Source organism: Phyllobates terribilis, unplaced genomic scaffold (genome assembly GCF_046119375.1).
Source record: "Phyllobates terribilis strain yellow unplaced genomic scaffold, ASM4611937v1 Scaffold_422__1_contigs__length_1607790, whole genome shotgun sequence".
In the NCBI taxonomy this organism is placed as follows: domain Eukaryota; kingdom Metazoa; phylum Chordata; class Amphibia; order Anura; family Dendrobatidae; genus Phyllobates; species Phyllobates terribilis.
In genome coordinates this window covers 127,055-199,143 of record NW_027363182.1, presented here as the reverse complement: position 1 = coordinate 199,143, position 72,089 = coordinate 127,055, and the positions used below count along the sequence as shown (strand labels likewise).

Here is a 72,089-nt window from a genome sequence, read left to right as displayed (position 1 = left end):
GCACACCAGCACCATCAGGACATAGGCGGGCATGCTGGGAGTTGTAGTCTCACGGCAGCTGACAAGCCAGCGCTTGTCATGTAACGGAGGTAATAAGACGCCATAACACAAACCGCCCTCCACCAGCAGCGTAACAGGCAGGGAAGCCGGGAACGTATTCACAGACGGTTACTAGACACCGCCTGACAGCCGCTCCTGAGAGCGGAGCGGACACCGATAAAGAGCACGGACGGGAAGCCGGGACCGCCGATCCAGAACTGTCATCAGCGCGTCCTGATTGGTCGCTGCCCCGGCACCTCTGTAATCTGATTGGATAATGGACGGGCCGCTCTTATTGGCTGGAGACACGTCACCTACTCGCCTGTAATAGCGCTATAATAGTCCTGATATCACTGTACAGGGGAGGAGCTTGGCTGCGCTTTATAGGGGGGGGGGGTTATAGGATTTCATCCCTGGGGGGTCTCATCTGTTTTATCTTATGTAACGTAAATCTGTAGGCTCCAAGATACATAAAAGCACGGGGTTTCCTGTGTCCCTGCTGGGCTCTTGTGGTTATTCTCAGCGGGGGATACCCGTGTTACATTGTGGGGTCCAGCACAGAGTCTCGCAGTGTCTGCCAGTAAGGCTGTGTTCACACTGCGCCTCTCACAGGCGGATTCCGCCACAGAAAGCCCCTGAGGAAGCCGGAGGCCGCTGCCAGGAATAGACGGCCTCTCTGTACTCCCCCGCGGGGCCCATGGCGGCTCAGACACGTCTCTTATCAAGCTGCAGAGAAGTGTCCCCTCCGGCCTCCGCTCCGGCCTCCCCTCCGACCTCCCCTCTGTCCTCCGCTCCGCCCTCCCCTCTGTCCTCCACTCCGTCCTCCCCTCCGTCCTCCGCTCCGTCCTCCCCTCCGCCCTCCCCTCCGTCCTCCGCTCCGCCCTCCCCTCCGTCCTCCGCTCCGTCCTCCCCTCCGTCCTCCCCTCCGTCCTCCGCTCCTCTGTCCTCCGCTCCGTCCTCCCCTCCGCCCTCCCCTCCGTCCTCCCCTCCGTCCTCCGCTCCGCCCTCCCCTCCGTCCTCCACTCTGTCCTCCGCTCCATCCTCCCCTCCGTCCTCCGCTGCAGAATATTATAAAATACAGCTCATCTTCTGCAGAATATTATAAAATACAGCTCATCTACTGCAGAATATTATATATACAGCTCATCTACTGCAGAATATTATAATATACAGCTCACCTGCTGCAGAATATTATAATAAACAGCTCATCTTCTGCAGAATATTATATATACAGCTCATCTACTGCAGAATATTATAATATACAGCTCATCTACTGCAGAATATTATAATATACAGCTCATCTACTGCAGAATATTATAATATACAGCTCATCTTCTGCAGAATATTATAATATACAGCTCATCTACTGCAGAATATTAAAATATACAGCTCATCTTCTGCAGAATATTATAATAAACAGCTCATCTACTGCAGAATATTATAATATACAGCTCATCTTCTGCAGAATATTATAATAAACAGCTCATCTACTGCAGAATATTATAATATACAGCTCATCTTCTGCAGAATATTATAATATACAGCTCATCTACTGCTGAATATTATAATATACAGCTCATCTACTGCAGAATATTATAATATACAGCTCATCTTCTGCAGAATATTATAATAAACAGCTCATCTACTGCAGAATATTATAATATACAGCTCATCTTCTGCAGAATATTATAATAAACAGCTCATCTACTGCAGAATATTATAATATACAGCTCATCTTCTGCAGAATATTATAATATACAGCTCATCTACTGCTGAATATTATAATATACAGCTCATCTACTGCAGAATATTATAATATACAGCTCATCTTCTGCAGAATATTATATATACAGCTCATCTACTCCAGAATATTATAATATACAGCTCATCTACTGCAGAATATTATAATATACAGCTCACCTGCTGCAGAATATTATATATACAGCTCATCTGCTGCAGAATATTATAATATACAGCTCATCTACTGCAGAATATTATATATACAGCTCATCTACTGCAGAATATTATAATAAACAGCTCATCTTCTGCAGAATATTATAATATACAGCTCATCTACTGCAGAATATTATAATATACAGCTCATCTACTGCAGAATATTATATATACAGCTCATCTACTGCAGAATATTATAATAAACAGCTCATCTTCTGCAGAATATTATAATATACAGCTCATCTACTGCAGAATATTATAATATACAGCTCATCTACTGCAGAATATTATATATACAGCTCATCTGCTGCAGAATATTATAATATACAGCTCATCTACTGCAGAATATTATATATACAACTCATCTACTGCAGAATATTATAATATACAGCTCATCTTCTGCATAATATTATAATATACAGCTCATCTTCTGCAGAATATTATAATATACAACTCATCTACTGCAGAATAATATAATAAACAGCTCATCTTCTGCAGAATATTATAATATACAGCTCATCTACTGCAGAATATTATAATATACAACTCATTTACTGTAGAATATTATAATATACAACTCATCTACTGCAGAATAATATAATAAACAGCTCATCTTCTGCAGAATATTATAATATACAGCTCATCTACTGCAGAATATTATAATATACAACTCATCTACTGCAGAATAATATAATAAACAGCTCATCTTCTGCAGAATATTATAATATACAGCTCATCTTCTGCATAATATTATAATATACAGCTCATCTGCTGCAGAATATTATAATATACAGCTCACCTGCTGCAGAATATTATAATATACAGCTTATCTACTGCAGAATATTATAATATACAGCTTATCTGCTGCAGAATATTATATATACAACTCATCTACTGCAGAATATTATAATATACAGCTCATCTTCTGCAGAATATTATATATACAGCTCATCTACTGCAGAATATTATAATATACAGCTCATCTTCTGCAGAATATTATAATATACTGCTCATCTTCTGCAGAATATTATAATATACAGCTCATCTTCTGCAGAATATTATAATATACAGCTCATCTACTGCAGAATATTATAATATACAGCTCATCTGCTGCAGAATATTATAATATACAGCTCACCTGCTGCAGAATATTATAATATACAGCTCATCTACTGCAGAATATTATAATATACAGATCATCTACTGCAGAATATTATAATATACAGCTCACCTGCTGCAGAATATTATAATATACAGCTCATTTACTGCAGAATATTATAATATACAGCTCATCTACTGCAGAATATTATAATATACAGCTCATCTTCTGCAGAATATTATAATATACAGCTCATCTGCTGCAGAATATTATAATATACAGCTCACCTGCTGCAGAATATTATAATATACAGCTTATCTACTGCAGAATATTATAATATACAGCTCATCTTCTGCAGAATATTATAATATACAGCTCACCTGCTTCAGAATATTATAATATACAGCTCATCTACTGCAGAATATTATAATATACAGCTGATCTGCTGCAGAATATTATAATATACAGCTTATCTGCTGAAGAATATTATATATACAGCTCATCTACTGCAGAATATTATAATATACAGCTCATCTGCTGCAGAATATAATATACAGCTCATCTGGTGTAGAATATTATAATATACAGCTCACCTGCTGTAGAATATTATATATACAGCTTATCTACTACAGAATATTATATATACAGCTCATCTTCTGCAGAATATTATAATATACAGCTCATCTTCTGCAGAATATTATAATATACAACTCATCTTGTGCAGAATATTATAATATACAGCTCATCTACTGCAGAATATTATAATATACAGCTCATCTGCTGCAGAATATTATAATATACAACTCATCTACTGCAGAATATTATAATATACAGCTCATCTACTGCAGAATATTATAATATACAGCTCATCTGCTGCAGAATATTATATATACAACTCATCTACTGCAGAATATTATAATATACAGCTCATCTTCTGCAGAATATTATAATATACAGCTCATCTTCTGCAGAATATTATATATACAGCTCATCTACTGCAGAATATTATAATATACAGCTCATCTTCTGCAGAATATTATAATATACTGCTCATCTTCTGCAGAATATTATAATATACAGCTCATCTTCTGCAGAATATTATATATACAGCTCATCTACTGCAGAATATTATAAAATACAGCTCATCTACTGCAGAATATTATATATACAGCTCATCTACTGCAGAATATTATAATATACAGCTCATCTTCTGCAGAATATTATAATATACTGCTCATCTTCTGCAGAATATTATAATATACAGCTCATCTACTGCAGAATATTATAATATACATCTCATCTACTGCAGAATATTATATATACAGCTCATCTTCTGCAGAATATTATAATATACAGCTCATCTTCTGCAGAATATTATAATATACTGCTCACCTGCTACAGAATATTATAATATACAGCTCATCTACTGCAGAATATTATAATATACAGCTCATCTACTGCAGAATATTAAAATATACAGCTCACCTGCTGCAGAATATTATAATATACAGCGCATCTACTGCAGAATATTATAATATACAGCGCATCTACGGCAGAATATTATAATATACAGCTCATCTACTGCAGAATATTATAATATACAGCTCATCTGCTGCAGAATATTATAATATACAGCTCACCTGCTGCAGAATATTATAATATACAGCTCATCTACTGCAGAATATTATAATATACAGATCATCTACTGCAGAATATTATAATATACAGATCATCTACTGCAGAATATTATAATATACAGCTCATCTGCTGCAGAATATTATAATATACAGCTTATCTACTGCAGAATATTATAATATACAGCTCATCTGCTGCAGAATATTATAATATACAGCTCACCTGCTGCAGAATATTATAATATACAGCTCACCTGCTGCAGAATATTATATATACAGCTCATCTTCTGCAGAATATTATAATATACAGCTCACCTGCTTCAGAATATTATAATATACAGCTCATCTACTGCAGAATATTATAATATACAGCTCATCTGCTGCAGAATATTATAATATACAGCTTATCTGCTGAAGAATATTATATATACAGCTCATCTACTGCAGAATATTATAATATACAGCTCATCTGCTGCAGAATATTATAATATACAGCTCATCTGGTGTAGAATATTATAATATACAGCTCACCTGCTGTAGAATATTATATATACAGCTTATCTACTGCAGAATATTATATACAGTATACAGCTCATCTACTGCAGAATATTATAATATACAGCTAATCTACGGCAGAATATTATAATATACAGTACGGACCAAAAGTTTGTACACACCTTCTCATTTAAGATTTTTCTGTATTTTCATGACTTTAAAAATTGTACATTCACACTGAAGGCATCAAAACTATGAATTAACACATGTGGAATTATATACTTAACAAAAAAGTGTGAAACAACTGAAAATATGTCTTATATTCTAGGTTCTTCAAAGTAGCCAACTTTTGCTTTGGTGACCGCTTTGCACACTCTTGGCATTCTCTTGATGACCTTCAAGAGGTAGTCACCGGAAATGATCTACACTTCACAGGTGTGCCCTGTCAGGTTTAATAAGTGGGTTTTTTTGCCTTATAAATGGGGTTGGGACCATCAGTTTTGTTGTGCAGAAGTCAGGTGGATACACAGCTGATAGTCCTACTGAATAGACTGTTAGAATTTGTATTATGGCAAGAAAAAAGCAGCTAAGTAAAGAAAAACTTGTACTTCAAGAAATGAAGGTCAGTCAGTCCGAAAAATTGGGCAAACTTTGAAAGTGTCCCCAAGTGCAGTTGCACAAACCATCAATCGCTACAAAGAAACTGGCCCACATGAGGCCCGCCCCAGGAAAGGAAGACCAAGAGTCACCTCTGCTTCTGAGAATAAGTTTATCTGAGTCGCCAGCCTCAGAAATCGCAGGTTAACAGCAGCTCAGATTAGAGACCAGGTCAATGCCACACAGAGTTCTAGCAGCAGACACATCTCTTCAACAACTGTTAAGAGGAGACTTTGTGCAGCAGGCCTTCATGGTAAAATAGCTGCTAGGAAACCACTGCTAAGGACAGGCAACAAGCAGAAGAGACTTGTTTGGGCTAAAGAACACAAGGAATGGACATTAGACCAGTGGAAATCTGTGCTTTGGTCTGATGAGTCCAAATTTGAGATCTTTGGTTCCAACCACCGAGTCTTTGTGCGACGCAGAAAAGGTGAACAGATGGACTCTACATGCCTGGTTCCCACCGTGAAGCATGGAGGAGGAGGTGTGGGGGTGCTTTGCTGGTGACACTGTTGGGGATTTATTCAAAATTGAAGGCATACTGAATCAGCATGGCTACCACAGCATCTTGCAGCGGCATGCTATTCCATCCGGTTTTCGTTTAGTTGGACCATCATTTATTTTTCAACAGGACAATGACCCCAAACACACCTCCAGGCTGTGTAAGGGCTATTTGACCAAGACGGAGAGTGATGGGGTGCTACGCCAGATGACCTGGCCTCCACAGTCACCAGACCTGAACCCAATCGAGATGGTTTGGGGTGAGCTGGACCGCAGAGTGAAGGCAAAAGGGCCAACAAGTGCTAAGGAACTCTGGGAACTCCTTCAAGATTGTTGGAAGACCATTTCCGGTGACTACCTCTTGAAGCTCATGAAGAGAATGCCAAGAGTGTGCAAAGCAGTCATCAAAGCAAAAGGTGGCTACTTTGAAGAACCTAGAATATAAGACATATTTTCAGTTGTTTCACACTTTTTTGCTAAGTATATAATTCCACATGTGTTAATTCATAGTTTTGATGCCTTCAGTGTGAATGTACAATTTTCATAGTCATGAAAATACAGAAAAATCTTTAAATGAGAAGGTGTGTCCAAACTTTTGGTCTGTACTGTACATCTCATCTACTGCAGAATATTATAATATACAGCTCATCTACTGCAGAATATTATAATATACAGCTCACCTGCTACAGAATATTATAATATACAGCTCACCTGCTACAGAATATTATAATATACAGCTCATCTACTGCTGACTGTTCAGACACAAATATATCTATTTAAAAAAGTTTGGTATACACCAGGAAATTAGAACTGTGGTTCTCCTCTTCCACGGTTCAAATCTGGGTGTAATCCACCTTTTCGCCCTTTTTCCATAAAAAAAAAACAGTTTGAGTGTCTCGCTAACTGTTCAGACACAAATATATCTGTTTAAAATATTCTGGTGTAGGCCAGATAACTAGAACTGTGGTTTTCCTCTTCCACGGTTCAAATCTGGGTGTAATCCACCTTTTTGCCTTTTTTACATAAAAAAAAACAGTTTGAGTGTCTCGCTGACTGTTCAGACACAAATATATCTGTTTAAAAGATTCTGGTGTAGGCCAGAGAACTAGAACTGTGGTTTTCCTCTTCCATGGTTCAAATCTGGGTGTAATCCACCTTTTTGCCTTTTTTACATAAAAAAAACAGTTTAAGTGTCTTGCTGACTGTTCAGACACAAATATATCTGTTTAAAAGATTCTGGTGTAGGCCAGAGAAATAGAACTGCGGTTTTCCTCTTCCACGGTCCTAATCTCCTTTTTATTACCCTTTTGCCATTGATAGTGCGAGCGTAAGCTATTTTACTTCATTTACAATGGGCAAGGCGCATGGCAAGGGACGTCGAACTGGACGTTCTGGTGATGGTGCGTGCAGAGGACGGGGCCGTGGCCAAGGTGAAAATGTGCCATAACCAACAGCCACATCTTCTCGCTTCCAGTTCTTGACCGAATTACTAGGGAAGCACACAACAACACCACTTTTGCCAACTGATCAGTGTGAACAGATTATTAATTGGATAGCAGATAATACTTCCAGTCACCCTGGCACCACCATCTCCAGTCTGTCTTCCACACGATCAAGTCTTAGTAGCCGTGAGTCTCGACCGCATACTCCTCCTCACCCTGATGCTCCTTCCTCCCACCATGCCGAGTGTCCTCAGACAGCAACTGATCCCACACTTGGACACTCTGAAGAGCTGTTCACTGGTCCATTTCCATATTTGGGCCCCTAGCCTGCTCCGCTTGAAGTGGTGAAAGAGGAGATCCCATGTAGCGATGGCCAAATATTTGAACAGCCACGGCCACAGGAAGGCGACGCTGGCAATTTGTCACAAGAGGTGGACGATGACGAGACACAATTGCCACGAAGTGAGGAGGAGGACCGTGGTGCGGAAGTGGAAGAGGAGGAGGTGGTGGATGATCTAGTAACTGACCCAACGTGGCAGGAGGACAAGCAGAGCGAGGCAAGCAGCACACAGGGGGAGGGAGACAGAGTACCCCAACAGGCAGGAAGAAGCAGTGTGGTGGCCGCAGACAGAAGGCGGGCAACCGTTCCCTGTAACACCAACACGAGGGACGTTGCCAGTACAACCGGTAGGTCTTCCAGAGTCTGAAATTTTTTTAAAGACTCTGTTAATAACCCCAAAAAGGCCATTTGTACCACCTGCCAGGCCAGCATCAGCAGGGGTGACAAAACTACCAGCCTGACCACCACCAGCATGATCAGGCACATGTCAGCAAAGCACCCGACTTTGTGGGGTGAACCCCAGGGTCCACGACCAGTGTCAGTGGGTATCACCACTGCTTCTTCCTCTGTTGTGCATGTAAGAGAACCCCCTGTTGTGCGTGCAAGGCAATCCCCTGTCCATACTGCATGCAAAGATGCCCCCTCCTCTTAGTCTTCACTTGTTATGGCAGTTTCTCAAGAAACAGCATCAACGTCCACGTCCACGTCCCACCGCAGCGTTCAATTGTCCATATCCCAGACATTTGAACGAAAGCGCAAATTCGCAGCCAAACGCCCCACAGGCCACAGTCCTAAATTTGCACATTTCACGACTGCTTGCGTTGGAAATGCTGCCTTTTAGGCTGGTGGAGACGGAATCCTTCCGCAACCTTATGGCGGTGGCCGTCCCTCGGTACTCGGTCCCCAGCCGACACTATTTTGCCTGGTGTGCCACCCCCGCACTACACAAGCACGTGTCCCAAAACATCTGCCGTGCCCTCAACAACACAGTTACTGGGAGAGTCCACCCGACAACGGACACGTGGACAAGTGCTTGTGGCCAGGGACGGTGCATCTCCCTGACGGCACACTGGGAAACATAGTGGAAGCCATGACCCAGTCGGACCTTGGGACGGAACACATCCTCCCCACACCGAGGATTGCGGGCCCTATGTCAGTCAGAGTTGCCCCCACAGTGTACAGCTCCTGCGCATCATCCTCCTCCTCCTCCTCATGTTCAGCCTCCATCTCAGATATCACCACATCAGTTACAAGCTGGAAGCACTGCAGTACTGCCTCAGCCAAGCGGCAACAGGCTGTGCTGAAACTCATAAGCTTAGGTGATAAACCTCACACTGCTTGTGAGTTGTGGACAGCTGTGAAAGAGCAGGCAGATCTGTGGCTGAGATCGCTGAACCTACATCCAGGCATGGTCGTGTGTGACAATGGCTGTAACCTGGTGGCGGCTCTGAGGCGAGGCGAGATCACACACGTACCATGCCTGGCTCACGTGCTTAATCTCGTGGTTTAGCGATTTCTTAAATGTTACCCCGAGTTGCCAGATCTGCTCGTCAAAGTACGCCACCTGTCAGCTCATTTTCGGAAGTCGGCTACAGCTTCCACCGCCCTTGCTGTGTTGCAGCAGCGTTTGCAGCTTCCGGCACACCGACTGGTGTGTGATGTCCCCACACGTTGGAACTCTACCCTCCACATGTTGCAAAGGATTTGTGAGCAGAAGAGAGCAGTTGTGGAGTACCAGCTGCAACAAGGCCGTCGATATTCAGGTCAGACTCCACACATAAGACCTTAGGAGTGGACCTGGATGTCTGACATATGTACCATCCTGACAAACTTTGAGGAATCCACCAAGATGGTGAGTGGCGATGACGCCATCATTAGCGTCAGCATCCCACTTGTCTGTATTTTGCAATGCTCTCTGCAGAGAATTAAAGAGGAGGCATTGCAGCCAGAGTATGATGAGATGGATCAAGAAGCCGTAGCGGGCAATTACACACAATCAAGCCTCATCTCATCCTAACGTGCATTGGGGACAATGAGAGAGAGGAGGAGGAAGAACAGGAGCTGGTATCATGCGCTGTAGACGGTAGTACCTGTACAACTGACATACCGTCGGTTCAGTGTGGGTGGCCTGAGGACAGGGGGGTGGGGGAGGAGGAGGAGGAGAGCATGGTCAGTCGTCATTTTGGTGAGGACACGGAAATCTTGCCCGTTACCAGTCTGGCACGCATGGCTGACTTTATGTTACGCTGCCTTAACAGTGACCCTCGCATTGTCAAAATGTTGGGTGACTGTAATTACTGGTTGGTGACACTTTTAGACTCCCACTACAAGGAGAACTTTCACTCTCTTATTCCTGAGGTGGAGAGGTCTACAAAAATGGGGCAGTACCAGAAGGCCCTTGCTGCAGAACTGTTAAAAAAATTCCCATCTGAACGTGCTAGCGGCAGAGGTCACAATTTGTTGCCCAACCAAGGCGTACATGCGAAAGAGACGCAACTCCAATCCAGCAGAGGCAGGGGAACACTGTCAACGTTCTGGGACAGTTTTCTGAGACCCGCCCAGCTTACAGGCCCTGAGGCGCGGGGTACTCTCACAAGGAGTGGAAAGTTTCAAAAGATGGTGATGGAGTACCTTGCCGACCGTACCAGCGTCCTCCGTGATTCCTCTGTGCCTTTTAATTATTGGGTATCCAAGCTGGACACTTGGAATGAACTCGCTCTGTATGCTTTGGAGGTCCTGGCCTGCCCTGCCGCTAGCGTGTTGTCGGAGCGTGTTTTTAGTGCCGCTGGAGGAATTATAACTGATAAGCGCACTCGCCTGTCAACTGACAATGCTGACAAGCTGACCCTTATCAAAATGAACAAGGGCTGGATTGGGCCAGACTTCTCATCACCACCAAATGACAGCAGAGTAATATAAAGTCAAAACCACTGTGTTATTTCGGGAGGTGTATTCCCATGCACCGCTTCACACCCACACATGGGTATACGCTTCCTCATTTCGGCTGTTTTTTGCTCTTCTCCTTCTCCTCAGCCTCCACCACCACTATACCACCAGGGTGACCGTTGTCCGTGTTTCCAGCATTGCAAGTTCCTCCGTCCTAATTTTTGGCAGCTTTTGCTTGGAAGGCATAGGCAAAGACTATGGGAGACCCACTCCCCAATAATGGGAATAATGTTTTTAATATGCTGTACTGCATGGCTCTTGTAAGGGCCATTAAAATCGTCTTGTTAAGCTACTGTGACCTCCACATCTCTTCCAAGGGTCATTAATATTGTCTTTTTATTCCACTGGGACCTCCACCACTCTTCCAAGGGGCATTGATATTGTCTTTTTATTCCACTGTGACCTCCACCACTCTTCCAAGGGGCATTGATATTGTCTTTTTATTCCACTGCGACCTTCACCACTCTTCCAAGGGGCATTGATATTGTCTTTTGATTCCACTGTAACCTCCACCACTCTTCCAAGGGGCATTGATATTGTCTTTTTATTCCACTGGAACCTCCACCACTCTTCCAAGGGGCATTGATATTGTCTTTTTATTCCACTGGGACCTCCACGTCTCTTCCAAGGGGCATTAAAACCGTCTTGTTAAACCACTCTGAACTCCATGTCTCTTCCAAGGGGCATTAAAGCCGTCTTGTTAAGCTACTGTGACCTCCACGTCTCTTCTAAGGGGCATTAAAACCGTCTTGTTAAACCACTCTGAACTCCACAGCTCTTCCAAGGGGCATTGAAATGTTGTTTTTAATTACCTCTAACCTCCACGACTCTTCCAACGGGCATTGCATTTCCTCCTAATTTTAGTCAGCTTTTGCTTTTCAATGCATAGGCGAACACTAAGGGAGACCCACTCCCCAATAATGGGTAGAAGGTTTTTAGTATGCTGTAATCCACGTCTGTTTCAAGGGGCATTGCAGTTCCTCATAATTTTTGGAAAGCCTTCCATTCACTGCTTAGGCCAAAAGTGTACAGGAGACCCAGTTGCTATAAATGAAAAAAACGGTTTAGTTAAGGCCCTCTGACCTCCATGTCACTTCCAAGGGGCATTGGAGTGCCTCAAAATTTTTGGTAGGCATTGCACTCACTGTATGCCCTACAACTGTGTAGCCAAACTGCTCCTTTTGGTACAGAAACATATCCTACAAGACATGTATGGTTGACTGGCCTGATATTGATGTGAATGGTCCCTGTTCCTCCTGCTCTTTCTCCTTTGCCACCACCTCATCCATCATTCATCACCTGAAGCTTTGTTTTAATGGGAGTCATAGAACTGGGATAGTAGCAGGAAAACATCCAGCAATCCTCAGAGGAGGTAGGATATGCTTCCTGACTAAGCCATTTCCGGGCGAAACGCGCGTCGAGGCTACTGCACATCCCCAGCATCTCGCTCTAAGCTGCCCCAGACTCTGCCAACATGACCCAAGGTAATGTTAATCTTTTGATGCCACTCTCCCTGCTCCGTTGATGTGGGTGTTGTTATAACATAACAATAGAAAGTAGTACTTAGTGTCCTGCATTTAACCCCTTCAACACCTGACATCCTATACATGGGGAATCGTTATTTGCCATATCTTTCTCTACCATAGGGTCCCACTAATGCGGATTTCTGTGACTTTAAATCACCTGACCGAATCTGGACTAGGATTTTTACTTGACTATAATCTTGTACTACCTAGCTGGCAGCACAGACTTACATCTATTACATTTAATATGCTGATCTGGGGATGGTAGTCCCTTTGCAGGACGTTTATCATCTCATCCTGCTTTCTTTAGCTGTCCTCCCCCCTTCCCCTCCCTTCCCCCTTTTTTATTCTCTTTTTTCTCTTTATTCATACTATGGAATTGTGTAATAATATATTAATGTATATGTTTCAATAAAGTTTATATTTTATGATATAAATCCCTTTTGTGTCATTTTGGGACTATCAACAGGTAGATTGAGGTGATCATTTGTCATAAGAGGTTTACTTTCCCCTCATTGTCTGTAAACTCCTCTCTCTCAAAATGGGTTTTTTGTCGGTTTTGATGTCTTCATAGGGATTGCAGACCATACATTAAATGGTTGGTGAATCGGTTTTCATGTATGGTTGACTGGCCTGATATTGATGTGAATGGTCCCTGTTCCTCCTGCTCTTTCTCCTTTGCCACCACCTCATGCATCATTCATCACCTGAAGCTTTGTTTTAATGGGAGTCATAGAACTGGGATAGTAGCAGGAAAACATCCAGCAATCCTCGGAGGAGGTAGGATATGTGCCAAAACGCTGACCACCTCAGGCCTATCCGCTACTACATACATGCGCTTCCATTCCAAGGAACAGAAAGCTAAGGAGATGGATGGCCTCATAATCATGAATAATTTACTCGTTGTGTAGGAGGCCGACCACTGCTGCTGTCTACCTTCTGAACTTTGTGTTGAAGCCTGATTTACCCAGGACCCGCAATCCTCTATGTCTAGAGGACATGTTGCATCCCAGTGTTCAACTGTGTCCCGGCTTCCACAATATTAACCCAGTGTGAAAGCGTCAGTGAGATGGACCATCCCTGGCCACATTCACTTGTCCACGTGTTTGTGGTTAGGCTGTCCTTCCCACTAAATGCACTGGGGAGGGCACAGGTAATGTTTTGGTATGCGTGCTTATGTATAAGGTGCACCGGGACAAATAGGGGCGGCTGGGGACCGAGTGTGGAGACCCGGCCGCCGGGCGGCTGGGGACTCAGTATGGATACCAGGCCGCCGATGCAGCCATGACATGGTGGCCGGCGTCTGCCTCCACAAGCCTAAAAGGCCTCATTTCAAGTGCAAGCAAGCTAGCAGTATGGTATTGCAGCCTGGGGGTGGGTGGGTGGCAGGCTGCACACTTACACTTACATTCCAAGAAAACAAAGCAGATGCTAACTTCTATCATCATCATGCTCCTCACCTTGGCACTCTCAACTCCCCTGATGGAGAAGCCAGGGCCCACCGGAGGAGTCTGGTTGTCTGGTGGGCTCGTCCAATGCTGCCCTAAAGCAGGCCAGGCTAAGAAACTGTGGGGAAGGTTACCGGGACAAATAGTGGCGACTGGGGACTGAGTATGGAGACCTCGCTGCCGAAGCAGCCATGAGGTAGTGGCCAGCTATGGCCTCCTCCAAACTACAAGGCCCAATTTCAAGTGCAAGCTAGCAGTATGGTATTGCAGCCTGGGGTGGGTGGCAGGCTGCACACTTACGCTTACATTACAAGAAAACAAAGCAGATGCTAACTTCTATCATCATCATCATGCTCCTCACCTTGGCACTCTCAACTCCCCTGATGGAGAAGCCAAGGCCCACCGGAGGAGTCTCTGGTTGTCTGGTGGGCTCGTCCAATGCTGCCCTAAAGCAGGCCAAGCTAAGAAAAGTGTGGGGAAGGTTCCCAGGAAAATAGTGGCGGCTGGGGACTGAGTATGCAGACCTCGCCGCCGTCGCAGCCATGAGGTAGTGGCCAGCTTCGGCCTTCTCCAAACTAAAAGGCCCAATTTCAAGTGCAAGCTAGCAGTATGGTATTGCAGCCTGGGGGTGGGTGGGTGGTTGGCTGCATATTTGCGCTTGCATTGCAAGGAATGGGGGAGGTATAATTGAACACTGCCCTGGGACAAGGACTTGCACGGGGATAGTTGCAAGTCTGCATCTTCTGATACGGCAAGGATCACTTCTGATGGGCACACTTTTAGGCAGTGACCTGGGAGTCAGAGATCCTTCCAGGGGTCTTCCCCATGCTGTTCCCATGTCTTTTCAGCACTGTATGCATGTGTCACACAGCACATGGCCAGATAAGGTTGTAAAATGTTAAAATGACATTTCCCGGTGAATGCATTTGTCACGGTTGAAAGCAATACAAACGTGCAAAAACGCATAAAAATGCTACTTGTGAACATAGCCCAAGGTGTGGAGGAGTATTTTTGTTTTTGGTTATTTATTTTACCTTATACACAAGTCTTTACCCTGGATGTTCCTTAACATATTTCACAGGAAAACAGTTTCACTTTCATTTTTGAACGTTTTATTGTGAGTCCAATGTGGTTGCTGTAGGAGAACTCTGCCCATAGAAGACGTTGTATCCAGTCATCCTGGTGAGCAGAAATAAAGGGGCAAGCATACTGTAGTTTTCAAGAGTTTTGTTAACTGGTTTCACTTGTCCATTGCTCTGTGGATGGCACGCGGTGGAGAAATCCAGCTGGACATTCAGCAGCTTGCAAAGATCTCTCCAAAATTTAGATGTAAACTGGACTCTGCGGTCAGAGACAATGTGGAGAGGGAAAGCATGAAGATGAAACTTATGCTGGAAGAACTATGTGGCAAGCTTGGGAGTCCAAGGTAGGCCGACCAAGGGGATAAAGTGACCCATCTTAGAGAACTGTTCCACCATGACCCAGATGGTGTTGTAACCCTCAGAGAGGGGCAGGTTCATGATGAAATCCATAGCGATATGTTGCCAGGGGGCGGAAAGAACTGGCAGAGGCTGAAGGAGACCAGCAGGCTTGTTCCTGGGAGACTTGTTTCTTGGGCACTGCGGACAAGTGGTCACAAAGTCCTGAACATCCTTGGACAGCGATGGCCACCAAAAGCGGTGTGCAATTAGCTCAGTGGATGTGAGTACTCCCACATGGCAGGCTAGCTTGGATTCTTGTCCCCATGACAGTATTTTCCTTCTTTTAGCACTAGGAACAAAGGTTTTCCCCAGATGAATGTCTTTTAGGAGGACAAGGGCTGCTTCAACAATCCTGGCCGGATCTATGATATACTGAGCCTCTTCCACGAAAATAGTCACTTCAAAATATCAAGACAGAGCATCTGCTTTAACATTCTTGTCCACTGGATGGAAGTGTAGCTCAAAATCAAAACAAGAGACGAAGAGTGCCCACCTGTTCCCTTTCAATAAATGAATGTCCCCTGCTGCAGATGGTAATAATGAAACAAAACGTTCCGTATTTGCCTTCCCCGAGTCCACCGGCAAGTGTCTGCAGCAGCTTCCAGTGTCTAACATTGGCTGCGACCTGAAAGTCATGTCAACTACGCGGTGTTCAGTTTACACTGACAGAGCCACTGAGCGTAGCGATTGGCTGCTGCACTGTTAATGTGACATCAGCCAATGCCGGCCACCGCGAGCAGCGGCAAAGACTCATCGTGGACCTCGGGGAGGTGAGTACAGCACGGTTTGTTTCTTTATAACAACCTGCAACTGATGACTTTCATTTACTCAAAAGGAAAAATCCTTTTAAGTCCTGGGCAACCCACTTAAAGGGGTTAATACGAAGCCGGGAAGGGAACAGGAGAGTTAGCTCAACGGATTCAGTAGCACCTTGTTAGAATGAACATGACCACACGGAGCCGCCCTAGTCTGGGTCGAAGTAGCAATACAGAAAGAACAAGATTTTCCAGCAATGGCAGGTGATGTAAGCATAAAACTTCACTTTTTCTTTACAAACCTTTAAAATCCAATATTATCGGCAAACCACAGAACCACCACGTTTCGGCATCAAGCCGCTGGAGAATCTTCTTCTTTCTGCACTTAGACAGATTGCAGACTTTGATTCCCATCCTGGACAACCCCTTTATGTGACTGCAGACTTTTGAATTCTCACAGTGCATGCTGTTGGAATTCTCTGGTGACAAGGGCGGACATTGACTGCTTGGGGCCCGTCTGCAAGAAATGTCTGGGCCCCCTTTTTTTATGAGGCGACAAAGCTACAGATGCATAAATATGTGTAATATATACAGTCGTGGCTGAAAGTGTTGACACCCTTGAAATTGTTTCAGAAAATTATTGCAATTACAAATGTTTTGTTATGCAAATGTTTATTTCCTTTGTGTGTATTGGAACAACACAAAAAAAAAACAGAGGGCAAAAAAGGCAAATTGGACATAATTTCACACAACACTCCAAAAATGGGCTGGACAAAATTGTTGGCACCCTCAACTTAATATTAGGTTGCACACCCTTTGGAATAAATAACTGTAATCAATCACTTCCTATAACCATTAACAAGCTTCTTACACCTCTCAACTGGAATTTTGGAACACTCTTTTGTAAACTGCTCCAGGTCTCTCATATTTGAAGGGCGCCTTCTCCCAACAGCAATTTTAACCACTTTCCTGCCCAAGGCGTACTAATACATATCTGGGCCTTATGAGCATGATATGTATTAGTACGCCCTGGTGATTTCGCCCGCAGACAGGCTGTGCGGGCACGATCGCCGCCGGATGTCAGCTGATTGTCACAGCTGACTCCCGGTACTACGTGCAATGAGCGGTGCCACACCGCTCCCAGCACATTAACCCCCGAAACGCTGCAATCGAAGTCGATCGCAGCATTCCGATGGCAAGAGGAGGTAAGCGCCACTACCCAACTCTTCGCCGGCATCCCGCGGTGTCTGTGGCCGGGTCCCGTGGTTGTTATGTGCGTGATCAAAGTATCTTCTCCCTGTACAGATCTGACAGGATGTATGGCACAGAGATACTGCTGCATCCCTATGCTATACAGCCGATCAGACTGAAAAAAGTGAGAGTCCCATAGTGGGACAAAGTATAAAAGTAAGAAAAGTGTCAGAAAGTGAAAAAAAAAATTAAATTGTAAAAATATAAAAAAAAAATAATAATCTCCAAAAAATAAAAATATAATGTACCCATCAATAAATATTATGAAAAAAAAAAAGTACACATATTTGTTATCGCCGCGTCCGGAGCAACCTGAAGTATAAAACTGTCCCACTAGTTAACCCCTTTAGTGAACACGGTAAAAAAAAAAACTAAGCAAAAAAACGATGCTTTATCATCATACCGCCAAACGCGATCAAAAAGACGAATGTAAATATAAATAGTACCACTGAAAACGTCAACTCGTCCCGCAAAAAACAAGCCATCACATGACTGTCGGCCGAAATATGGAAAAATTATAGCTCTCAAAATATGGCGATGCGAAAACTAGTCTTTGCAAAAAAAAAAAAAGCGTCTTTTCGTGTGTGACAGCTCATAAAAACCCGATATAAATTTGGCATCGTTGTAATCGCACCGACCAGAAGAATAAAGTCGTCTAATCATTTATACCGCACGAGGAAAGGCGGAAAAAATTACCGCTGGGGTTAGGGTTGTGCTGGGGTTAGGGTTGTGCTGGGGTTGGGATTTTTTCAAAAGTAAAGAAAAAAAAAATGATGATGATATGGGGACTAGTGTTGAGCGCAAGTGCTCGCTACTTGAGTTTGCATCGGGTGCTCGGGTATGCACCAAGTATCGCGGGTGCTCGAGTGACAAGCTCGAGTCCCCGCCCCATATGCTTCACGGCCAGAATAACCTCGCGGGGATTACCTGCCATGCACGGGGACTTGAGCATGTCACTCGAGCACCCACGATACATGATATATACCGCAGTACCCAATGCAAACTCAAGTAGCGAGCACTTGCGCTTAAGACTAATGACAACTTATTCAATATGATGACCTAATGTTATCAATTTCTGTGTAGTGCCTCTGGGTTCAAAATGTTCACTATACCCCTTGATAAAATCCTTGATGGGTCTAGTTTCCAAAATGGGGTCACTTGTGGGGGATGTCCACTGTTTAGGTGCATCAGGGGACTCTCCAAACGTGACATGGCGTCCGCTCTCAATTCCAGCCAATTTTGCATTTAAAAAGTCACACAGTGCTCCTTCCCTTCTGAACCCTGCCGTGCGCCTAAACAGTGTATTTTCCCTTTCATATGGGGTATCGGCGTACTTGGAAGAAATTGCACAAAAGTTTTTGGGGTCCATTTTCTCCTCTTAGCGTTGTGAAAATAAAAAATTTGGGGCTAAAACATCATTTTTATGGAAAAAGTTTGATTTTTTTATTTTCACGGCTCAATGTTATAAACTTCTGTGAAGCACCTGGGGGTTCAAGGTGCTTACCACACATCTAGATAAGTTCCCTGAGGGTTCTAGTTTCCAAAATGGTGTCACTTGTGGGAGGTTTCCACTGTTTAGGCACATCAGGGGCTCTTCAAATGCAACATGGCGTCCGCTAATTATTCAAGCAAATTTTACATTCAAAAAGTCAATTGCCGCTCTTTCCCTTCCAAACCCTACCATGCGCCCAAACAGTGGTTTTCCCCCACATATGGGGTATTGACGTGCTCAGGAGAAATTGCACAACAAATTTTGGGGTCCATTTTTTCCTGTTACCCTTGCAAAAATAAAAAAATTGGGGTCTAAAGTAACATTTTTGTGAAAAAATGTAAATGTTCAATTTTTTCTTCCATTTTCCAAAAATTTCTGTGAAGCACCTGAAAGGTTAATAAAATTCTTGAATGTGGTTTTGAGCACCTTGAGGGGTGCAGTTTTTAGAATGGTGTCACTTTTGGGTATTTTCTGTCATAAAGACCCCTCAAAATGACTTCAAATGTGATGTGGTCCCTAAAAAAAAAGAAAAAAAAAAATTTTGTTGGAAAAATGAGAAATTGCTGGTCAATTTTAGCCCTTATAACTTCCTAACCCAAAAAAATTTTGGTTCCAAAATTGTGCTGATGTAAAGTAGACATGTGGGAAATGTTATTTATTAACTATTTTGTGTGACATATCTCTCTGATTTAAGGGCTTGAAAATTGCGAACTTTTCGCCAAATTTCCGTTTTTTTCACAAATAAACGCAAGTGATATCGAAGAAATTTTACCACAATCATGAAGTACAATATGTCACGAAAAAACAATCTCCGAATCAGTGGGATCCGTTGAAGCGTTCCAGAGATATTACCTCATAAAGTGACAGTGGTCAGAATTGAAGAATAAGAAATTTCCACAGGTGTCCAATGTGATTTAAGCCCCCGTCTCACATAGCGAGATCGCTAGCGAGATCGCTGCTGTGTCACGGTTTTGGTGACGCAACAGCGACCTCACCAGCGATGTCGCTACGTGTGACACTTTGCAACGATCAGGCCCCTGCTGTGAGGTCGCTGATCGCTGCAAAATGTCCTGGACCATTTTTTGGTCGTTGCCCTCCCGCTGGTCAGCACACATCGCAGTGTGTGACCAGCGGGAGCAGCGATCAGGCTGGTAACCATGATAAACATCGGGTTACTAGGGGCACACGCGCACCTAGTAACCCGTTGTTTATCATGGTTACCACTCTGCTACAGTGATCGGGAGGTTACCGCTCACTTTAGCTGGCTCGTAACCATGATAAACAACGGGTTACTAGGTGCGCGTGTGCCCCTAGTAACCCGATGTTTACCATAGTTACCAGCCTGCTCCTGCTTCAGCAGGCTCATAACCAGGAGCAGGACATAGTGGAAAGATTCTTTCCACGATGTCGCTGCTCCCCTGATCATTGGTGAGCCTGCCTGTTTGACAGCTCACCAGCGACCACATAGCGACGCAGCAACGATCCCTGACAGGTTGTATCGTTGTCGGGATCGTTGCAGCGTCGCTAAGTGTGACGGGGCCTTTAGATTCGTGTTCCAGAGAAGGAGAAAGACAGGTGAGAGCCTCCTCATTAGAGCCTCGCCTAATGGAAGAAATAGCTAAAGAGTTAAAATCATCCTGCTGGAAAGCCGAAATGGAAAGATATATCTGATTGGACTGAAAGTAGAGGACTGAGCTGAGGTTACCCAGATGCAGGGTAACTACTACAGTAGCCTTGAGTTCGCCCTGCCCAGGTGGGCAATCCTGACCTGAATCCTACAAGTCAAGTTTTGCTAGAACAGGATAGCCAAGGCAGGAACCTGACCCTTGGAAGTCAGCCCTGGCTCAAGACAGGCATGCAAAAATTAAAAAGGGGAACCACCTTAACCTTAGGACAAGTGCCGATCGGTTCTCACTTATGAACAAGAGGCTTTTTAAATGTAATGGTAGAAATGTGACTTCTAAGAGCATTGTTTCCTAATCCTTGCCAGACAAACCTATTATGAAAGGCCCGAAGCCGAGTAGAAGAGGAGAATCTTGCAATGATGGGGAAAGACCAAGATTCCTCTGGAATGTAGAAGCGCCTTGACCTTCACCCTGACCCATCACCTACCAGTGGAATCTCTAGTGGAGGTAATAGGCTTCTTGGGAGACCATAAAAGGCATAAAATCTCCAAACTCCCAGGCTGTCCAGGTAATGCAACAAAAAATTGATCATCTGAATGACATGCTTTAAGCCTTGAAAGAGATGGACTTGACCAGCTCTCCCATTGGAGTTGAAAGGATGGAAACATTGCTAGCATTTTCTAACCCAGCCATTAATGACTCCAGGTGAAAGACTGAGGTAAAATGGAGACCGCCCTGTGGATCAAGATCTCATAAGAACCAAAGTACTCAAATAACCACCTCAAAGGGAGACTAGAATAACCATTAATTTTGTCTAACGTGGTGCACTACCCAGGGATGATGCATTGCCAAGGGCAGAAAATCTGGGGACACCTTGAAAAAAAGAAGCTTGATCCTACATACAGGTGCCGGTATGTCTGGACTCCATCTTCTGCTCCATGCAAACGTGCCGTGTTATGGTGGCAGGGCGGGCAGGAGTCAAAGGACCAACCGCCCAGGTACCGGATTGCCGATCGTGAAAGTACATGGTCCTGCCATACTCATGAGAGAGGATACAGGCTGTACAAAGAGTGACTTAATTCACACTCTGTTACCCATCCTTTGAAAAATTCGGGCCACAGCCCACGTCTTCAGAAAGACAAGGGGAAGAAGGTTAGTTCCTAACCTGCCTAATTAAGGTTAAGACGGATCAGCTACTCAGACCCATGTGTGCCTCCGAATGACACTAAGCTAAACTGAACAGCTGGGTGACTTCTGCCCAGGAGTAACCTATTGGAGAGGAATCTTTTTTTTTCTAAGATGTATGTATTCTTAGTGTCAGCCTCCAGGTGGCAGCATATAAACCCATTGTTCCTGTGTTCCCCAATGAAGCATCTGAGAAATAGGCTTTTGCGATAAAGGGCTAAATTATTATTTATTATTATAGCACCATTTATTCCATGGCGCTTTACATGTGAGAAAGGGGTATACATAGCAAAAACAATTACACTAATCCTGAACAAAACGTGACGGCGACTGGTACAGGAGGAGCGAGGACCCTGCCCGCGAGGGCTCACAGTCTACAGAGGATGGGTGAGGATACAGTAGGTGATGGTAGGGCTGGTCGTGCAGCGGTATGGTGGAGCGGTGGTTACTGCAGGTTGTAGGCTTGTCGGAAGAGGTGGGTCTTCAGGTTCATTTTGAGGGTTTCTACGGTAGGAGAGAGTCTGATATGTTGGGGTAGAGTTGGGGGGATGCACGGGAGCAATCTTGTATGCGATTGTGGGAAGAGGAGATAAGAGGGGAGTAGAGAAGAAGATCTTGTGAGGATCGGAGGTTGTGTGCGGGTATGTACCGGGAGACTAGGTCAGAGATATATGGAGGAGACAGGTTGTGAATGGCTTTGTATACTATGGTTAGGGTTTTGAACTGGAGTCTTTGGATAATGGGGAGCCAGTGAAGAGATTGACAGAGAAGAGAGGCTGGGGAATAGTGGGGGGGACAGGTGGATTAGTCAGGCTACAGAGTTTAGGATAGATTGGAGGGGTGCGAGAGTGTTGGAAGGGAGGCCACAGAGCAGGAGGTTGCAATAGTCGAGGCAGGAGATGATGAGGGCATCATCTCCCGCCTATACAGCCAGGAACAGCTGCTGGAAGCTGCAAATAACTTTCTTTGTTGAGGATCCTGTACAGAAGTCAGAGCTCAGTGAAATATAACAAAATCATCCTCATTTCATAGCCAAAGAGTAACTTGCCATACACTGGTAAAGAGCAGTACAGTACTTGTAGATTTACTTAGACCACCAGTCATACCGTAAGTAGACCACCAGTCATACCGTAATACAGAGCCCATTATTGGCCTGCACCAAGTTTGATGCACTGGTTTGTTAGTCACTGGCATTTCACTTGTTCAGTGCACATTATGATAGATTGAGTCTTTCAGACAGTTGTATGTGGCACAGTTTGGCACTGTGGCATTAATTGGATGAGATTTCAGGTTACAAAAGCCCATTGTAGTCTGATTATCCCTGGGGACACTGTACAGTACATGACTTACTTCTTTCTTCTCATTGAAAACTCTCTTTTCTAGATTGCTGCTACTTATGTAGCTAATTGTAATGGTGGTGTTCTTTTGGTCCAATATAAAGCACGTTGTGAATAGTCCATTAACCCTCTTGTTTTACAAAGTGTTATTCAATGATCATATGCTACATTTCACCATACATTTTGTTTCCCCTAGAGAGAAACTGCTGTCAAAACTGAACCATATAAAGAAACTATGAAAGGGAACCTGTCAGAACGGTTTTACATTATAGAAGTGGTGATATGGCCAATATAAAATAAGGTACAAGTACATTAACATCCCCAGTGCACTTCTGGCCTGATTTTACTCAAGACTTATACTATAAATTTCTTGTGACTGGCACATCGGATCTCTACAAAGATATCATTCTTTTTGGGATAAAAGTGCCCAAACATTCATATCACTACTTTCTTATGTAATAACGTACTGACTGATTCCTTCACATTTGCCCTCCTGTTAAAGGGGATCTGTCACCACATTTTAGTGATCTGACCTATTAATATGGGCATACAGGTTATAGACTGCTGAGGAGCGTGATACCTGTATGTCTCATATCAGATGCCTTGTTGTTGAGAAATTATCTTTTATCTCTTTATGTAAATTACGTCTTCCAGGCTCTGGGGAGGACACTGCCTGGAAGATATCCCTGCCTCCAGAGCTTCATTATCTGATATTTCTCTCCCCCTCTCGTCACTGTGTCTCTGTGACGTCAGGGGTTCGGCTGGGAATCCCGCGCCTGCACTTTCTGACTGCTGTCACTCCTCTTCACTGTTCCTTCTATGGGCATTTGCTTCACTTTTGTTCTGCGCATGCGCCAGAGCGTCACTGTGACCTCCGCTCCCAGTGTTCTCCGGCGGCCAGAAAAGTTACAAATAACATGCTTACTATGCAAGGCGGGAGGAAGGAAGTCAGGAGTGCACCTTCTCTGCATGCTGGAGAACACTGGGAGCCGAAGTTACAGTGACTCTCCGGCGTCTGCGCAGAACAAAAGTAAAGCTAAAGAGAAGGGCGGAACAGTGAAGAGGAGCAACGGCAGTCAGAATGCGCAGAAGCGGGACTTCTAACCACGCACCTGACGTCACAGACACAATGGCGAGAGGTGAGGAGACATATATAGGATAATGAAGCAAGGAGACAGCGTTATCTTCAGGCACTGTCCTCCCCATATCTTTGAAGAGATCATTTACATAAAGTGATAAAGATTTCTCAACAACAAGCCATCATCCATGAGGCATACAAGGATGACTAATTTCAGCAGTCTACAACCTGTATGCCCATGTTAATAGGTCAGATCGCTCAAATATGGGTACAGATTCCATTTAATTTTCACTTGATTAAGCTTTGGTTTTGGCAAAGTTGGCATGTAATTGTCATGTTTTGCCATATACTAGTTTCACACGATCATAATACAGGTGCAGTTCATGGCCTGACTGCAGGTTTAATGACCCGATTTAACAGGATCATCGGGATCTGTGGTTGGACCATTATTGGTGATCATAAAACAAAAAATGCACCTATCCCTTACCACAAAGAACATAGGCTACATTTGTATAAATTAGATTTTACTTATGGCCCTGATCTCTTATACTTGTGCTTTCATGCACTTAAAGGGGTTTTCCCATGAACAAAAGTTAATTTTATTCACTAGATCTTGGAATAAAAATAAGATCCACATTTGGATGTGTTAAAAAAATGTTCCTGTGCTGAGATAATCTTATAAATGTGCCCCTGCTGTGTACTGTGTAATGGCCGTGTCTGACCGTGCTGGACAATGGTCTGATCATACCACATCTCCTGGGCAGGGGAGGAAGCAAAAGACAGGATACAGACATTACAACACGGGATCACAGCTGATTCTTTATTTCAGGTAAAACATTGCTTAAAAACAGGCAGTGAAATGTCTTACCTCACAAAATGAATCAGCTGTGATCCCGTGTTGTAATGTCTGTATACTCTTTAGCTCCCCCTCCTGCCCAAGGAAAGAAAGAAAAGTGGAGTCTTTTTATAAAAAAAAAGATTATTGAATTAAAGCTGTGAGAAGTCATAGATGTATATACAGTAGTAATCCCCAAAAATTGTTATTTTTTGTGTTTTCTCCTTGATTCCTTAGTATTTCTATTTTGGAGTTCCCATCATGTGTTGTCCATGAGTTGCCTGAACTTACAGCTGAAAGCCTGGTAAGAGATCTGTAGCTGACAGCAACTTTACATTCATAGCCTTTTTCTTTTGCAAGATGAGCACCATCTTTTGTGCTTTTTTTCCTGACGTTTTATGGGTAAGGCTAGGGATACATGATGATCACAATGATACTCTGCAACATAACACCTACTAACTGTAAATGGGGTCGCATTGCATCTAAAGAAACAGTGATCTGACTATCACAAAATGCAAGTTGAACGTGACTGCAATCTACCTGCAATCTATCGGCGGTTTGGCGTAGACTAAAAGTCAAGCAACCAAAGTTACAGTATAGTATAGCCTATGAGGGCTTACATAAACCTTTGCTAATTGTAAAGGCAGTATCCTCTATCCCTCTTGGTCTAATGACTGTTTTCTTACTTAGAGGGAAGATATCATAGGAAAATTGTATTATTATTTATTTTTATTTTAACATTTTTGCCAATATTTTTTTCATATCACAATCTTTTTAGTAAAAAGAAAGTAATCTTGCAGTTTGTATACTGGCCATTTGGGCTTTTTTAGACTTTAACTTCCTGTCGTTTCAGGAAAAAACACCTGCACATTAACTATAATGGTCAAACCCCAACCACCCTTTCTTTTGTATTGAAGCATCTAATGAGTGTGTGCAAAAGTCATTGTGAAGGGAGGGAGAGCAGGGACCGCTGTGATATCACCTATTGTGTTTGCGGGATCCTATGTTATCAGCTGTGTATAGAGGTGTCACCTGTCATTATAATCCCGCCTCTGATCATACCGAGCCTGCTGAAAAGTCTTTCTGAAACTACAGGAATTAGTCATCTAAAAAAGCCCCATGGGCTAGTGTATAAATTGCAAGATTGCTAATTTTTGTTTTTTTTATAAAGATCATGAAATGGAAGAAAAAAATATATATCACATAAAAAACAGACTTTAAAAGTTAAACAACAGGTAATTTTGTGACGATGGCTTCCTATTAACTTTACTAGTAAGATATTCCCTGTAGGATAGATAAATAGATCTCTCTCTCTCCATCTAGATATATCTATATCTAATCTATCCATCTATAGATCTATCTCTACATAGAGAGAAAAACAGATTTTTGCTGCCACCAAGTGGCCATTTGCTGGTACTGCAATTCATACAATATGGATTCACCTGTGTATTTGCTTTAGGTGTGTCCTTTATTTTTATGCACTATCATAGGATCACATTTTATGATAATGGCTCCATTGCATATATAATTTGTTACTTTAGGGAATGATGTCTGGCTAGTTGTTTCTTTGTACATGGTATATTGATTAAGAAATATAGACCATTAATCCTACTAGCTTGGGCAAGCAATGTTTGTGACATTGCAATTCATTACTTTTCAATCTCTGAAATAAAAGCAAATGTAAAAAGACCTTAGTACATTTTTGTAAAAGCAATTCACTGCATATGTTGAAAATATGTTAATAAGAAATCGTTACTTACTTTTTTTGTGTCCTAGTGTAAAAAAATATTGTAGGACTGTGACAAGGACATGAGAATAAGAACCATGTATTCTGTTTTGTTTCCATCATGCAGGAGTCTGGGGACAATAATCAGTTTTGCTGGAGAAATCTATTTTCCTGCATAAGGCTGCGTTCACACATTGCGTATTTCCCTGCGTTTTTTTACGCTGCGTATTTTCCTGCCTTTTTTACCTGCATTTTTTTAAGCAGGTAAAAAAAGCACCTCCATTCACACACTGCGTAAAAAAGCGCAGCAAAAAACGCAGTGTGAAAATGAAGGGTGACATGTGTAATGTCACACTTCATTTCAGTGTGACATGTGTACTGTCTGTGTCTGTGTGTCTATGTGTCGTGTGTGTGTCCCTAGCAGTGTATGTACAGACTATGGATACTCGCCTACCCGATGGATGAGAGACGCGTCTGCTCCGTCCCGCGCTTGCAGCATCTGCCGTGAAGCGATCAGCAGACTGTCAGCTGACCGGCTTGTAAATCAGCTGACCAACCGGTTACAAGCCGGTTAGCTAACAGCTGATCGCTTCACCGGCAGATGCTGGAAGCGCGGGATTGGAGCGGACCGGACCGGACGCCTCTCCCCTGACATCGGATAGGTGAGTATCCATCCTGCGCCTCCGTAAAAAAGCGATGGAATTACGCAGTGTGTGAACACCGCTGCGTAATTCCATCGCTTATAATGGGCACAATAGAGAGAAAGCGCAGGACGCAGCTGCGTAAAGAATTGACATGCCAATTCTTTACGCAGCTGCGCTTTCCCGCTGCGTAAAATTACACAGTGTCTGAACGGCAAAGTGAATTTCCCATTCACTTTGCTGGCAGACACAAAGCACATTGTGTATTTTCAAAAAGCGCGCGCAAAAAAGCGCGCGAAAATACGCAATGTGTGAACGCAGCCTTAATTTGCTGAGGGTCCTCAACAAGCTCACTAAATGGAAGCATTCCCGTACCATGGTGAGTGTGCAGCAGACACACGGCCCCCCGTCTGCAATCAGTACCAAAGAGGGCAGCAGCAAACATTGCATAACATAACAAGAAAACATTGAATATATGAATTTTAAACCACATTACTGCTACTTGTCCTTTATAACTTGGGCAACTTGTGTGTGCCCACAAGCCATGACAAGTCGTCCCTTTCTGTGATGAGACCCTACTTTTCCATATATACCTCTCTTGCCTCAAAAACCTACAAAATTAAAGGGAAGGTAGGATGTATATATTGCAGTCACCACAGCTTGCACCTGTTTACAATTCCTTTATTCTATTAGTCGGTATGGTCAGATTGGTTTTTTGTAGGAATCAACTTTCTCCTTTGTTGGCTGAGCACTCCTCCCATCCTTCATATTTTAATTATTTTTTTTTTCGTATGCAAAAACGGTTCATGTTTTATGGTATTTTTGATCTGATTTTCATCAGAGTTTGGTCAGAGTTTCATCAGTTTTTCTTGGATGAAGTAAAAAAATGAAGGTTTCTCAAGCTTTTCATAATAAACAGTCAGTGAAAAAGGGACCGCATACGGATGGTATCCTAGTGCTGTTTTTTTTTTCATGGACATATAGATTTGTGTTGACTAGTTTGATCTGACACTCGGATCAATATGGAACAAGTCTCCATGCTTTTGTACGAACAACTCAGTCATAGGAACACAAATCAGAAGTGAAATTCCCCATAGACTATAATACGTACAAGTGCTATCCATGAATAACACAAATAATTTTTCTCATATGAGTGCTGACTTGTGAAGGAGCCCTTACATTGTTTTTAATCAGTTCTGGATCCTATCGTCATTTTAAAGGCCTTGACCCAGGAGAAGCGAGTCTAATAGTTGGGGTCCCATCAAAGAGGTATGCCTTGATGTGGCTGGTGCGCATCCAATAGAATACTGGTGGCCTATCTGCTAAGGATAGAAGGAATAACTTAACTGTGTGTGTGTGTGTGTGTGTATATATATAGATAGATATAGATCTGTGTGATGGCACAGCTTTTCTTCTTAATGTTTCTTCCAGACATACAGTACAGACCAAAAGTTTGGACACACCTTCTCATTTAAAGATTGTTCTGTATTTTCATGACTTTGAAAATTGTACATTCACACTGAAGGCATCAAAACTATGAATTAACACATGTGGAATTATATACTTAACAAGAAAGTGTGAAACAACTGAAAATATGTCTTATATTCTAGGTTCTTCAAAGTAGCCACCTTTTGCTTTGATGACTGCTTTGCACACTCTTGGCATTCTCTTGATGAGCTTCAAGAGGTAGTCACCGGAAATGGTTTTCACTTCACAGGTGTGCCCTGTCAGGTTTAATAAGTGGGATTTCTTGCCTTATAAATGGGGTTGGGACCATCAGTTGTGTTGTGCAGAAGTCTGGTGGATACACAGCTGATAGTCCTACTGAATATACTGTTAGAATTTGTATTATTGCAAGAAAAAAGCAGCTAAGTAAAGAAAAACAAGTGGCCATCATTACTTTAAGAAATGAAGGTCAGTCAGTGTGAAAAATTGGGCAAACTTTGAAAGTGTCCCCAAGTGCAGTTGCAAAAATCATCAATCGCTACAAAGAAACTGGCTCACATGAGGACCGCCCCAGGAAAGGAAGACCAAGAGTCACCTCTGCTTCTGAGGATAAGTTTATCCGAGTCACCAGCCTCAGAAATCGCAGGTTAACAGCAGCTCAGATTAGAGACCAGGTCAATGCCACACAGAATTCTAGCAGCAGACACATCTCTTCAGCCTTCTTGGTAAAATAGCTGCTAGGAAACCACTGCTAAGGACAGGTGTGTCACCCTGGCCTGGATGCCACAAATATAATAAAGCTGTGTCTGAGAGCAAGGGGGAGGTTCTCTAGTCAGGGGAACATTAGCATGCAATACCTCCTGTCTCAGGCCAGTAGAGGGAGCAGGCTGCCCCTATAAAAGCTGGAACTGGGGGCAGGGTTAGAGAGAACTGGACGACCTGTCTCTGGATTGAGAGGTGTCCCAGAGGAGTGAGGGACAGTTGTATTGCACCCTAAGAGGACGTGTGGCAGTAGGAGAGCCACAAGCCAGGGACAAGAGGTGAAGGAAGCCTGTCCTGGCAGATAAAGAACCAAATTTACCAGACTTTGGCGTCTGAGGCTGTGAGGATTCCACGTCCTACAGCAGATAACCAGTCCACAGGGGACTGTACGTTCCTTGGCCTAAGAAGCCCGGAGGCTCCGCCACAGCAGAAAGGACCAGCAGAGCCGTGCCAGGCCGGGAGTAGAAAGGAACCCACGTTGCAAACCATACGGGCGAGAGGACACGGTGAGCTCGGGACCGTGGGCTGTTACCCTACCAGGAAGAGATAGCCAGAAGGAGCGCAGAGAGCATGGTAGGCCTACACTCTCACCCTGACCAGGGCCAATTTCCCGTTTGCTCTCAGACGTCCAGGCCCCCTTCTAGCCGGGCCTGTTTGTGGGTCAGTTCACCTGTTCTAGTAAAGACCCTGGACTGCAACCTGTTGTCTGTGTGCTCCTTGCTCCTCCAGCACTAACGGTACTGGGACGTCCTGTACCTTCACCCCCATCTTCCATTATACTGCCCTGGGTCCGCACTCTTCCCGTGGGGAGTCACGCTATCCCAGCTGCATACATCATCAGCCCCAGCGGTCTACCTGGCAGCGGCGGTCCGCACTGACCGCAATCCACGGGTGGCGTAGTCGGACACATCAACAGCGCGTCGCAGACTACCAATGGTCTGACCACCCTGAGCCATGGAACCGGGTTGCCACTACTACCCCCATCGTTTCCCGATTGCCCGGCTCCGAGTGCCCCACGGCCCAGGGGGCGAGTCAGCTTTGGGGTAGTCGGCAGGATAGTAACCAACCCGCCACAAACGGGTATTGCGTGCCTGAAAAATACTGTACACGTACCTGAAGAAGAGTTTTCCCGCCATCCGGAGCCGTTTCCCGCCATCTTCTGTCGGTTCCCGCCATCTTCAGCCATTTTCCCGCCATCGGACGCAATCTTCAGGACGCCGCGCGGGAAGAAGAGGGGCATGGACGTCCAAACCGCGCGAGACCCGAAGCTCCGCCCCACGCACCGACGCTGCGCAAGGTCCTGGAAGGGAGAGAGAGCGACACTGACGTCATCAGGACGCGACGCAAGGTCCTCGTCCGGAGCAGCATCAGCAGAGCCGCGGCCTACAGAAGAGGATCGTCGGAAGGTAGGCCACGCTTAACTAGGGGGGAGGAAGATGTCGGACACAGAGGCGCCCACTACCACCAGCGCAGCTGCAGCAGCGGTGATGCCATTTTCCCTGCCCTACATCCCTGGAGCGGCCTGGCTGCCTAAGTATTCAGGGGAGCCCCATGCCCTAACTGACTTTAAGGAAAGGCAACTGCAGTACAAGAAGGTACAGGAGAGTGTGGAGAAGAGCCTGGCCCAGGTGAGAGAGAGGCAAGAAAAACTCTTCAACCAACACGCCCCTGCTGGTCCCCTAGAACCTGGTGAGCAGGTCCTGAAGCGAAAGAGAAGGCTTCACAAGTTGGACGACCAGTGGGAAAGGGAACCCTACACCGTACTGCAGTCTGATCACGACAACCCGAAGGTGTGTGTGATCACCAAGGATGGAGGAGAAACCACTAGTACCGTCTCCAGAGACCACCTAAAAAGGTGCCCCAAGGAACTCCGTAGTGCAGAAGAGGATCAAAGTGATCTTGAACCCGCAGAGGACAAGGAAGAAATGATCAGCACCGTTCTCGGAGAGTTCCCCCAGTCCTGGACTCGAATAAACGATGCCATAGTGGTACCCGTCCAGCATTTCCCGCAACCGGCTCAGCAACAACCTACACCAGAGCCGGAAGGTGAAGAAGAGCAAGCAGCTCCAGAGGCAGAAGAGCCTGAACCAGCAGCCCAGGAGAGTCAACCCTCTGTTGACAGTGAGCCTGCCATGCCTGCGGTGAGCCAAAGGACCCGCAGACAGCTGCCTGCCCTACCTGTACACCCAGCTGGTAGCTGTACCCCTAACGCTAGTGGGGAAAGCCAGGTCGATCCACCACCAGACAGTGGGTTAAGGAGGTCAACCAGGAGCACAAAGGGTCAGATACCCGCTCGCTGGAGAATATAGGGTGCACTAAAATTGTAAATAACCATGTTGCCAAATGTTGAAATGTTTGCCAAGTTACCTGCATGATTATTAATAGTGTATTTCAGTTTCTTGCAGTTACCGTACGGACTCAAAGGTTATGGACTTTTAATAACCGGGACTTTGTATGGACTGCGTTCGGAGCCTGACCAAGGAATGAACTAAGACTGTAAAGGACTTGGGGTAGGACAGACCCCCACCTGGTTAAGGCTCCCCGTTGTATTGGTGATATGGACACCCGGTCACAGACCACACTGTGACCTTAAGAACTCAATCTGTGCGTCGTTTGTCTACTAATGTTTTATAGTCATGTATATTATCTTTGTTTACTGTTTAGTCCCGGAGTACTAAATTCTACTAGGGGGGAATGTGTCACCCTGGCCTGGATGCCACAAATATAATAAAGCTGTGTCTGAGAGCAAGGGGGAGGTTCTCTGGTCAGGGGAACATTAGCATGCAATACCTTCTGTCTCAGGCCAGTAGGGGGAGCAGGCTGCCCCTATAAAAGCTGGAACTGGGGGCAGGGTTAGAGAGAACTGGACGACCTGTCTCTGGATTGAGAGGTGTCCCAGAGCAGTGAGGGACAGTTGTATTGCACCCTAAGAGGACGGGTGGCAGTAGGAGAGCCACAAGCCAGGGACAAGAGGTGAAGGACGCCTGTCCTGGCAGATAAAGAACCAAATTTACCAGACTTTGGCGTCTGAGGCTGTGAGGATTCCACATCCTACAGCAGATAACCAGTCCGCAGGGGACTGTACGTTCCTTGGCCTAAGAAGCCCGGAGGCTCCGCCACAGCAGAAGGGACCAGCAGAGCCGTGCCAGGCCGGGAGTAGAAAGGAACCCACGTTGCAAACCATACGGGCGAGAGGACACAGTGAGCTCGGGACCGTGGGCTGTTACCCTACCAGGAGGAGATAGCCAGAAGGAGCGCAGAGAGCACGGTAGGCCTACACTCTCACCCTGACCAGGGCCAATTTCCCGTTTGCTCTCAGACGTCCAGGCCCCCTCCTAGCCGGGCCTGTTTGTGGGTCAGTTCACCTGTTCTAGTAAAGACCCTGGACTGCAACCTGTTGTCTGTGTGCTCCTTGCTCGTCCAGCACTAACGGTACTGGGACGTCCTGCACCATCACCCCCATCTTCCATTATACTGCCCTGGGGCCGCACTCTTCCCGTGGGGAGTCACGCTATCCCAGCTGCATACATCATTAGCCCCAGCGGTCTACCTGGCAGCGGCGGTCCGCACTGACCGCAATCCACGGGTGGCGTAGTCGGACACATCAACAGCGCGTCGCAGACTACCAATGGTCTGACCACCCTGAACCACGGAACCGGGTTGCCACTACTACCCCCATCGTTTCCCGATTGCCCGGCTCCGAGTGCTCCACGGCCCAGGGGGCGAGTCACAGGCAACAAGCAGAAGAGACTTGTTTGGGCTAAAGAACACAAGGAATGGACATTAGACCAGTGGAAATCTGTGCTTTGGTCTGATGAGTCCAAATTTGAGATCTTTGGTTCCAACCGCCGTGTCTTTGTGCGACGCAGAAAAGGTGAACGCATGGGCTCTACATGCCTGGTTCCCACCGTGAAGCATGGAGGAGGAGGTGTGATGATGTTGTGGTGCTTTGCTGGTGACACTGTTGGGGATTTATTCAAAATTGAAGGCATACTGAACCAGCATGGCTACCACAGCATCTTGCAGCGGCATGCTATTCCATACGGTTTGCGTTTAGTTGGACCGTCATTTATTTTTCAACAGGACAATGACCCCAAACACACCTCCAGGCTGTGTAAGAGCTATTTGACCAAGGAGGAGAGTGATTGCGTGCTACGCCAGATGACCTGGCCTCCACAGTCACCAGACCTGAACCCAATCGAGATGGTTTGTGGTGAGCTGGACCGCAGAGTGAAGGCAAAAGGGCCAACAAGTGCTAAGCATCTCTGGGAACTCCCTCAAGATTTTTGGAAGACCATTTACGGTGACTACCTCTTGAAGCTAATCAAGAGAATGCCAAGAGTGTGCAAAGCAGTCATCAAAGCAAAAGGTGGCTACTTTGAAGAACCTAGAATATAAGACATATTTTCAGTTGTTTCACACTTTTTTGTTAAGTATATAATTCCACATGTGTTAATTCATAGTTTTGATGCCTTCAGTGTGAATGTACAATTTTCAAAGTCATGAAAAAAAAGAAAAATCTTTAAATGAGAAGGTGTGTCCAAACTTTTGGTCTGTACTGTACATTCCATAGGCCAGGAGCAATATACCTTTATTTTTATGTTGACCTTTGAACTTGTGTTCTTCTTTGGTTGGTCAACACAGCCTATTGTTCTTATAAACCTGAATATTGATCACTAGAGTTGATATTTGGTAATTGATGAATGGCTGTTATCTACATCTTACATCCGCTCCTACAATCTATTGTCTGCCAGTTTTGCAATACGGCGACTCAGGGTTGTTGAACAATGGATGTTTGCTAGATATGTTCAATTCCATTGTAGGGTGTTTGCCAACATTGGGGGATGAGCTGTGGATACTCGAGCATTGTGAATTAATATCATGATCCCTGACCCTTGACCTGTGAGTCATGGCTTGAAAGGACAAATGTGAACTATAAAAAGGGGGTCTCTGCATCTGTTCTGAGAGACTCTACAGGATGTCAGCCTAAGGGACCACAACCCTGGCTGGAAAAATACAGAACAGATCCATTGAACATTGCTGAACTCTGTCCCAACCTGGATTCTTCAAATCGTCTCAATCAGGTCACTTGGCCACATATCTCACTACCCTAATCCTGGCGAGCCAGCGGAAGGGTGAGACTCTGTAATTTGCACCATCTTGTGTTTTGCTGGGACTGTTCTATATGTTATTAATTGTTGGTGGTTCAATAAATTATTACCACACTATTTACTATCACCCTGTGTTGTCTGAGTAGTGTTCTGCCCACAGTAAAAGAGAGCGGGTGTTCAGTGGTATAAGCCCTGGTCCATGCGATCTTTCTAAAGACAGCCGGGCCAGCGGACAAGAGCACCCACTGACCCATGTCTTCACAATATGGATATATATTAATATATATATAATACATGTTTCTCTCCATCTTTAGCCGTACTTTTTGTATCATGGTGGGAAGAAAGCACTATTTTCACAGACAAAAATCCTTTTAAAAATAACATTGAATTATATGTTAGATATTTGGACGATGTTTTACTAATATGGGTCGGAGAAGTGGAAAAAATCCCATATTTTTTTATCCTATATCAATGCTAATGATGTAAATTTAAAATTTACTTATACTGAACCGCAGGATAAAATCAGTTTTTTGGGTTTGTTTCTCATTAGGGAATGTTAAACAACAAAAGGTTAGATATCGCAACTATAGAAAACCTATTAGTGGGAACACTACACTTAGAGCAGACGGCTGCCATCCCGCACATACTGTGAATTCAATCCCCTATGGTGAATTAAATAGAATTTATAGGAATAGCTCTGATATCACACTATTCAATGAACAAGCCAATGTAGCAACATCTAGATTAATGGAAAGGGGGTATAAGAAAAGACATATTGCTTCAGCATTAAAAAAAAGTTTTTGTGAGACATACTCATTTAAACAGAGATGATGGTATTAATAACAGCCAGAAACCAATTACAACAAAATCAAATAATAAGGACAAAAAAAACATCTTCAGTACCCCATATAGCCGCCAATTTCAGGAAATAAAAAATATTCTAAACAGATATGTCCCTATATTATTCCAAGATCGGGACTTAATCCATTTTTCAGGATTTTATTTAGTATGTGTGCCGAGAAAAGGGAGATCATTAGGTGCTACTCTTTCCCCAAGTCTATACAGGCCACAAAAAAGTGATAAAAAAATCTGGCTAAGTTGTAAAGGTTTTTTTAAATGTGCATGTTCCAAATGTACGATGTGCCAATATACATTGCAAACTCAAAAAACTGATGCAGCCAATGATATAAAAAGATTTATTAATTGCAATACAAATTATGTTGTGTGTTTCATATATTGCAAAGAATGTAAAATAAAATAAATTGGCTGCACAATACGCAAATTAAAGAAAAGGATGGCAGAACATGTCACCAACCTCAAAAATAAAAACGCATCCTATTCAGGAGCATGCAAGCATTTTGTAGAGAGACATAAAGGGGAATTAAACAATTTTTCATTCTATGGGCTAGAAAAAGTGGATATTCCTATTAGAGGAGGGGATTGGAGGAAAAAACTCCTCCTAAGAGAATTATTTTTGATCATTAAACTTGAAACAAAATACCCCAACGTCATGAACCATAGGAATGATACTCTTTACCTAGATTAAATCTTAGGGATTTGAATGCAGGTTTTTTTTCCTCTCCTTCTGGTTTTCCTTGTGATTTAGCCTTGTGATTATGCTAATTATTCTTTAATGTGATTGATTGTTAACATATGTGTTTATTGATCAACGGTTGGTTACCATTTGTTTTTATACCATGTATCATAAGGAATCTGTATCTCAGTGAATAAGGGCTTTTTGCCAGAAACGCGTTGAGATGTATCCCCAACCTGTATGATCTTTTAAACTATTTTGTAATAAATTGAGGATTTTAATTATTTTTGGGACTCACCAAAATTATTTTCTTATATATTAAAATTAGTACACACAGCATACAATGCTCAGTTCATAGCTGATAGGCCACCAGTGTCCCCATCCCCCATCCATTAGACTAACGTCAGCTGAACCCTCTGATATCGACAGGTCCAGTTGACAAGTCTTGTGTGATTGTAGGCCCTGGACAGATGATTGTCAGGGAAGTTAAGGATCTGGCCATGGGCACCAGTGTCTGGTATTGACTCTGTTACAGAGAATACATGGGGGACTTGGTGGAGAAAGTGCTCCTGTGTGTGCGAGTGCCGGGTGAGATCGCTGCCAGTCTAACCATCGTTCAGCCAACAGCAATCTTGTGTATAGGGGGCTTAAGATTCCGGAGAGCCGTTTTAACTACATTTAAGCCATTTTGATGTATTCTTGAAATTGTGTTTTAGGACACCGATGTAGGGAAGATCTCCACAGTGGAAATAACAGTTTCATGGTAATTAAACATTAATTGCGGTTTTATGTTCTTGTCTTCTCTTATCAGATGTTGGTGGTATTTAAATCTGCCCCCATTCTAAAACGTGCTCTGAAGGTTAAGCAGGCAATGATGCAGTTATATGTGCTAAAACTTCTGAAGCTCCAGACAAAATACCTCGGACGACAGTGGAGAAAGAGCAACATGAAAACCATGTCAGCTATCTACCAAATGGTGCGCCACAGGATAAATGATGACTGGGCCTATGGCAATGGTAAGGAACTGGCGGCAACGTAAAATTCCACTGAGAATTCATTTAATTCCTTTCAGGTCCTTGATTTCTCTAGATAAAGCGCACGTGACAAATGTCCTTTTTCTTTCAGTACTGTAACCCCAGGGGCAAGCTCAGGATTTTTAAAGCGAGTTTTCCCAGTGTGTTGGTGTTTCAGAAAAAAAATTGCAAAATCCCCCCAATTACTCGGACTTTGCCAACTTTCTCCACAAATTACATCATAGATTTGTACTTGGGTTGGTATTGTGGTTAGTGATGGTATTTAATACTCAATACTTCTTCTGGTGCTTTAGGGTGAAAAAAATAATGTACTGATGGAAGTTATACATGAAGGCCATGGGTTAATATGGAAGTTTAGTGAAGGTTTAACCCCCTTATCCCCGAAGGTGGTTTAGACGTTAATGACAAGGCCAATTTTTACAATTCTGACCGCTGTCACTTTCTAAGGTAATTTACTCTGGAACGCTTCAACGGATCCCCCTGATTCTGAAACTTTTTTTTGTGACATATTGTACTTCATGATTGTGGCAAAATTTATTCAATTTCACTTGTGTTTATTTGTGAAAAAAACGGAAATTTGGCGAAAATTTTGAAAATTTAGCAATTTTCTAAATTTGAATTTCAGCAGCAGAAGGGAAGGAAGGGAGACACAGGATCATTGACGCGCCCCCTGGGCCTGTGTTGTGCAGGGGAACCCGGAATCGGACCTGTTGTAGAATGCTGGGGGTTGTAGTCTCCGTGTGGCGGTGACCCGGTCCGTGCCCAGGGTGGTCAAACCAGTGGCAGTCTTAATGTATAGCAAATGTCCGACTACGCCACCCATGGATTGCGGTCAGTGGGGACCGCCGCTGCGCTGCCGACCGCTGAGGCTGATGTTGTTTGCGCAGCCGAGTATGGGATAACTCCCCATGGGAGAAGTATTGCCTCAGGGCAGCTAATGTGAGAGATGATGGGAGTGATGGTGTGAGGGTCCCAATGTTAATGGTGCTGGTGCGGCAAGGAATCACAGAGACGTGAGGTGCAGTTCAGGGTCTTTACTGATGGTACAAGGCAGACCCTCCCGGGAGTACTGGCTAGTATAAGGGGCCTGGTCAGTCTGAGAGCAAGCAGGAGTTCCCCTGGCCAGGTGGAGTTGTAGGCCTCCCCGTTTATCTGCACTCTTCCTGGCTACCTTGCTGTCAGCGGTTACAAGTAGCCCACGTCCCTGAGTATACCGTGTGGTGCTCACCCGTATGGCTGGTGACTTGGGGCCTTCTGTTAGCCTCCGCTCCTGGATGGCGGCGCTGGTCCCTTCTTTGTGACTGAGCCTCCGGGCTTCTATGGCCAGAGGACCTGGAATCCCCTGCCGGCTGGTTTCTGCTGCTGGGTATATATCAGTCCCCACAGCCTCGGACTCCTGTGTCCGGTTTTAGTAACTTCAGCCAGGGCGAGCTATATCTCTGCTCACAGCCCCTGGCCTTCTGCCTCTGCTCCTACAGAGCTCCTGATGTATCTTTTCCTGTGTCTGGAACTTTACTCCAGGCTCTCCTGACCAGAGAAACCTCCCACTTGCTCTCAGACATAATATCTCTATTACTGTGGCAACCAGACCCCTGGGGTGTCACATCATTACTAGTGGGTAGGCGGAGCCCCACAGGATAGTTCACCTCAGATTTATAAAAAGTGGCGACCGGACCCTCCAGCCTAGGCTCCTCCTACTCCCATGATTCTCCAGTCTAAAATTTGAGGTCGCAGACGATAGTCGCTGCCTTTGCAGCTCCTCAGAAGATTTTTTTATTTTTATCCCGGAGATCTGGATCCCCCTTGGTCTAGAGGTCTCAGGGGGTCTCAGCGCTGCTGGGACCCCCATCCCTCCCCTGGCGGATCTGCGTACCCCCTAAGGCGGTCCCCGCAGAACCCTGCCGGCCCCGGGGGATACAGGGCGCTTCCTGGCGGAAACGCAAACCGCGCCTGTGGGGTCCCTGCGCTCTCCACCGTGGGGGAAGCTAAGGGCCACGGTGCCACACATCCCTGGGGGTCCCTGTGGCGCTCAGCTGGGTAAGTGCTCAGTATGTATGAGTCCATCAGCGGCTGCTGCGGCAGCCGCTGCTACTTTAATCAATGCGGTGACTGCTGTTTTTTTCTTTTTATCCGCAGGTGGAATCCCTGCAGTGAGGTGTCAGACGAGCGGGAGCGGAGGACGGAGAAGCCGCGCGCTTTTTTGAACGGCAGCGGGGGGCGTGGCCTCGCGTCCCCTCGGCTGCCTGTCTTTTGCGGGCAGGAAGCGCTCTAAGCGCGCGCTGGAGCGGTTCCCGCCCCTTCCTCTTCCGGCTTCTTCATGCACGGTGGCCATACCGAGCGGCGTCCTCCTGCTCCTAGCTCGTCTCTCGTCTCTCTCTCTCCCTCATTCCGACCGGGAAGAGCAGTCACCGCGGCCAGCTGGGTGAATCGCTTCTGTCTTTAAGGCAGAAGGTTCCTTTCTCACCTCCGCAGCGCGGGGCACCTCTCTGCAACCCTGTTAAGGTAGTCAGACTGTGCTGTACCTGCCGCTGTTACCTCTCAGCTGAGGTATTTCTGGGGCTCGCACACCTCTTTTAAAAAAAGCAGAGGTTGTCCGCGGTCTGCAGCATTAACCCCTCGAAGGCAGTTAACCCTTAAACCTTGCTCTGTCGGGCAGCTGGGGTAGCTTTCTCTCCTAGAGGAGCTGTAACCCTTCAGCGCTTGGTTTCCCCTGGGAAGAACAGGCTGTGGTACGGGATCACTCTGTCCTAGTTACTGACCACACCTTTAAGGGGTTATTCGGCCTTTCAAATTTCTGTGTGAGGGCATGTCGGATCAGGGTCCAGAAGGCGCGGACCGCCTCCCAGGTCCGCTTCAGGATCTGTCTCGCGTATCTGACACGCAGGAGTCCTCGACGGCGTCAAGTTTAACGCTGGTCGGGGGGCTCAGTGATGTTAAAGTGGAGGCGCTCACTCGCTCCATTGATAGCCTGTCTGGCCTTCTAGGTCATTGGGTATAAGCTAAATCCCAACAGACTTCTCGTGGCAAGAAGCGCCACAGGCCGGTACTGTCCCCTCCGCACAGCGAGACGGAGGCCTCAGAAACTCCGACAAGCTCTGCTGGGGAGATCTCCGATTCTGACGAAGAGGATCGGCAGGGGCGCTCTGCTTCGCTTTTGGGCCGTGTGGATGCCTTTATTGTGGCTATGAGAGAGGCGTTACAGTTGCCTGATGAGGTATCGAGACGCCCTGGTAAGTCGGCCCGGCTGTTTTAGGAGTCGCGTCGGACTCGGTCGACTCTGCCATCACTTGATGAGCTTAGCGAGCGGTGGAGAAAGAACGCCTGTGTCCGGATAAGCGTTTTCAGGGGACATGGATTTTTGATGCTCTGTACCCCTGTTCCACGGAGACGGTCGCTAATTGGGTTCCCTCTCCTGAGGTGGACGTTCCTTTATCTCAGCTGAGTAAATCTTCTCTGCTTCCTGTTAAAGGGAAGGCGAGTCTGCAGGATCCGCTAGACAGAAAGACAGAGTTAGCGGCGAAATCCATCTACGAGGCCGCGGGTCATGGATTCCGAGCATCTTTAGGAGCCATGTGTGCTGGTGAGGCGTCTCTGCGGTGGTTGGATCAGCTACGGACGGCGTGGCAAGATGGGACCCCGTTATCGGAGGTAGAAACACTCATCCAGTTGTTGGAAGAGGCGGCCCGATATGGCAGAGACGCAGTTCTGGATACTACTTCGGTTCTGTCCAGAGCGCAATCCTCGGCCGTCACAGTCAGAAGAGCGCTGTGGCTGAAGCAGTGGACTGGAGACGCTGTATCCAAGCAAGGTTTGCTGAGTCTGGCGTACAAGCGCGGTCAGCTTTTTGGTTCTGACCTCACGGAGCTGATTGCTAAGGCCAAAGCAAAGGATACGGCTTTGCCGCAGCGGAGAGCAGCGGCGTCTACGTCTGGCAAGTCTAGTGTCGGTGGTGGTTGTCGGTCCTTTCGGCCCAGGGGACGGTTCGGTCAGCCCTCTTGGGGATCGGGTCGTCCCTCGTCTTCCGGAAAGAAGACCTCTCAAAAATCCCGTACTCCCTGGAAACAGAATTTCCGTCAAGACAAACGGGAAACTGACAAAAAGCCCGCTAAGGCGGACTGATGCCAGGTGCTCACCCGAGGGTTCCCGGGTGGGGGGTCGTCTGCTCCAATTCGAGTCGACTTGGGCATTCCACGTATCGGACGCCTGGGTGACGCGGGTTATCTCGGCAGGCTATTTCATAGAGTTTCATTCTCAACCCCCAGACAGGTTTTGCCAGTCTCGCATCCCGTCCGAGCCCAAGCTGGCAGCTGCACTGCTGCGGGAGGTCGATTCTCTTCTGCAGAACGGCGTAGTGGTTACGGTTCCACCGGAGGACTGGGGAAGGGGGTTTTACTCCATCCTCTTTGTGGTTCCCAAAAAGGAGGACAAGTTTCGCCCCATTCTGGATCTCAAAGAGTTGAATCTTCATGTCCGGACCCGGAAGTTCCGCATGGAATCTCTTCGCTCTGTTGTGGCGGCCCTGTCACAGTACGATTTTTTGTTGTCAATCGACATCCGAGATGCCTATTTGCATGTCCCCATTGGAAGGGCCCACCAGCGCTTCCTGCGTTTTGCCATAGGTCAGGCTCATTATCAGTTTGTGGCCCTGCCGTTCGGGTTGGCCTCGGCGCCCAGGGTTTTTACAAAAATTCTGGTGCCACTTATGGCAATTCTCCGAAGACAAGGGATTACGATTTTTCCCTACCTGGACGACCTGTTGATAGTGTCATCCACAGCGGAGGAGGCGGTGACAGCTCGCGATCTATCCCTTCAGCACCTGGAAGACTTCGGGTGGCTGGTCAATTGGAAGAAGTCATCTCTGGAGCCGTCACAGTCAATCCTGTTCCTCGGAATGCATTTCGACACGGTACGGGCAGTGGTGTCCCTGCCTCCGGACAAACAAGCAAACCTTCGTCACCAGGTTCAAGCCATGAGGTCGACGACGGCAATGTCCCTTCGAAGGTGTATGCGCCTTCTGGGTCTGATGGTATTGTCACCACCGTTTGCTCAATTTCATTCCAGGGGTCTCCAAGATCTCATTCTGACCCATTGGGATCAATCGCCGGCTTCGCTGGATCGCAGTGTCATTATCTCCCGCAGGGTGCGAGAGTCTCTCAGATGGTGGTTACGTCCGGAGGTGTTATCCCTGGGGAAATCTTTCCTCCTTCCACGGTGGTCGGTCATAACCACCGATGCCAGCCTGACGGGCTGGGGGGGAGTTTGGAACGATCTCTGGATTCAGGGAGTCTGGTTGTCAGAAGAGTCTTCTCTGCCGATCAATATCCTGGAGTTGAGGGCAATTTTTCTCTGCCTCCGCCATTGGACGGTCCCTTTGAGCGGTCTGCCAGTCCGAGTTCAGACGGACAATGCGACAGCGGTCGCATATATCAACCATCAAGGCGGGACGAGGAGTTCCAGACTCATGATGGAGGTCTCTCGGATCATGTTATGGGCCGAGTCCAGGGTTCCAGTCATCTCCGCGATTCACATTCCAGGAGTGCGGAATATCACAGCGGATTTTCTCAGTCGCGAGCAAGTGGATCCGGGAGAATGGAGTCTTCATCCGGAAGTGTTTGCACTGCTGTGCTCCCGTTGCGGAACTCCCGAAGTGGATTTGATGGCATCCAGGCTGAACGCCAGGATTCCGACGTTCATGTCCAGGTACAAGGACTCGGAGGCCGTGGCGGTGGATGCTCTAGTAGCCCCGTGGGACCAGTTCGAGCTGATCTACGTATTTCCACTGGTATCTTTACTACCTCTGGTGATCAGACGGATCAAACTCGAGCGAATCTCGGCAATTTTGGTGGCGCCAGATTGGCCAAGGAGGGCGTGGTTTTCAACGCTGGTGTCGCTTCTGGCAGCACCTCCGTTTCCACTACCTCTTCGCCCGGACTTGTTAACCCAAGGACCCATTCGTCATCCGGGCCTGAAGTCTCTTCGTTTGACGGCGTGGCTCTTGAGACCGAAATCTTGACCCGTCAAGGGTTTTCAGCCGAGGTCATTGCCACTCTGCGAGTGGCCAGAGGGCCTCCTACGACTAGGGTTTATCACAAAACTTGGGAGGCCTTCTTTTCGTGGTGTTCTGGATCTTCAAGAAACCCGAGGGTTTTTTCCATTCCCAACTTCTTGGCCTTCCTGCAATATGGATTGTACAAGGGTCTGGCAGTCAGTACCTTGCGGGGTCAGGTATCTGCTCTATCCTTGCTTTTTCGGAAGGCTATTGCCTCGCGCAGGGATGTGCGTTCCTTTTTTCACGGGGTAACACGTCAGTTTCCGCCTCGGAAGAAGTTTGTGGCTCCTTGGCGTCTTAATCTAGTCTTGGAGACTCTTCAACACAGACCTTTTGAGCCTATGGATTCTGCTACGCTTTTTTTGCTTTCTTGGAAGGTGGCCTTTCTGGTGGCGTTCACCTCTTTGACAAGGGTTTCTGAATTGGCGGCACTGTCTTGCTCGCCCCCTTTTCTGGAATTCCACTCGGATCGTGTGGTGCTTCGCCCCCGTTGTGACTTTCTGCCTAAAGTGGTGTCACGTTTCCATGTTAATCAGGACATCGTGTTGCCCTCACTCTGTCCAGAACCAAGGAATTCAAAGGAGCGGGCCTTGCACTCGTTGGATTTAGTGCGGGCTTTGAAATTTTATCTTTCAATCACGCAAGGGTTTCGGAAGTCGGACTCTCTTTTTGTGATTCCTGCTGGTCGTCGACGTGGTCAGCGGGCTTCCAAAGACACTAGAGCTCGGTGGATACGGTCGGCTATCCTAGAGGCGTACCGGCTTAGAGGCGAGCCTTGCCCTATTAAGGTTCGAGCTCACTCCACTAGAGCTGTGGGGTCGTCGTGGGCCTTTCACCAAGGGGCCTCGGTAGCTCAACTCTGCCGGGCAGCTACCTGGCGTTCCGTTCACACTTTTACAAAATTTTATAAGGTGGACGTCAGTGCTTCCGCTGATGCGGCCCTAGGACGTAGGGTCCTGCAGGCTGCGGTGGTTTAGGTTATCTCTTTAACTTTAGTTTAGCGCTGGTTGCGCTTTTATCTAAGTTGTTGGGGTGTTGGCGATTCTGCCACTGTTTCCCACCCTTAAGTTCTGGACTGCTTTGGGACGTCCCACTAGTAATGATCCTGTGTCTCCCTTCCTTCCCTTCTGCTGCTGAAAGACGGATTTTGGTAAGACCTTACCTGTAAAATCCTTTTCAGCGAAGGAAGGAAGGGAGACACAGCACCCTCCCATGGCAGAAGTTTATTATAGTTTTTCAGATGCGGCGCGACCCCTCTCTGATGGCGGTTATCTGGGTTGGGGTTGGCGCGCAAAGGCTCTGTTCCAGCATTGCCAGCTCATCGCAGTTGTCAGGTCCAGTGAGTAGTACCTGGGACTGTGTGGTTTCTTCTACTATATGCATAACCTGTTCTCTCATTTTTTTCTGAGTTTTCAGAAGAGGTTGTGTTGCTCCGCTGGTGTTATCTGCTCTTCCTTAGCTTGTGTACGGACTGGAGAATCATGGGAGTAGGAGGAGCCTAGGCTGGAGGGGCCGGTCGTCACTTTTTATAAATCTGAGGTGAACTATCCTGTGGGGCTCCGCCTACCCACTAGTAATGATCCTGTGTCTCCCTTCCTTCCTTCGCTGAAAAGGATTTTACAGGTAAGGTCTTACCAAAATCCGTCTTTTTATGCCCTTAAATCAGAGAGATACAGTACAGACCAAAAGTTTGGACACACCTTCTCATTTAAAGATTTTTCTGTATTTTCCTGACTATGAAAATTGTACATTCACACTGAAGGCATGAAAACTATGAATTAACACATGTGGAATTATATACTTAGCAAAAAAGTGTGAAACAACTGAAAATATGTCTTATATTCTAGGTTCTTCAAAGTAGCCACCTTTTGCTTTGATGACTGCTTTGCACACTCTTGGCATTCTCTTGATGAGCTTCAAGAGGTAGTCACCGGAAATGGTCTTCCAACAATCTTGAAGGAGTTCCCAGAGATGCTTAGCACTTGTGGCCCTTTTGCCTTCACTCTGCGGTCCAGCTCACCCCAAACCATCTCGATTGGGTTCCGGTCTGGTGACTGTGGAGGCCAGGTCATCTGGCATAGCACCCCATCACTCTTCTCCTTGGTCAAATAGCCCTTACACAGCCTGGAGGTGTGTTTGGGGTCATTGTCCTGTTCCAAAAAAAATGATGGTCCAAATAAACGCAAACCGGATGGAATAGCATGCCGCTGCAAGATGCTGTGGTAGCCATGCTGGTTCAGTATGCCTTCAATTTTGAATAAATCCCCAACAGTGTCACCAGCAAAGCACCCCCACACCATCACACCTCCTCCTCCATGCTTCACGGTGGGAACCAGGCATGTAGAGTTCATCCGTTCACCTTTTCTGCATCGCACAAAGACATGGTGGTTGGAACCCAAGATCTGAAATTTGGACTCATCGGACCAAAGCACAGATTTCCACTGGTCTAATGTTCATTCCTTGTCTCTTCTGCTTGTTGCCTGTCCTTAGCAGTGGTTTCCTAGCAGCTATTTTACCATGAAGGCCTGCTGCACAAAGTCTCCTCTTAACAGTTGTTGAAGAGATGTGTCTGCTGCTAGAACTCTGTGTGGCATTGACCTGGTCCCTAATCTGAGCTGCTGTTAACCTGCGATTTCTGAGGCTGGTGACTCGGATAAACTTATCCTCAGAAGCAGAGGTGACTCTTGGTCTTCCTTTCCTAGGGCGGTCCTCATGTGAGCCAGTTTCTTTGTAGCGCTTGATGGTTTTTGCAACTTCACTTGGGGACACTTTCAAAGTTTTCCCAATTTTTCTGACTGACTGACCTTCTTTTCTTAAAGTAATGATGGCCACTCGTTTTTCTTTACTTAGCTGCTTTTTTCTTGCCATAATACAAATTCTAACAGTCTATTCAGTAGGACTATCAGCTGTGTATCCACCAGACTTCTGCACAACACAACTGATGGTCCCAATCCCATTTACAAGGCAAGAAATCCCACTTATTAAACCTGACAGGGCACACCTGTGAAGTGAAAACCGTTTCCGGTGACTACCTCTTGAAGCTCATCAAGAGAATGCCATGAGTGTGCAAAGCAGTCATCAAAGCAAAAGGTGGCTACTTTGAAGAACATAGAATATTAGACATATTTTCAGTTGTTTCACACTTTTTTGTTAAGTATATAATTCCACATGTGTTAATTCATAGTTTTGATGCCTTCAGTGTAAATGTACAATTTTCATAGTCATGAAAATACAGAAAAATCTTTAAATGAGAAGGTGTGTCCAAACTTTTGGTCTGTACTGTATGTCACACAAAATAGTTAATAAATAACATTTCCCACATGTCTACTTTACATCAGCACAATTTTGGAACCAACATTTTTTTTATTAGGGAGCTACAGTGGTGGCCAAAAGTATTGGCACCCCTGCAATTCTGTCAGATAATACTCAGTTTCTTCCTGAAAATGATTGCAATCACAAATTCTTTGGTATTATTATCTTTATTTAATTTGTCTTCAATGAAAACACACAAAAAGAATTGTCCTAAAGCTAAATTGGATACAATTCCACACCAAACCTAAAAAAGGGGGTGGACAAAAGTATTGGCACCCTTTGAAAAATCATGTGATGCTTCTCTAATTCGTGTAATTAACAGCACCTGTAACTTACCTGTGGCACCTAACAGGTGTTGGCAATAACTAAATCACACTTGCAGCCAGTTAACATGGATTATAGTTGACTCAACCTCTGTCCTGTGTCCTTGTGTGTACCACATTGAGCATGGAGAAAAGAAAGAAGACCAAAGAACTGTCTGAGGACTTGAGAAACCAAATTGTGAGGAAGCATGAGCAATCTCAAGGCTACAAATCCATCTCCAAAGACCTGAATGTTCCTGTGTCTTCCGTGCGCAGTGTCATCAAGAAGTTTAAAGCCCATGGCACTGTGGCTAACCTCCCTAGATGTGGACGGAAAATAAAAATTGACGAGAGATTTCAACGCAAGATTGTGCGGATGGTGGATAAAGAACCTCGACTAACATCCAAACAAGTTCAAGCTGCCCTGCAGTCCGAGGGTACAACAGTGTCAACCCCTACTATCGGTCGGCGTCTGAATGAAAAGGGACTGTATGGTAGGATACCCAGGAAGACACCACTTCTTACCCTGAGACATAAAAAAGCCAGGCTGGAGCTTGCCAAAACTTACCTGAGAAAGCCTAAAACGTTTTGGAAGAATGTTCTCTGGTCAGATGAGACAAAAGTAGAGCTTTTTGGGAAAAAGCATCAACATAGAGTGTACAGGGAAAAAAAAGAGGCATTCAAAGAAAAGAACACGGTCCCTACAGTCAAACATGGCGGAGGTTCCCTGATGTTTTGGGGTTGCTTTGCTGCCTCTGGCACTGGACTGCTTGACTGTGTGCATGGCATTATGAAGTCTGAAGACTACCAACAAATTTTGCAGCATAATGTAGGGCCCAGTGTGAGAAAGCTGGGTCTCCCTCAGAGGTCATGGGTCTTCCAGCAGGACAATGACCCAAAACACACTTCCAAAAGCACTATAAAATGGTTTGAGAGAAAGCACTGGAGACTTCTAAGGTGGCCAGCAATGAGTCCAGACCTGAATCCCATGGAACACCTGTGGAGAGATCTCAAAATGGCAGTTTGGAGAAGGCACCCTTTAAATATCAGGGACCTGGAGCAGTTTGCCAAAGAAGAATGGTCTACAATTCCAGCAGAGCATTGTAAGAAACTCATTGATGGTTACCGGATGCGGTTGTTCGCAGTTATTTTGGCTAAAGGTTGTGCAACCAAGTATTAGGCTGAGGGTGCCAATACTTTTGTCTGGCCCATTTTTGGAGTTTTGTGTGAAATGATCAATGATTTGAATTTTGCTTCATTCTCTTTTGTCTTTTTTCCTTGCAAGCAAATTAAATGAAGAGAATAATACCAAAGAATTTGTGATTGCAATCATTTTCTGGAAGAAACTGAGTATTATCTGACAGAATTGCAGGGGTGCCAATACTTTCGGCCACCACTGTATAAGGGTTAAAAGTTGACCAGCGATTTTCTCATTTTTAAAACAAAATTTACCAAACTATTTTTTTAGGGACCACATCACATTTGAAGTCCCTTTGAGGGGTCTTTATGACAGAAAATACCCAAGAGTGACACCATTCTAAAAACTGCACCCCTCAAGGTACTCAAAACCACATTCAAGAAGTTTATTAACCCTTCAGGTGCTTCACAGGAATTTTGGGAAAGTGGAAGAAAAAAATGAACATTTACATTTTTTCACAAAAATGTTACTTTAGACCCAATTTTTTTTATTTTTGCAAGGATAACAGGAAAAAATAGACCGCAAAATTTGTTGTACAATTTCCCCTGAGCACGCAGATACCCAATATGTGGGTAAAAACCACTGTTTGGGCGCAAGGCAGGGATCAGAAGGAAAGGCGCGCCATTTCACTTTTTGAATGTGAAATTTGCTTGAATAATTAACGGACACCATGTTGCGTTTGGGGAGCCCCTGATGTGCCTAAACAGTCGGAACCCCCCAAAAGTTACACCATTTTGGAAACTAGATCCCTCAGAGAACTTATCTAGATGTGTGGTGAGCACCTTGAACCCCCAGGTGCTTCACAGAAGTTTAGAACAATGAACTGTAAAAATAAAATTTTCACATTTTTGCAACAAAAATGTTTTTCAGCCTCCAATTTTGCATTTTAATGAGGGTAATAGCAGAAATTGCACCATGCAATTTGTGCAATTCCTCCTGAGCACGCAGATACCCCATATGTGGGGGAAAACCACTGTTTGGGCGCACGGCAGGGCTCGGAAGGGAAGGAGTGCCATTTGACTTTTTGAATGTAAAATTTGCTTGAATAATTAGCGTATGTGCCCCTGATGTGCCTAAACAGTGGAAACCCCCCACAAGTGACACCATTTTGGAAACTAGAACCCTCAGGGAACTTGTCTAGATGTGTGGTGAGCACCCTGAACCCCCAAGTGCTTTACAGAAGTTTATAACATGATGCCGTGAAAATAAAAAAAATCAAACTTTTTCCACAAAAATGATGTTTTAGCCCCAAATTTTTTATTTTCACAAGGGTAAGAGGAGAAAATGGACCCCAAAAACTTTTGTGCAATTTCTCCTGAGTACGCCAATACCCCATATGTGGGGAAAATACAGTGTTTGGGCGCATAGCAGGGTTCAGAAGGGAAGGAGCACTGTGTGACTTTTTGAACGCAAAATTGGCTGGAATTGAGAGCGGACGCCATGTGGCGTTTGGAGAGCCTCTGATGTGCCTAAATAGTGGAAACCCCCCACAAGTGACCCCATTTCGGAAACTAGCCCCCTCAAGGATTTTATCAAGGGGTATAGTGAACATTTTGAACCCAGATGTACGACACAGATTTTGATAACATTAGGTCATCATATTGAATAAGTTGTCATTAGTCTTGAGCGCAAGTGCTCGCTACTTGAGTTTGCATCGGGTACTCAGGTATGCACCATGTATCGCGCGTGCTCGAGTGACATGCTCGAGTCCCCGCCCGCATGTTTTACGGTTATTAGACACCCAAAAAAGGATCGCTTGTGAATGACAGGCAATCCCTGCGAGTTTTTTTTTGGCCGCGAAGCATATGGGGCGGAGACACGAGCATATCACTCGAGCATCCGCGACACTTAGTGTATACCCAAGCACCCGATGCAAACTCAAGTAGCATGCACTTGCGCTCAACACTAGTCACCATATTGTCATCTTTTTTTTTTTTTTTTTTTTTACTTTTGAAAAAAATCCCAATCCTAATACAACCCCAATCCTAACCCTAACCCTAGCCCCAACACTAACCCTAGAGTTTATTTTTCACGCCGTTCCTCGTGCGGTATAAGTGATTTGACGACTTTATTCTTCAGGTCGGTGCGATTACAGCGATACCAGAATCATATCGGGTTTTTATGATTGACCGCTGTCTCACACTAAAAGACGCATTTTTTTTGCAAAATCTAGTTTTTGCAACGCCATATTTTGAGAGCTATAATTTTTCCATATTTTGGCCGACAGTCATGTGACGGCTTGTTTTTTGCGGGATGAGTTGACGTTTTTATTGGTACCATTTTCATGCACGTGACATTTTTGATCGCTTTCTATTCCGTTTTTTGGGAGACAGAATAAACAAAAACCAACAATTCAGGAATTGTGTTTTGTTTTTTTTTTGTTTTTTTTATGCTGTTTCTGCGTGTGGTAAAATTGATAAGGTATCTTTATTCTTCGGGTCAGTACTTTTACAATGGTACCACATTTATATCTTTTTTCTATGTTTTGGCGCTTTTACACAATGAAAGCTATTTTATAGAAAAAAAATATTTTTTGCATCACTTTATTCTGAGAGCTATAACTTTTTTATTTTCGGCTGATGGACCTATATGGCAGCTTGTTTTTTGCAGGACACGATGACGTTTTCAGAGGTACCATTTTTATTTATATTAGTCTTTTTGATCACGTTTTATTCCATTTTTTGTTTGGCGGTATGATAAAGCATCGTTTTTTATTTTTGTCTTTTACCGTGTTAACTAAAGGGGTTAAATAGTGGGACAGTTTTATAGGTCAGGTCGTTGCGGACGCGGCGATACCAAATATGTGTACTTTTATTGTTTTTGTTTTTTTTCATAATATTTATTGATGGGTACATTATATTTTTATTTTTGGTGGATTATTTTTTTTATTTTTATTTTTTCATTTTTTAACAGTTTTTTACTTTTATACTTTATCCCACTATGGGACTTTCACTTTTTTTTACTTTGATCGCCTGTATAGCATAGGGATGGAGCACCATCCCTGTGCTATACAGGCTGTAAGCGCTGCAGATTCAGAAGATACTTTGGTCATGCACTGCGCATGATCAAAGTACCTTCCTGCTGTCTGGTGACCCAGATGTTGTCATGTCGACATCCGGGTCATCATGACAACCACGGGACCCGGCCTCAGACAGCGTGGGACGCCGGGGAAGAGGTGCGTATCGGCGCTTACCTCCGCAATGCTGTGATCGATGTGCCGGGAGCGGTGTGGGACCGCTCCCAGCACATAACACCGGGTGTAATCTGACAGCCGGCGGCGATCGCGCCCGCACAGCCTGTGTGCAGGCAAAATCAACCGGGTGTACAAATACGTACCTGGCTCTTAAAGCCCAGGGCGCAGGTATGTATTAGTACGCCCTGGGCTTTTAAGGGGTTAATACTTAAAGCGTAATCGCCGTTTTTTAATTTTTATTTCATAAATCAATAGTACACATGAAAATAAGCAACTTTGTAATATATCTTATCAGACTAATTTGCTTCTTTCTTTGCCAGAATTGATCAGGTATTATCAAAATTCTTGATTCTGAGGTAAAATCTGTATTCAGTGAAGACAGACTTTCCCATTCCTGAGATAGGAGATGGCAGATACTACTGATACAATTCTATGTAGGGGGAGGAGCTCTGTCTCTAGCTCCTCCTCCCGTCTACATAGGAGTTGGCAGCTGCTATTGATGCAAACCTATCTCAGGAATGGGAAAATGTCTTCACTGAATACAGATTTTATCTCAGAATTGAGAATTTTGATAATTTGATCATTTCTGTCACAGAAAGAAGCAGATCTCTGATACGATATATTACAAAGTTGCTTACCTTCATGTGTACTATTGATTTATGAAAGAAAAATGAAAGTGATCGTTACCCTTTTAACCATTACTTGGAATTATATTAGTACATTGTTTGCATGGTGCATTCACACTGATCCGCATGACAATCTGCCTCCAGAGCTTATTTTAAATGAAAAGGGACTTTACCAGTATGAGACATGTAATGACTGAAAGTCTGCTCTCTTGATCTACATGTCTCAGGTTGGTGACGTCCCCCCTTTTTTTTTTTTTTAATCGGATAAATTTTTATTAAACATATCAAAACTTGGAACAGATATTACATGATAGTACTCGTTTTACAATATTACAGTAAGTCCCCCCCATGGAGACCTTTATTTCTCTTTTTTTTTTTTTTTATCCCCCCCCTTCTTTCCTTTCCTTTCCCTACTTTACTCCTTTTCTTTCCTTCCCCTACTCCCTTTCCTTCTCTTCCCCTTTTCTTCTTTCCTTCTTCCCTCTCCAGTCCGCCATGGTGACGTCCCCTTTAATTTAAAATAAGCTCTGGAGGCAGATTCTCATGCAGATCTATGTCCGGCCAATAGATCTTAACAGCTCATTACATATAGGAAAAACATGAATATCTGTGGAATATTATATCGGTTTACAGATATTAAGGTAGCATTTTAGTCCACTTTTTATGACCTACATGCCCATATAAACTGCTTAGAAGGGTTGAACCTACTAACAGATGCCCTTTAAAGTGGATCAGTCACAAGTTTTCACAATACACAAAAAATGCATTTATTATACCAACCTCATCAGGTCTAAGAGATTAATTTATTTACTTTTAAAATACGTGTTAAGATATTAAGGTGATCATTTTTAGTTTAGCCGTAGAAAGAAATGGCTCATTAATTCAAGTGAATACAATTTCCAACCATCTAGCTGGACTGAGAGCTGCGGCTTGTACTGAGCAATGTGAGATCTCGGCAGCAGGAGGGTCCCTGAAGCGCTTTCTGGCTAGGTAGAGTGAAATTGAATTAAAGGTGTTTTCCCACGAACAAAAGTTAATTTTAATCAATAGATCTTTAAATAATAATTTCCACAATTGGATGTGTTTAAATAAACTGTCCCTGTGCTGAGATGATCTTATAAATGTTCCCCTGTGCAATGGCTGTGTCTGACCGTGTATGGAACACGATCTGATCATACCACAGCTCGAATATACAGACATTACAGCACGGGATCACAGCTGATTCTTTCTTTGAAGTAAAACATTGTTTAAAAACAGGCAGTGAAACGTTTTACCTCACAAAAAGAATCAGCTGTGACCCCGTGCTGTAATGTCTGTATACTCCTTTGCTTCCTCCCCTGTCCAGGAGCTGTGGTACGATCAGACCATGTTCCTGCAGGGTCAGACACATCCATTACACAGTACACAGCAGAGGCACATTTATAAGATTATCTCAGCACAGGAACATTTTATTTAACACATCCAATTGTGGAAGTTATTATTATTCCAAGATCTATTGATTAAAATCAGCTTTCGTTTGTGGGAAAACCCCTTTAAATATTCATAAAGGGATTATGCAGCCACTTTGACATGGCTCTTCAAATTAACCTCTGCATCCTCATCGGGTCTAAGGGTATGTGCACACCGTCAGGAATGGTAGCACTTTGAATGCAGCATACTTGATGCTGCGTTCAAAGCGCTGCACGCAGGTGAAGCCGCATGTGCGTTGCACTGGTTGAATCTCTCTTGTGGAGATCAGCGTCTCCGCAAGAGGAATTGACATGCTGCGTTCTGTGAAGACGCGCCGCATGTCCATCTCCGCTGGTGAGTCGCATGAGCACGGGAATGCATAGTGGGCATGGTATTTGTACAAATCCCATCCGCTATGCAGTAACATCTGGCCGCTGCGGATTGCACGCAGTGCAAGTGTGCTGCGACCAATCCGCAGCGTTTACTGATCTTCTGCACATACCCTAAGAGATCAATTTAGTAATGTATGCAGTTTGTAGTGTGAAATCTGGAGATTGCAGCAGAATATAGAGGTCATTGTCCACCCATTCATGTTTCTTAGTAATGGCATAGTTAAATAACATTTTGTTGACTTTCTATCCCTATTTATTACATTAGACATAGATGCCAGACCCTGGGACTTCCAGGCTGAAGAGTGCACTTTGCGGGGAAACATCGAGAGTTTCAACAGTTGGAGATATGAGAAGAATACAAACTGGGAGTTTGCCCCGGTGGATAACTGTTTGCAGAGTGTTGTGGGACAAAATCTTGAACTCCCTGAAGATTTCCATTATACTTATGAGCTCTGGCTGGAAAGGGAGGTGTTCTCCAATCCAATCCAGTGGGAAGACCTTCTACAATATTCCTGACTGATGAATGTAGCACCTGCTGTTCGTCCTTTTCTTGGTCCACTGTCTTAGATCACTTGTCAAAAAGACCCATCATAGATCCAAGTAGCTATAAATGTATCCCTATCCTGCTCCCCCAACTTTGCAGGAATTCAATTAGAAGCCAAGCTGAGATGACTTTTCCTGTAATCCTACACCAAGCTGCCTATATTGGTTTGTCTACCCATTATTCAGGTTGCCAATAATGGCAAGTAAAGGTGATTTGTTATAAAGTAAAACGTGATCTACCTTGTGTACCAATTCCTCACAGTATTCAAAATCTCTAATTGTAGTCACTGAATGAGAACCATATTGGATTGCTTCCTGAGGCTAGCAATCTGTCCGGGTCTTGTGATGGTCACACACCAGCGCGGCCTGTCACAGTATACAGACTAGTGTTTCCGGTGCCATGCACTGCATCTGTGTGTACGTCACGTGGCAACGACCGATTTATATTCGTAGAAAAAACCTTATGAATGTTCAAAATGACTAAAAACTGTAAAGAATTGATACTCAAAGTACTCAAGAAACTTTATTATACAGTTAATTAGTTAAAATGTTTAAACTGGAATACCTCTTCAGATACATTGCACTCAATGCGGCAACCCCTCCCCCCCCATCTCGCCATCAGCTTCTGCTTCCAGGGAAAGCAATGAATAAATGAAGCATTCAATGGCACTTATTCAATAAAATCAATGGGACGCCAATATTTTGCACCGATAGGCTGGGTCCTCCAGAAGGAAAGCAACTCTTCTCTCTGGATCATAGTGGTGGATCCTGAACCCATATGCCTTAGTCAGAAAAGGACTAATTCACACGGCTACAGGATACCTGTATGTTCTTATTAGGGGCGGTCAGACGGCCGTATAACACGGATGACTCTCACATAGCAATGCTCGGACTGGCCGGCAGCTCTCTTGATCCGTGCATGACAGCATGTATTTCTATGCAGCTGTCACGCTCGGGTCATGAGGGCTGTCGGCTAGTCCAAGCATTGCTATGTGATCATCATCCGTGTTATACGGCCGTCTGACTGCGCCCTCACAGAGACCATTCCTGGCCCAACCACACATTTTGTGACCCAAACTAACCGCATCAAATATGCTTATTACACTAATAATTTGGATCACAAGAACTGTAGTTGGACTAGCATTAATATGGATGAGAACATATGGCCAATTTATGGCTGTGCAACCTTTCCATTTTGTGGACAGTCACCTTGAAGGGGTTGCCCACTTCTGGGGACATTTTATTTTTATTTATTTTTTCTTCCTTAAATACATGTATTGTTGAGGACTAAAAATTATTTCTCCAAATGGGTTTAAATAAAAGTCTTTAACCATTTTTCTTTTACAGGCTTTATTTTTTTGTATATTCAGCTGATTTAAAACCAAAGAGGACATCAAAATTGAGAGAAAGAAAAAGACAGATAAGAGTTACAGACTCCCTGTCAGACCATCATAGTGAGCTTACTGATGGATTCTCTGATACCTCATTCTGCAGCCAGCAATAGACAGTGCAACACAGAGGTTATAAAAGGCAAAATGTGGAATATTTTCAATGAAACCCACTTTCCAAAAGTGATTTTTAGCTCAAAATACATGAATTCAAGTAGAAAAAATGGCCTTGTTAAGGATATTTCTGAAAAACTTTGGTCAGAACTGATCCATAAGACATTACTTAAATGTGAGAGCAGTGAAGGACCTCTGGGGTGACATGTTTCACCTCACCAGACAGTATTTCAAGTTCATACATACAAAGTATTCACTGGAAACACCAAATGTTTGCTGCTTCTCTATTTTGCCTGTTGAAGATTTTTATAACAAAATAAATATTAAATTAAGGCTATTGCTTTCCATCCGGTTCTTGGATTGTAATTATTATTGGCAAAGAGACCATGTTTTACAATCTGTGGAATATAAACTATTGGTGACACTACTTTGCTGCTTCTCACATGTCCTAGAGAAAATGATGATGCATGTGTAATCTTTGTTTATGGCACATTCTCCGTCTGCCTCAGGTTCAGTATGCTGACATAATGCGTTGGTTGTCGTATTGTTACTCTCCTATGAAGTAAGGGTCCATTTACATGGGGACTGACGGGAGGCTCTTAATGACCACTGATGGGTAAGCCTTTACTGATCGGCTGCTGTTTAATAGCCTGTTTACACAGGCAGACTGTACTAAATGATGCGCACTGAGAGATCTGTAATACATTGCTCAGTGCACATAGGCTGTCATAGTTCTTGGCAGAGCAAGTCCTGTTTACACAGAACGATCACATTTTCTGCAAACCAAAAGATCATTTCATTTGGTGAACAGGCATTTTGATCATTTATCAGGTGATCGGCAGCCTGTTTACACTGAAAGATTATCATGTTCACGATTATCTTTCAGTGTAAATGCAGCTTAAAGGATTTGTCGAGGACTTTTTTTTTCCTTTGGGGCTAAGAACTTATCAGATAGTTGCTCACTATCTGGCTGTTCTGCCCTGAGACAATGTCTCCCGAATAAGAGCAGTGACGGACCGCTCCTGCCTCCGGAGATGTCATGTTGACAGAGCAGTGTCTTCTCTTCTGGTCTGCTTTGTCAGTTGGGCGTCACTGTCGGTGTCCTACTGATTGACTGTCCGCTCCCCACTGTATTCGGCTGAGATAGTGCTTGGCCCCACAAGCAAATAAAAAAGTCTTGGAAAGCCACTGTAGCAACTCCGCATATAAGTACAATGCAATAAATGTACAGATGGCCAGAAAGGGTTGTCCATTTTGAATCGCCTCATTTGTTACCTAGTCCCCCTAACATGAAGCTTTTTGCAGGGTGTCTCCATGCTACAACTCTGAATAGCTGTAAACTGTTGGGGAACCCAGCAGCAAAGAGTTAATTTTCCAATGCATCACCACCTCAGGGGAAATCCTAAGAGATCAGTGGTCTGTCCTTGTAATACGTTTATATGATAAATCCTACAGAAAGACAGATTCTTTTGGTGGTCACTTTCCACTCCTAACCTCTTCAGCAATAAGCTTACATTTAAACATCCGTTTTAGTTTTTGCATCATTGAAAAAAAAAACATTTTTTTCTTCATGCGTCTTCCACAATGTCTGTGATGCACCTGTTTTTTTTTCTCATCCGTTTTTAAAAACAATTTTGCTATTTAGTAACGATTTACAATTCAAGTAGCCAAAGATGCAGGGTCTGGCAAATGATAATGCACAAAACTTTGAGCAGTTATACAATTTTTCTATTTATTGTGTTGATATACCCACCTAAGCTCTGCTCTGTTTCCCCATTAAAATGCAAATCTTGTGCTGTAGTCTACTGGCAACGTCTTGTAGCAGCAAGCTATACTGGCTGCCTGCATCTCCTGGAGCGCAGCTCAAATCCCTTCTGTGCCATTAAGTAGAACTCCTGACCTTTCAGCTCACTCGGTCGACCGTCCCATTAAGCTGGCCTTTCAGCTCACTCGGTCGACCGTCCCATTAAGCTGTCCTTTCAGCTCACTCGGTCGACCGTCCCATTAAGCTGGCCTTTCAGCTCACTCGGTCGACCGTCCCATTAAGCTGTCCTTTCAGCTCACTCGGTCGACCGTCCCATTAAGCTGGCCTTTCAGCTCACTCGGTCGACCGTCCCATTAAGCTGTCCTTTCAGCTCACTCGGTCGACCATCCCATTAAGCTGTCCTTTCAGCTCACTCGGTCGACCGTCCCATTAAGCTGGCCTTTCAGCTCACTCGGTCGACCGTCCCATTAAGCTGTCCTTTCAGCTCACTCGGTCGACCGTCCCATTAAGCTGGCCTTTCAGCTCACTCGGTCGACCGTCCCATTAAGCTGGCCTTTCAGCTCACTCGGTCGACCGTCCCATTAAGCTGGCCTTTCAGCTCACTCGGTCGACCGTCCCATTAAGCTGGCCTTTCAGCTCACTCGGTCGACCGTCCCATTAAGCTGGCCTTTCAGCTCACTCGGTTGACCGTCCCATTAAGTAGACCATCTGACCCTGGCCTAAAGATCAGTCCTGCTGCTCTCCTGAGCAATTCTTCTCTTGAGTTGCGGCTTTAAGCCAGTTCAATTGACAGTGCACATCTGACTTGATACAAATCTGGCCAATGAACCACCCCCCTGCCTTGGCCTCGGGTTTTTTTTTTAAATATTTTCACGTGTTCCTGTGACTCTGGTCTCTCCTCCTCTCGGGCAAGCAAACTTCTCATTCTAGTTTCTCCATTGATCCGTTAGTTTCCATCTCTTTTTTTTATTAATATCTCTGTCCAGTGTATGGCAACATTCTTACATATAAGTCCCCACTGTACATATTCCTTATGTGAATCACTCACTCCCTTACACATTGACTCTTAACAATGGACCAGTGAAAAACTGATGGAACTATGAAGAACATGGTAAGGCTTCTGTTTTTAAAATATTAATGCATCCGCATAGACTTTAATGGTAGTCTGATCCGCAGAACAAATAAGAATAAGACATGTTATACCGCAATTTCCTCCGGGATAAATAAAGTATATCTTATCTTATCTTATCTTATCTTATCTTATGTTGGGTTTCTATGAGGAGGTAAGGGCAAATTTGGATGTTGGTAATGCGGCTGATGTGATTTATCTGGACTTTGCAAAGGCATTTGATTCTGTACCACATAAGTCTTATACTGAAGCTACAGATGCAAGGACTATATGGAAATGGGTAAGGAATTGGCTAAATGACAGGAAACAAAAAGTCATCATAAATGGTACATTCTCTAAATGGGGCATAGTCAGCAGTGGGATACCGCAGGGATCTGTTCTAGGACCGATTCTTTTTAACCTCTTTACTCTCAATCCCATCCCCAAGGTCATTAATAAAGTGTCAGTCTTTGCTGATGATACCAAACTATGTAGGATATTAAAATCTGATCTTGACATGATATTGCAGAACGATCTGGATAAGATGACTGAATGGACAAACACTTGGCAGATGAGGTTTAATGTAGATAAATGTAGAGCAATGCACCTAGCATGGAGTAATCCTATTGCTGTATACACATTAAATGGGAGTATACTTGGGACTACAGAAGAGGAGAAGGCACTTGAGTATTCTGGTTACAACTAAGCTGAGCAGCAGTACTCAATGTCAAGCGGCAGCTGCAAAAGCAAACAAGATTTTAGGGTGTATAAAAAGAGAGAAAATCCCGCAATCCCAATGCACTGTTGCTTCTTTATAAAGCACTGGTGAGGCTACATCTAGAATATGGGATCCAGTTTGAGGCTTAAAAGGATATTCAGAAGTTGGAGTCAGTTCAAAGGTGGGCAACTAGATTATTAGAAGGATGGAAGGCCTCTCATATGATGAGAGGTTGGAAAAGTTTGGCTTGTTTAGCTCAGAAAAAATTGTCCTCAGAGGGGATCTCATTTACATGTATAAATATATGTGTGGTCAGTACAAAGGACTAGAATATGGCTTATTCCTTCCAAAGACCATACTAAGGACCAGGGGCACTCATTACGGGTGGAAGAAAGGCGATTCCGGCAGATAAATAGGAAAGGGTTCTTTACAGTCAGACCGTGGAATGCCCGACCCCAAGAGGTAGTAATGGCCGACACTATAACAGCTTTCAAAAAAGGGCTGGATGATTTCCTCAGTACACATAACATTGTGGAGAAAGGTTGAACTTTATGGACCTAGATCTTTTCTCAACCTATGTAACAAGCTCCGAGTCTCACAGACCGGACAGTTTGATCCATATACACATCAGTTTTTTAATTAATCTCTATGGGTCAGTGTGTTGTCCGAGAAAAAAAAAAAAAAGCACTAGGATGTGTCACACGGATGTGTAAATGTAGCACAAGACCAATTTTAACATACAAAAAAAATCCATTTTTTTTCCACATTAAAAAAATGTGATTATTTTCATTTGCATGTCCATTCTTTACATTTATACGTTCAGGGTATGTGCACACGATGCAGAAATGCTCAGGATTTTTTCCTGAGCGTTTCTGCATCTCTCTGGCAGGAAAAAACGCATGCGGATTGTACATGCGGTTTCCTGCCAGGGACATGCGGAAATGAAGCGGTCTTCACTTTCATTTCTGCATGCGGGTTGACTTGGAAAGTGCTTGTCAACTTCACACTATATAAATCCATGCAAACAGCATGGATTTATATAGTGTGTGAATGTCAAAAAATAAAAAATAAATCTATACTTTACCCTCGGATGGCCCCCGGTGTCCTGCTTCATCGGTCCCGGCTGCCGGCAGTGAAGACTGTAGGACCTTCCGACGTCAGCGTCACGTGACCCGTCACATGACTCTGACGTCAGCGAAGGTCCTTCATTCAACCGCGAAGTGCGCGGGAAGCCGGCAGGACGCAGCGCGGGCCGTCAGAAGGTGAGAATATATATATATTTTTTATTTTATTCTTTTTTTTTAATGGTACCTGGGTCTGGATGCGAGTCCTCTCATCCACACCCGGGTACCATCCGCACATTAGACCGCATGAAAAGCGCATCAACATATACAGTGATGCGGATTCCATGCGGTCTAATGCAAGTCAATGGCGCCAAAAGAGCAGCGTTTCCGCAAAATTAATTGACATGCTGCGGATTTTTGACCGCAGCGTTTACGCTGCGGAAAAATCCGCATCATGGGCACAGCACATGCGGATTTCAATTGGGGAACATTGCTGCCCTTCTACCATGCGTTTTTCATGCTTTTCCGCGGCGTTTCCGCAACTGCAAAAACGCCGCGGAAACGCATGAAAAACGCATCGTGTGAACTCAGCCTCACTGTATGTCTGCTTTTTACATCCACACCGGAAAACAATAATACTGTAATACAGTATCTGTTATATTTACATTGGATTGGTTAAAAACGGATGCCATATAAAATGTCAATTTGGCATTCATTTTTTATGCACACATTGAGTTTTATGCGCGAGTTTCTTGAAAAACAAGTCAGAATGGTGCACGCTGCTTCATTTTTACTTATTTTCACACGGACACACAATCTGTGTGACAATGCCGCATCTGAATTAGCACAGTCACTTTGGTCCTTGTCTTACTACTTTTTGCACAGACAGAAAATACACTCAGCAGAATGAAATCTTTAGGGTATGTGTGGTAAAAAAATAACGAGTTTTCCAATGGAAAGGGCTTCAGGAAATGTTCCTTGGACAGTTTTTTGTTTGTTTTTTTAAGTGGTTTTGAATAATTTTTCCAAGTGTGTTTGAAGAGTTTATTTTCTTAATCATTTTTTCATAGCTTTTTGTTTGGACAATTCTTAGTTTTGGGTGTTTTCCATTAGGAGATGCTTCAAAGAATTGACTTTTATTTTCTTTTCTCCCACGGGGCAGTTTTCAAAGCTTGAAGCACAAAAAAAGCTAAAAAAAATACAGCAAAGTGGTTTTACAATAACAAAGAATAAGAGAATCTTTCAAGCGGTTTCAGCGATTTCCACCTTAACCTCTTCCCTCCTCTCGTAGCGAACCTGCTCATAAAACCTCTGTGATGTGCACGTGCCCTAAGCTATGGCCCTTCCCTGGACAAACACCTGGGCTGCTTTCTAATACTGACACAAGGAGATGACTTGGCATGATATAATACAGAGCATATTTGCATAAGGCTATAGTCGTCATACTGTAATATGCCCCATTTACTGCTTTGCAAAACTTGCCAATTGAAGTTGTGATGTACTCTGGGATTAAAGAGTAACCGTCGTTTTTCATTTTTATTTCATAAATCAAGAGTACACATGAAAATAAGCAACGTTAGAATATCTCTCCCAAGAGAGGAACAATCAGAGGAGAAGTATAATAGAAACACGTCACCACTCCTGGTTTTGGTTTACAAATACTGATGTAGAATACTGACCGAATGCTGAACATGTGAATGTGGATATAGTGTAGATTGTTATTGTTAAGTAGAATGTGTCAAATTTTTCTTTAATGTTTTATAATTTGTTTAAAAATGTATTTATGGCTGTTTGAAATTAAGTGATGTATTTTTTTCTTCAGCCACTGGAGGCTGCCAGTTTTATTTTTCCGGTGCCTAAGTGTCTAAGCAGAACACTTAGACCAAAGACACACTAACGTTTTTAAAATCGGTCCAATTTTGATGCAGAAGAGTCGGACGGGTGTCATGCAAGTGGCATGCGATTTTCATGAGAGTATAATGCGATTTTATTTTATTTATTTATTTTTTTTTATCACCTAGCATCAAAATGCAATCCTTATGCAATGCGATTTTAACATTAGCTTTTACATAGAGTAATTCTCTGTCATTTAAACATAGTTTTCAAAGTAAATATTCTTCAATACCTATATACAGTGGGGAAAAGTATTTGATACACTGCCGATTTTTGGAAGTGTTCTCGCCTACAAAGAATTGGCAGGTCTGTAATCTTTATGGTAGGTACACTTCAACTGTGACAGAATCTAAAAACAAGTCCAGAAAATCACATTATGTGACTGTTGCATAATTAAATTGCATTTTATTGCATGAAATAAACAATAGAAAAACCGAACTTAATATTTGGTACAGAAACCTTTGTTTGCAATTACAGAGGTCAGACGATTCCTGTAGTTCTTGACCAGGTTTGCACGCACTGCAGCAGGGATTTTAGTCCACTCCTCCATACAGATCTTCTCCAGATCTTTCAGGTTTTTGGGCTGTCACTGGGCAACATTGAGGTTCAGCTCCCTCCAAAAATTATATATTGGGTTTAGGTCTGGAGACTGGCTAGGCCACCCCAGGACCTTGAAATGCTCCTTATGGAGCAACTCCTTAGTTGCCCTGGCTGTGTGTTTCAGGTCATTGTCATGCTGGAAGACGCAGCCACAAACCACCTTCAATGCTCTTACTGAGGGAAGGAGGTTGTTGGCCAAAATCTCGCGATACATGACTCCATCCATCCTCCCTTCAATACATTGCAGTCGTTCTGTCCACTTTGCAGAAAAGCATCCCCAAAGTACTATGTTTCCCCCAAAATGCTTCACAGTTGGGACAGTGTTCTTGGGGTTGTACTCATCCTTCTCCAAACACGGCGAGTGGAGTTGATACCAAAAAGTTCTATTTTCGTCTTATCTGACCACATGACCTTTTTTTTATGCCGCCTCTGGATCATCCAGATGGTCATTGACAAACTTCATACAGGCCTGGACATGTGCTGGCATGAGCAGGGGGACCTTCCGTGCCCTGCAGGATTTTAATCCATGATGCCGTAGTGTGTTACTAACGGTAATGTTTTAGACTCTGGTCTCAGCTTTCTTCAAGCCATTAACTAGGTCTTCCCGTGTAGTTCTGGGCTGATTCCTAACCTTTTTCAGAATCATCCTTACCCCACGAGGCAAGATCTTGCATGGAGTGCAGACCGAGGAAGATTGACATTTTGTCATCTTGTGTTTCTTCCATTTTCTAATAATTGTGCCAACAGTTGTTGCCTTTTCAACAAGCTGCTTGCCTATTGTCCTGTAGCGCATCCCAGCCTTGTGCAAGTCTACAATTTTGTTCCTGGTGTCCTTACACAGCTTTTTGGTCTTGGCCATGGTGGACAGGTTGGAGTGTGATTAATTAAACTCGTTACCTGGATAAAAGATACCTGTCCACACACTCAAACAGGTGCAATTAATACAGGTAATGAGTGCAGAGTAGGAGGGCTTCTTAAAGAAAAAGTAACAGGCCTGTGAGAACCAGAATTCTTGCGGGTTGGTAGGTGATCAAATACTTATTTCATGCAATAAAATGCAATTTAATTATTTAAAAATCATACAATGTGATTTTCTGGATTTTTTTAAGATTCTGTCTCTCACAGTTGAAGTGAACCTACGATAAAAATTACAGACGCCTCCATTCTTTGTAGGTGGCGAAACTTGCAAAATCGTCAGTGTAACAAATACCTATTTTCCCCACTGTAGATAGAAATGTGTGACATATATAATCAGTGCTTTGCGTGTCTAGCTTACTGTACATGTATTTTACTAATAAAAAAATAACTTTCTGAAAAAAAAAATGGCGTGGGATCCCCCAAAATGTTATTAACCAGCAGAGGGAAAGCGGACAGCTAGGGGCTGATTTTTATAGCCTGGGAAGGGGGTAATACACATGGAGCTTCCGAGGCTATAAATATCAGCTCACATCTGTATACTTAGCCTTTACTGGTTATTAAAATGGGGGACCCCAAAATAAAAACGTGCCCCCCCCCCCTTATTATTAACCAGCAAAGGCTAGGAAGACAACTGCGGACTGATATTAATAAGCTAGGAAGGGGCCATGGATATTGGCCTCCTCCCAGACTAAAAAATCAGCTCTCAGCCTCCCCAGAAATGGCATATCCAGAAGATGCACCAATTCTGGGGCTTAGCCTCCGCTCTTCCCACTTGACCTGGTGCACTGGCAAGTGGGGTAGGGTTGGGGTAATGTCAGCTTTGTACTGGCTGTTGACATCAAGCCCATGGGTTAGTAATGGAGAGGCGTCTATAAGATGCCCCCATTACTAACCCCATAGTCATATTGTAAATAGAAAACACCCAAAATAAAGTTCTTTTAATTGAAATAATCACAATGACACTGTCAGGAATTCCAACCCACACTGAGGCACGACACCGGGGAGATCACGCAATATCTCGCCGTTGCCGTCACACCGTCCGTCTTTCGTCCGGAGTTGCGAGCACGCAATCCAGACTACTCGCTATGTGGATATCGGCAAGTGAGCGTATGGCGCCACACTTCAGGGATTTCAACGCCTGGAATCCGTGTTTAACGCCCTCTGTATGGTCACTGTCAGCTTCACAATAGCCCAGTTTTTAATATTCGCTGCCACCACCGGCCGAGTTTGAAATATAATACAGGCCTGGCCGGATGCCAGCATTTTGGTAGCGTATATGGCTTCGGGGAAGGGAACGATTACAGAACAAAAGAAACAGAACTATTACATTTTATGTTTAATCCAAAAGGGAGGCAGTGTTTAGGAAAACAATATACATAAGGATGTTACAAAGGAGACATTAAAATGCATATGCAGTTACATAAAATAAACAGGATGAAAGAAGATAACTTACACTATACGATCGTGGAGACTATTCAATATAGGTGGAGGAGGGGCTCACCAGATGGATTATGCTGTTATTGAACCCGCTGCTTATAATTCTTATTCCCCCCTGGCAATGAGTGCTTCTGTACTGTCCATAAGTTCTCTTATACCTAAGGGGAGATCTGCCCACACGCCCCTTGTGGTGACATCATGTGAGCCAGTCTCCTGCCTGTCAATTTTTATCAAAAACGCTAACTTCGGCAATAACTCATCGCTTGTTGATCGCAGAAGCTTGCAAACGGCGCCATTTTTTCCCTTATGATTTTATCTTTAGAGACCACACATCACATAGGTGCAGTCTGCTATTATGGTGTTTATGCGCTACAGCTCCCTGATTTTGCCTACAGCTCTGGACAACTACCTATACATTCCTGGGCTGATTTTGTCACTAAACATATGGGTCCCGTTACTGTCGGACGTATGGAAATCATAATATTTCATAGTTCATATCGGAGTCAGCGTGTCTGCAAATTTCCCTTTGAGGTTCGGGAAGCAGCCTCACGGTTACACGCAAATTAGTGCAAGCCTCCTTGGCTGGCATTGTTTGCATAAGCTATTTCCCAGGCGTGTGTTAATTGGGGCTTTTGTGCTGAGGAAAATGGGACAGCTCGGTGCTGACAAGTGGTGATAATTTGCAGTAAGACACTGTATAATTATCATCTCTGGACAAACACTACAGGAGAGGGCATGGGAGAAGGGGCTAATATTCTGTTAATATGTCCCTGACATTAATGTTTTCCTGACAGACACGTTTATTTTAAATAAAAAGCACAGTTATACTCCCCTTTAATTTTAATCCACTGAAACCTATGTCCCCTGTAAAAGAATAAAAATAATAAACCAACATAATCCTCATCTGTCTGACATGAAGGTAATCCAGTTGTCTGGTACATCTAGTTGCCTGGCTTCATCGCAAGTGGGAGCGAGCTGTTACATCAAATATGGCAGCCACAGGGGACCAGGTTAGCATCCAACCACAATCTCCTATATTGTGGTTGCTTCAGCTAAAATTTTACTGTTCACTCTTCATAAAAAAAAAAACATATTTGGTTTCGCTGTAAAAGTCCAGTCTATCAAAATATGAAATTAATCAACCCCTACGGAAAATGCCATAAGTAGAAAAATAATCAAAATATCAGAAATGTGGGTTTTGTGTTACCTCTCCTCCCTATTGTGCTGTGTCCCAAAAAGCATTAGAAGCCTTTGCCGGTGTTTTTTGTTAATTATTCTAATTTACTGAGATAATGACTTTTGTGCTTGCATAATCATCAACATTAATATAACAGAAATAAACACTTGAAATAGATCACTGTTTGTAATGACTCTATAATATGAGTTTCACTTTTTGTATTGAAAAACGGAAATAAATTAACTTTTTGATGATATTCTAAATTAGTGAGAAGCACTTGTATATGTTTTGAGGAGATATCACCATATTGTATGCACATTCCAATTGGTGATCTAGACATGTAGTTCAGATTAGTTTTATGATAGATTGTGATTAATGAGCAGCGCGATAGTTAATAAATAAATTAATAATAGAGTACACTATTTTGGGTGATATAACTTTCTGGTTTAAGGGCATAGAAATTAAGAATTTGAAAATTGCATTAAAAAATATCAACCTAAATTTACCTCTACTATAAAGTACAATGTGTCACGAAAAACAGTCTCAGAACCACTGGGATACATTGATGTGTTCCAGAGTTGTTGCTCCATAAAGTGACATTGGTCAGAATTGGAAACATTTGGCTTGATCAGGAAGGGGAAAACAGACTTCGGGGCAAAGGGGTTAAAAATGTGTTTGTCCAGAGTGATATCTTTTGCTTTTTACTGTTTTGCCTTGCTGATATGCTGGATGCTTGCTTCATGTAGGATGTTCTTGAGCGTTATGTATCTACTCGTGGAGACTCCATATAATATGAGTTTCACTTTTTGTATTGAAGAACTGAAATAAATTTAACTTTTTGGCGATATTCTAATTTAGTGAGAAGCACTTGTAGGTCCGGCATCATAGTAAGAGAAACATGCCCACATCATGATGCTTGCATCATGCTTCACTTTCTTCAGAGTGTACTGTGGCTTGAATGCACAGTTTGGGGGTCGTCTGACGAACTGTCTGCAGCCCTTGGACCCAAAAAGAACAATTTTACTTTCATCGGTCCATAAAATGCTTCTCCATTTCTCTTTAGGCCAGGTGATATGTTCTTTGGCAAATTGTATCCGCTTCAGTACATGTCTTCTTTTTTTTTTAACAGTGGGACTTTGCGGGGACTTCTTGCTAAGTGATTAGCTTCATTGTTTAAGATGTGGTAATATAATTTATACCAAACAGTGATTAATCTGGTTAGTCATATTGGACTGCTGTTATTTTGAACACTACTTTATACTGCAGTATACTGCGGGCCGTATATGGAAAAGTCCAATTTAGACGAGAATGGTAGAATAACATTTTTATTTTTTAAATCTACAGTCCACAACAGTACGAACAGCAGGGCAAACTGCCTATCTAGGAGGGTGTTCACACAGCGTGGATTTTGTGCACTGTGAAGCAAATCTACTTCATAATTCACATCAAAGAATATTTGAATCATTTTTTGATGTCAAAACACCCTCTGTGAACGCACCTCTATCACATGTTCACACTGTTTTTTTTTTTGTTTTTTTTTACATGGATATATTCAACAATGAAAGAGGATGTCCACCTCTAAGGTCAATTATACAACTGCATGTATTTAGGGCGAAAAATCTTTTTTCAATTGACTTTCATTAAAATATTTGCACCATCTAACTGCCGGATGAGTTATCTGCGTCTGTCTGGCAGCCCGCTATGGTGGTTCAATAGGATCAGGATGAGTTATCTGAGGGTCCGTCTGGCAGCCTGCTCTGGTGGTCTGATAGGGTCGGGATGCGTTATCTGAGGGTCCGTCTGGCAGTCCGCTATGGTGGTCTGATAGGGGCGGGATGAGTTATCCGATGTTCCATCTGGCAGCCTGCTATGGTGGTCTGATAGGGTCAGGATGAGTTATCTGAGGTTCCATCTGGCAGCCTGCTATGGTGGTCTGATAGGGTCGGGATGAGTTATCTGAGGTTCCATCTGGCAGCCTGCTATGGTGGTCTGATAGGGTCGGGATGAGATATCTGAGGTTCCATCTGGCATCCCGCTATGGTGGTCTGATAGGGTCAGGATGAGTTATCTGAGGTTCCATCTGGCATCCCGCTATGGTGGTCTGATAGGGTCGGGATGAGATATCTGAGGTTCCATCTGGCATCCCGCTATGGTGGTCTGATAGGGTCAGGATGAGTTATCTGAGGTTCCATCTGGCAGCCTGCTATGGTGGTCTGATAGGGTCGGGATGAGATATCTGAGGTTCCATCTGGCAGCCAGCTATGGTGGTCTGATAGGGTCGGGATGAGATATCTGAGGGTCTCTCTGTCAGTCCGCTATGGTGGTCTGATAGGGTCGGGATGAGTTATCTGAGGGCGGCACGGTGGCGCAGTGGTTAGCACTGCAGCCTTGCAGCGCTGGGGTCCTGGGTTCAAATCCCACCAAGGACAACATCTGCAAGGAGTTTGTATGTTCTCCCCGTGTTTGCATGGGTTTCCTCCGGGTTCTCCAGTTTCCTCCCACACTCCAAAGACATACTGATAGGGAATCTAGATTGTGAGCCCCAATGGGGACAGCGACAATAATGTATGTAAAGCACTGCAGAATATGTTAGCGCTATATAAAAATAAAGATTATTATTATTATCTGAGGGTCTCTCTGGCAGTCCACTATGGTGGTCTGATAGACCCTCAGATAACTCATCCCAACCCTATCAGACCACCATAGGGGGATGCCAAACAGACCCTCAGATAACTGATCCCAACCCTGTCTGACAGTCCGCTATGGTGGTCTGATAGGGTCAGGATGAGATATCTGAGGGTCTGTCTGGCGGTCCGCTATGGTGGTCTGATAGGGTCGGGATGAGTTATCTGAGGGTCTGTCTGGCGGTCCGCTATGGTGGTCTGATAGGGTCGGGATGAGTTATCTGAGGGTCTGTCTGGTGGTCCGCTATGGTGGTCTGATAGGGTCGGGATGAGTTATCTGAGGGTCCGTCTGGCAGCCCCCTGTGGTCGTCTGATAGGGTCTATGTAACCCTCTTTTATGTCTTTTCTGAATGTAGCAGATTTCTGACAACAAAGTTGAATGTGCGGGAAGCAAAGAGCCTGAAAAAGCAGAACTGTTTTAATAAAACCTAATTGCAAAAATGATTTTAACCTAAAATACAAGCAACTAAGGAAAAAAAAATGAAATTGACCCCAAAGGTGAACAATTCCTTTAAAGCCTCTGTGTGAACGGGAGGCGGCTGCTGCTCCATCTACACAACATGGCCGCCTCCTGTCATCCGCAGGGGTGAAGACTGCGGCCCGGTCCTGTCACTCAGATCAGAGCCTCACAACCTGCTCGGTGACCACCACAGCACAACTGCCGACTGTAAAGCCCCGCCCACCTGGCTCCTAGCACGTGACGCCTGTATCCGGCTAGGCGGTAGGCGGGATTCCTTGTCACCACGGCAACCGTTCCATGCTGAGCTGCCTTCGTAGTCAAGGCAACGATGCTATAGTATACAGCTAGGAGGCAGGCGGTGCAGTCATCAAACCACCGGAGAGCCCGAGCCCCGGGGACAGCGTCGCCCGGTGAGCGCACAGTATCCTACGGGCAGCCATCCATGTGCGGCCGCCAGCAGCCCGGAGGCGCCTCCTGCCAGTGCACATGAGCTCTTATAAGGGTGACATGGTGGCTGCAGGCATCACTATCATTACTAGGGGACGGGTTATTGGGGCTCCCAGAAATAAGCCTTCAAGATGGAAATTCCCTTCCATCAATAGTTTATAGGAAAAGAAAAATCTTTCTATTATAAAGCAAAGTGATGACATCACGTCCATGATGATGTTGCATCACACGACAGCTGATAATGGCTCGGTGGCCGCCATAGTCACGTGAGGCCACCGCCATGGGCGTTGTGTCACTAGGTGGGTGAGAGGAGAAGAGCAGCAGATAAGGAGGCAGTCTGCGACTGGCCTGTAGTGGTTTACTTCTAGGGTTCCTGCTGCACCATATCCCCACTCATCATTTCTCTCTATAGCACAGATCTCAGGATATTTCCATACAATATCACTGCTGCTATTATTCTAATCAGGACCTGTCACTCCCCATAAATATGTGTTGTTTTACCTGGTGTAAATGCTGTAAATCTAGACTTTGTAGCCAAAAAGGCAATGTCCTCTTGTAGATACACACAGAGAAAAGGTGGGGACCACACCCACTTGGCTAACAAGACTAGATTTATATACAAGGAATAGGGGGCCATATCTCAGCAACAGGACAACAGCAGCATTTACACCAGGTTAAAAAAAATATAAAATAAATAATAATACACAAACTCTCACACTTACTTATGGGAGGTGACAGGTCCTCTTTAATATAGAAATACTCAGGTCTTGAATCAGTTTTGCACTAATTTGTTCTCTTTTTCTGCTTTTTTTTATAGGTAATAGGTGATATTATGGAAAGATAGCCACCTCTCGACTAACAAAAATGGTAATAAGACAAGTTTTTTCTTATTTACTAATTTTACTACTGTACCCATACTAAGTTGCTCCTTAGGATAGCTCACCAATACCACATCTGTGCAGCTGTGGTACCTTATTACTTAAAGCGCTCCTGTCAGCAGGATTGTGCTTAGTAAACTACATACACTGTGAGGTGGGCGCCGTTACACTGAGTAAAATGATACCTTTGTTGATGAAATTCGTCCAGTGATTATAAAACAATCTTTGTTTTCATTTCTGCCATAATGATATGCTTGTGCTCTTAGCGGGACTTTAGTGAGGGGCTGTAGCTGGTGCTCTCATTATGTATGCCTATCTCTGGCCTCTGACAGGTCACTGTGCTTTCAGCCACCTGCCTACTATTATAAATATGGCCTGTGTAATTTCTGTGGCAAAGTGAAAATTTACATCCCCAAAATGGCTGCCACCGCCCGCGCATGCGCAGTAGTATATTTATCGGTTGCCGAGAGATGCTACTGCGCACGCGCAGGTGCAGTTTTGCTAGACGAAAAAGGAACTTACAGCAAGGAAAGTGAAAAACCTGCACCACCTGCAAGCAGTTGCAATAGTCAGTGCAAAGCTGAACATGTACAATGCAGACACTTAAATAGGACTTGGTAACATTGCAGGTGCAAAAGCTCCTAAAAAAGTTTAAACAGTCCAAAATAACCATAAGAAAGAAAAATGAGCGGCACTCACCAGTCCTGTAGAAGCGTCTTCACGCGAAACAGCTGTTGTCTGCTTTTTTCTTCCCCGCTCTCCCTGCTTGCCGGACTTTTTATTCTCATGGAATAAAGATACTGCTTTTAAGGACTGGTGAGTGCAGCTCATTTTTCTTTCTTATGGAAAAAGAAACTTGCCTGCAGCAATATGGTCCCCGCCACCCACACTTGCGCAGTAGTATTTCTCGATTGCTGAGAGATGCTACTGCACATGCGCAGCGCCATATTTCTGCATCCAAATTCTTTTTCCAAAAGCAAAATGGCGCCCATCTGTGCGCAGTA

The 72,089-nt window shown here is 44.3% G+C and overlaps 1 protein-coding gene across 1 annotated transcript; it reads left to right on the top strand.

The window, feature by feature from the left end:
• Positions 1-24,332: 24,332 nt before the first annotated feature.
• LOC141227838 (striatin-interacting protein 2-like) lies at positions 24,333-54,673 on the top strand. The gene is made up of 5 exons (XM_073667265.1): positions 24,333-24,342; positions 25,204-25,276; positions 25,354-25,420; positions 37,148-37,352; positions 54,157-54,673. Exons 1-5 carry the CDS (start codon positions 24,333-24,335, stop codon positions 54,405-54,407), a joined length of 606 nt encoding a protein of 201 aa, XP_073523366.1. The 3' UTR covers positions 54,408-54,673.
• The last annotated feature ends 17,416 nt before the right edge of the window (positions 54,674-72,089 follow it).

Excerpts from the sequence above, each read along its gene's own strand:
- LOC141227838 (XM_073667265.1), top strand. Across the intron at positions 25,277-25,353 it reads AAGATTATTGAATTAAAGCT|TATTTCTATTTTGGAGTTCC; the intron begins GTGAGAAGTCAT and ends TTGATTCCTTAG. Across the intron at positions 37,353-54,156 it reads TGACTGGGCCTATGGCAATG|ACATAGATGCCAGACCCTGG; the intron begins GTAAGGAACTGG and ends TTATTACATTAG.